The 72,089-nt window shown below is 38.2% G+C and overlaps 1 protein-coding gene and 1 non-coding gene across 4 annotated transcripts; one reads left to right on the top strand and one right to left on the bottom strand.

Annotated features, from left to right (window-relative positions):
- The first annotated feature begins 16,459 nt into the window (after positions 1 to 16,459).
- ZMAT1 (zinc finger matrin-type 1) lies at positions 16,460 to 64,882 on the top strand. 3 transcript variants are annotated; one of them, XM_025372526.1, is made up of 10 exons: positions 16,460 to 16,803; positions 42,925 to 43,034; positions 49,035 to 49,136; positions 49,216 to 49,390; positions 50,944 to 51,012; positions 51,925 to 52,370; positions 54,391 to 54,440; positions 59,882 to 59,988; positions 60,450 to 60,549; positions 62,355 to 64,882. In XM_025372526.1, exons 9-10 carry the CDS (start codon positions 60,458 to 60,460, stop codon positions 63,664 to 63,666), a joined length of 1,404 nt encoding a protein of 467 aa, XP_025228311.1. In that variant the 5' UTR covers positions 16,460 to 16,803; positions 42,925 to 43,034; positions 49,035 to 49,136; positions 49,216 to 49,390; positions 50,944 to 51,012; positions 51,925 to 52,370; positions 54,391 to 54,440; positions 59,882 to 59,988; positions 60,450 to 60,457; the 3' UTR covers positions 63,667 to 64,882. The 3 variants fall into 3 exon arrangements, with proteins under 3 accessions (XP_025228311.1, XP_025228312.1, XP_025228310.1); XM_025372527.1 differs by lacking the exon at positions 54,391 to 54,440 and having other exon boundaries at positions 50,947 to 51,012; XM_025372525.1 differs by lacking the exons at positions 50,944 to 51,012; positions 51,925 to 52,370; positions 54,391 to 54,440; positions 59,882 to 59,988 and adding an exon at positions 30,139 to 30,257 and having other exon boundaries at positions 16,756 to 16,803.
- LOC112616651 lies at positions 33,071 to 33,173 on the bottom strand. Its single transcript, XR_003117692.1, has one exon. It is a non-coding gene; the product is annotated as a U6 spliceosomal RNA (small nuclear RNA).
- Positions 64,883 to 72,089: the final 7,207 nt, after the last annotated feature.

Below are 72,089 nucleotides of genomic sequence, written 5' to 3'. Positions count from 1 at the left end.
GTAGTCCAACGCTAATCTTTTGTCAGCTACCACAGCAACTAAAGGGCTTTGTGCCGCATTAAGGGCTTCTAAGGCTTAAGATGCTTACTGTATATGGTCTGCCAGGACTGTGACAATCTCTGAGTGGCCTTATGAATTCAGTCTGTGTTACAGAATTGAAAATAACTAAATGTGTGCCTGTTATACCAGAGATTGTCATAAGGTCCAATATGATAGAAAAAGATAAGTTGGTGTTTCTTTCTGTGGGGAAGCTAAATGAGAGAGGTTGCTGTGGGCTGCATGTTTGTGTCCCCTCAAAATTCATATGTTTAAACCATAATCCCCTATGGGATTGTACTTGTAGATGGGGCCTTTGAGAAGTAATCAGGCCATTAAGGTGGAGCCCTCACAACAGGATTAGTGCCCTTGTAAGAAACTACATGAGAGATCTTGCTTCCTTTCTTTTCTCTCTGCAATGTGAGATCTTGCTTCCTTTCTTTTCTCTCTGCAATGTGAGGGCATTGAAAAACATAGCCATCTGCAAACCAGGAAGAAGGCCCTCACAAGAACCTGACCATGCTGAAACCCTGATTTTGACAGGCTCGGAAGTATGAGAAATAAATTTCTATTGTTTAAGCCGCCCAGCCTATGGTATTCTGTTATAACAGCCTGAACGGACTAAGCAAAGATGGATTTTCTAGTTGTATATAGGGTAACCTAAGCACTAAATATGCATAAAATAAAGGTCAGATTGCATGGGGCAGAAGGAGAAAAACTGGAGGAGTAGAATGTGTGACCCTGTTGAACAGGAGCAGTGCCACAGAAGAATCAGTAGCCCAGGGGGACTTGGATGGTGAGATTTCTGGTTGGTGGATTTATCACAGTGCGGATATGTGAGGGCCAAATAGTTTCAGTGGAAGGACATGGCTGTATACAATATTGGTTGATGGGGAACTCAGAAAGAATGTGAAGTCTACATAGGGAAAGCTAATAGGGTCAAGGAAATTCTGGGAGGAAATGCAGGGCTGGTGGGTGAGTGGGGAGGATGACAAGTGGTCAATATGGATATTGAACACCTCCAAAGAGGTAGACCTTAGTTGTATAAGTGGTCGCCCATGCTGGGGCACTGGGTAACAGGCCCAGTATTATTGGAGGCTTAACTCTTAAGTGAAGTGTTATTACATATATATTGTCTAGCAGGTCAAAGAAAAAACTACTTTACAGTTCATATGGGACCAAAGAAGAGCCCAAATTGCCAAGATATTCCTAAACCAAAAGAACAAAGCTGGAGGCATCACGCTACCTGACTTCAAACTATACTACAAGGCTACAGTAACCAAAACAGCATGGTACTGGTACCAAAACAGAGATATAGACCAATGAAACAGAACAGAGCCCTCAGAAATAATACCACACATCTACAACCTTCTGATCTTTGACAAACCTGACAAAAACAAGAACTGGGGAAAGGAATCCCTATTTAATAAAAGGTACTGGGAAAACTGGCTAGCCATATGTAGAAAGCTGAAACTGGATCCCTTCCTTACACCTTATACAAAAATTAATTCAAGATGGAGTAAAGATTTCAATGCTAGACCTAAAACCATAAAAATGCTAGAAGAAAACCTAGGCAATACCATTCAGGACATACGCATGGGCAAGGACTTCATGTCTAAAACACCAAAAGCAATGGCAACAAAAGCCAAAATTGACAAATGTGATCTAATTAAACTAAAGAGCTTCTGCACAGCAGAAGAAACTACCAGCAGAGTGAACAGGCAACCTACAGAATGGGAGAAAATTTTTGCAATCTACCCATCTGACAAAGGGCTAATATCCAGAATCTACAAAGAACTTAAACAAATTTACAAGAACAAAGTCAAACAACCCCACCAAAAAGTGGACGAAGGATATGAACAGACACTTCTCAAAAGAAGACATTTGTGCAGCCAACAGACACATGAAAAAATGCTTGCCATCACTGGCCACCAGAGAAATGCAAATCAAAACCACAATGAGATACCATCTCACACCAGTTAGAGTGGTGATCATTAAAAAGTCAGGAAACATCAGGTGCTGGAGAGGATGTGGAGAAATAGGAACACTTTTGCACGGTTGGTGGGACTGTAAACTAGTTCAACCATTGTGGAAGACAGTGTGGCAATTCCTCAAGGATCTAGAACTAGAAATACCATTTGACCCAGCCATCTCATTACTGGGTATATACCCAAAGGATTATAAATCATGCTGCTATAAAGACACATGCACATGTATGTTTATTGCGGCACTATTCACAACAGCAAAGACTTGGAACCAACCCAAATGTCCATCAATGATAGACTGGATTAAGAAAATGTGGCACATATGCACCATGGAATACTATGCAGCCATAAAAAAGGATGAGTTCATGTCCTTTGTAGGGACATGGATGAAGCTGGAAACCATCATTCTGAGCAAACTATCACAAGGACAAAAAATCAAATACTGCATGTTCTCACTCATAGGTGGGAATTGAACAATGAGAACACCTGAACCCAGAAAGGGGAACATTACACACTGGGGGGTGGAGGGTAGGGGGTCGGGGGGATGGGGGAGGGATAGCGTTAGGAGTTATACCTAATGTAAATGACGAGTTAATGGGGGTAGCACACCAACATGGCACATGTATTCATATGTAACAAACCTGCACATTGTGCACATGTACCCTAGAACATAAATAATAATAGAAAAATGAGGAAAAAAAGAAGTAGGGGATTGTGACTGGGGAATAGTGGAGAACAAAGTGGGAATTGTTGGACAAGGCAAAATCATAGCTAGTGCAGTTGTGGGAATCATAGTGGGAAGTGATGTTGGTATAGTTATAAGGATAGTTATCATGGCCTGGTCCATTATAGAGGGTGGAACTTTAGCCCTTCGTGTAGGAAGAGTGGAAGTGTAGATCTCAATTCAGATTTTAGGCACCCCAGAAGAGAAAGTAAGTGGTGTGATACCTGTAAAATAAGTCAGCTAATTTATAGGGTACTAGCTTGCAACAAAACTGCAATGAGTGAAGATAGAAAAAAAGTGTGTCAAGAACAAATCTAAATAACCTACCAGGAGTTCCTTGATGCACAGAATATGTAATAATCAGTGACAGATATGTCCATGGTGTCATTCATCAGGGTTTAGGTATGGTCTAGGCAAGTAAGGACCTGCCAATAAGCTTTACTTCTTTGTAAGGTATCCTTAACACTGCATAAATAAGAAGGCTATGAAATCACAAGGACATATATAAGCAGGATGGGTGGGATCTTTAGTTAAGCAGTTCATGGTTACGATGGTGGTATTGGCATCTGCTAGGTAGGAAACAAATATCTGCATAGACTGAAACTTGGGGTATAAGGCAGGAAGTGAGAAATAAGAAACAGCAGTTGGGGAAATTATAGGGGATCCAGGTGGGTTTACAGGTGGAGTGGAAGAGCCAGGGGTTGTTTTTGGGAGCAAAGAGGAAATCAGAATATTTATTTGGTGGGTTTGAGCATGGAATTTTGGGGGCAGGACATTCTAGGGTATCATTGTCAATGCTGGGACTGTCAGTTGTGCTGAGATCATCATTTGGAAGGAGTTGGTCTCTTTGGCAGAGGTCGTAATCTTGGAAAAGTTGGATTGACAGTCTGAGGTCATCATTCTTGAGATGATGATTGTCGGCCTGTGTTGTTCGTTACTGCTTGTGAATGTTAACTGTAAAGAACCTAGTGTGGTGGGAGGTCGGGGCTCCTGATATGAGTCTGGAATTACCTTTAAGACCTTGAGGTAAAGTGTTACCTTTGAAAAATTATTACAAAAGTGTCCAGAGACTTGTCTTTTGCCCTAGTAGTTATAGAGTCACTTCTTATAGAAAAACTGTGAACTAATTGAATACTCCAAACAAGAAGGATGAAAAGAAGCCCAAGGACTTTGGCATTGAGCAGAAGTAGTAAAATCCACATCTAAACCATGAACTAAATTAAGTCTTAGCCAGGACAAGCATAACCAGAATAACTGCTCTACAACACTTTCAGGCTTTTGGCATATAGTCCCTAGTATGCTCAGGGTGTTTGCTCATTATGATGAGATTCATGGGTATTGTCATCTTGAATCCTGTAGTGGCTCTTCATTCAACATCACTGTGATGGGTTGGAGCCAGAGCTGGTATCCTACTTAATAATATTGGCTCTGAGAACTAATTTCAGATATTTTATTCTTTATTGGAAGATCTACACAGTTGTAAGTGTGGGATCAGTTGCAGAGATGTCTATTCCCTGTTAAGAACCTACAGTTAGTTAACCAAACTTTAAAAGCATTATAATGGAGAATGACTGCAGACTTTGGCAGAATGCCTTTTTGTGGCATATGGAATAAACTTTTGGGGTGGAGGAGGTTCTGGATTTTATTGATCCCCATTCTATTATCTTCCCTAAATCCAGGCATCAATCTGGCATAATTTTGCCAAAATAGAAAAGAGGTAGTAAAATGGGAAGGTGTCATTAAGTGGAAGGTGATATTATATTTAGGTATTGTATACCTAGAGTCATAAGCGAGAAGTGCCCATTTTATGGCTAGAAACATGATAATTAATGTTTAAGGAACAAAATGGCAAGTTCATAAAGAGATCTAATATATAAATACATTTAATGAAAGCCTGAGTTTAACTTATTGTTGTTTGCATGATAATTGACCATAGTTATGTGTTTTGCCTAAGAACTTATTTCCTCATCTATGAAATAAAAATAAAAGTACATACTACATAAAAGTGTTGGAAAGAGTAAAAGAAGGAGTGTACGTATCTTAAGTGGTATTGTTCCTGGCACTTAAATTCTCAATATATGTTAGCTGAATATATCATAATTTGTATTCCTCCCAGCCAACCAGAAGGCGAATGAAGATTAGTGGAGGCAGAGGAAGTTTAATGCATTTTGTTTAGTCCAGTACCCTCCCTCTGGTACAGTAATCTGAATAGACCCATATAGACCCTAGGCTGGGAAATGGGTGGTCCGGGCAATTCCTTGGACTGTTGAAGTGCAACTAGTTGGCCCTGGGTGTAAGCAGTTAACACCTTGGCATCTGTTATGACCACTTAGGTAATCTCTAAGAAGACTGAAGCTTTCTCTACAGCTCTCCTCTTCTTCTGAGCCTTCACCAGAATCACTTTTTTTTTTTTGAGATGGAGTCTCACTCTGTTGCCCAGGCTGGAGTGCAGTGGTGAGATCTCAGCTCACCGCAAGCTCCCCCTCCCGGGTTCATGCCATTCTCCTGCCTCAGCCTCCTGAGTAGCTGGGACTACAGGTGCCCGCCACCAGGCCTGGCTAATTTCTTCTATCTTTTTAGTAGAGACGGGGTTTCACCGTGTTAGTCAGGATGATCTCGATCTCCTGACCTCATGATCCGCCTGCCTCAGTCTCCCAAAGTGCTGAGATTAGAGGCGTGAGCCACCACGCCTGGCCCAGAATCACTCTTAATGCTCCACTTGCTGCAATGTAGTCTTTTTCTAGCATGTGCTTCCAAATTCTTTCAGCCTCTACCCATTACCTAGTTCCAAAGCCACTTTTATATTTTTAGATATTAGTTACAGCAGCACTCCACTTTTTGGTACCAGTTTCTGTCTTAGTCCATTCGGGTTGCTGTAACAAAATACCCTAGACCGGGTAATCTACAAACAAGAGAAATTTATTGCTCACAGTTCTGGAGGCTGAGAAGTCCAAGATCAAGTTGCCAGCAGATTTGATGTCTGGTGAGTGCTTGCTCCCTGCTACAAAGATGACTCCTTTTAGCTGTACCCTCACATGCCAGAAGGGCAAAAGGGGCAAACAAGCTCCTGCAGGCTTCTTTTATAAGAAAACTAATCCCATTCACAAGTCCTCTGCCCTTATGACCTACTCATTTCCCAAAGACCTCACCTCTTAATATTAACACATTGGGGAATTGATTTCAACATATGAATTTGGGAGGGACACAAACATTCAGACCATAGCAACTGTCAAGAATTTTGTGGACACGATTTAAAATCACCATGCTTTCCATTTTTTTATTTTACTTTAAGTTCTGGCATACATGTGCAGAACGTGAAGATTTGTTACATAGGTATACATGTGCCATGGTAGTTTGCTGCACCTATCAACCCCACACTTCCTTTTTATCCTACTAACTTCCTTCATTTTATCCTACCAACTTTTCACAACAAATACCAAAAATTGATATTGTTTTAAACCTGTTTTTTCATTTTTTTCTACATTAGGAAGAAACTTTAAAAACTGTTTTTTGTTGCTGTTATCACTAAATACATGCTCACTGATTTTGGGAAGGATTGAAGAAAGTTTACACTGTCTTTGTACTCTGGGAACCCCAGGAACTCTGCATGATTGCTGTGTGCCAGGTACTATGCTTGCTCCTTGACACAAATCACCCCAATTATTTCCTTCAGCATAACTATGATCCGGAGTATTATCATTTCTATTCACCAGATGAAATCTTGGGTAACACAGTCACTGTAGAGAAAAAAATATATTGTAACTCGTGTTTCTATGACATTATATTTAATGTTATTGCCTTTAGCATTAGAGCCACTATTGAAAAGAACCTAAGGTAAGATCAACAAAAATATGAGAATTGACTTCATAAGTCATTAGTATTATATACTTGAATGTCTAATATGAAGACATATTAATAGAAAAAGAGCTATTGAGAGACATTGTAAGTGTTCTATAAATCATATGGGTTCTAGAAATGGAAAATGTGGGCCGGGCGCAGTGGCTCACGCCTGTAATGCCAACACTTTGGGATGCCGAGGCAGGCGGTTGAGACCATCCTGGCTAACACGGTGAAACCCCGTCTCTCCTAAAAATCCAAAATATTAGCAGGGTATAGTGTCACGTGCCTGTAATCCTAGCTACTTGGGAGGCTGAGGCAGGAGAATCGCTTGAACCTGGGAGGCAGTGGTTGCAGTGAGCCGAGATCATGCCACTGCACTCCAGCCTGGGCGACAGAGTGAGACTCTGTCTCAAAAACAAACAAACAAACAAAAAGAAATGGAAAATGTGGTTTGATTTTATGTATCAAAAAAAGGCTGAGTGTATTGGCTGTGCTCTTGTGATCCTGGTACTCTTGTGAGAATCGTACATTGGGTATCTTGTGATCAATGTCTTCATCAATGATAACCTTGTTGTGTAGGTGTGTGGAATTATGGAAATGAAGTTCTATTTGAAAGAACAATCTTGGTTTGCATTTTAAATTCTGGTGTTGGTGAGAAAGGACAAAAATGCACCTCATTACCCAATTGTGACTTGAGTATAGAAAAGGGGCTTCCAGTTATGAGAAAGGCATCATATATAACCTAGGAGGGGAACTGGTCCTTTAAGGCAATGGACACAGTTTGGTTTGATGGGTACTTGGGTGGACTCTCATTGCATACTATTCTATGGTGGATTCTATTTTGTAGTAAAATGATAACCAATAACTTTAATTCAGGGTGCTTTAAACCACTTCCACATGCTTACCATAAAGCTGGTACCAGTACCCAGGGCTACTGAATCCAAGACTTCTGCTCTTGCTAGTAATTAGCCACAGTGTGCCTCTTGATGCCATCATGCCTCAATGTGATGACCCAGAAGATGTTTAAATAAAGTAATTTATCTAATCTTCACATTATTCTCCTGCACAATTCTGGATATTTGAGAAGCAGGATAGACAAAATTCAGGCTGAAAGGTAAGGTAAAAAGAGAGGTGAAGGGATTTACACAAGGTTGTTGCAGAGTTACTGGGTTAGATCTCTCACCGGAACCCAGAGGTTTCCTGAATTCAGTCCAGTGGCCCCTCCAGCAGCCAAAGCACTGAATTTGTTCCTTGATAAGTAGTATCTCATTTTTCAAGGAAAGTTTTGTGTGTGTGTGTGTGTGTGTGTGTGTGTGTGTGTGTGTGTGTGTGTGTTTGCGGGGGCAGGGATGGAAAAGAGACATCACATTATTTTCAATATTCAGAGGTTATAGGATGAATTACCTAATGGAATGAGTAAAGAATAAAAGAATAATTTTATCATTTTCTTTTCTTTCATATATTTTCCTAATCACTGATTTTATCATATAGTGTGATTTAGGAGAAAATTTCCCATTGAGTTCCAAAAGATGGTACAGAGGGACACAGCATAATAGTGGGATCACTTGATAGAAAAATCAATTCAGGAAACCCATGCTGTTGGCCCTATGCATAGTATTCATCATTGTCATTAGGGGTTACTCCTTTCAGGTACCCATTTTGCTAGCACCATAATAGACTGCTAACAGAGACTGACTGATGACAACTGGCTGGGTTATCCTGTCTACTTAAGTGTTTAGTATCGTTTCTGAGGTAGATGCTCTCTAGTGGGCATTAATGGGCAATACAAAGATTTTCACTTTCTTCATATTCCCGTTAGTACATCCACATGCCTCCTCCCCAGACTTTACGGTATTTGATATTCAAATATTTCTCCTTCCAGGACCCTGACCAACCTGAGAAGTATATATTCCTACCTCCAGCCAATTCTCCTTGAACCAAGATAAATTACCAGATGCTCTGCCCTGGTATTCCCTATGCACATTGGGAAGCTTTGCCCTTAAAATGGACGTCTTTCAGTTACCTTTGAGTGAGGCTTAGTGCAGCAGCGTTCCATTTTCAGCTTGTACCCGCATATTGAGCCAATCCCTCCATGAATCAGGCTCAGTCATTTTCCTTCTCCATCAGCTAGTCATAAAGGATCTCCCATGGCCGTAAATGTGAGCTGAGACCTGAGGCTCTGATGCAACAGTGTTGATAAATTGGAAGTCTGGATCCCCTCTCCAACCGTTTCACTGTGCTTTCTGGACCTGCCTATGCCCAATCGCAGCCGTACCACTACCAATTTACAAAGAAGTGTTGCTGGACCCACTCAAGTTTATGATCTTGTGGGTCTGACAGTATCCAGTTTATGATGGGAAATTCTGGCTATATGTTCACTTGATGTTGAAGAATCAGGTGCTCTGTGTCTTCTAAGCCCTAATAACATGACAGGGAATCTTTTTTGAATGCTAATTATTCACTGCAGATAGCATGGCCCTGAATCAGAACATCAGAGATTATTTGTAAGTTTCCTGTTGAAGTTTGCCATAAATTCCACATGGAATCTATTTCCTCCAACTGCACTTCTAATAGTATAAGATCTGTTGGGTCATATGGCCCAAGAAGCAGGGCAACTTGCACTCCAACTTGGACCTGCTTTAGAGTCTTTTCCTGCTTTCAGCCCCAGGCAAAGTTGGTAGTCTTGCATGCCACTCAGTAAGTGGATCAGTGCAGTATTCCCAAGTTAGAATATATTGCCTCCACAATCTGAAGCAGGCTATCAGGTGTGGTGTTTTCTATTTAGTGGTGGACAACACAAAATACTATAATGTGTGTGGTGTTTCTGTAGGATTGTGCCAATATGCCCAAAACCACTGGACCCCTAGAAACTCTACTGACATGAATCTGCAATGATTTTATTCCTCACCCTATGGAGCACATGTGTTTTACTGATGACTTAAATGTACCTGCCAATTATTTCTCATTCAATCCAATTGATGTGGTGTTATCTATATAGGGGATCAAAGCAATGTTCTGCAGAATGTCCACATAGTCCATATCTCTTCGGACTACGTTATAACAGTGGAACTGTTAACATATCTCTGGGGCAAAGCCCTAAATTAATTCTGTTGTTCAAAGCATGTGAACATGAACTGCACTAGGTCATTCTTCATGGTAATGATGGGAAATAATTCATTGCTAGATTAGTGGCCATACACCATGTACCTAAAACCATGTTCATCTATTCTGACAAAAATATCACATCCAGTACAGTAGTTGCATCGGGGCTAATACTTGTTTGAGTTTATGGTAGTTCACTCTCCTTCTCTATAATCCTTCTGGACTCGTGAATTAAATGGGAAAATGATAGACATCACTACCCTTACATCATTTAATTCATTAAGAGTGGCACAAATTTCTGCCACTCCCCACAGGATTTGTACTTATTTATTTACGTATTTATTTTTGATATGGAGTCTCACTCTGTCACTCAGGCCGGAGTGCAGTGGTGCCAACTCCACTCACTGCAACCTCCTGCTCCCTGGTTCAAGTGATTCTCCTGCTTCAGCCTCCTGAGTAGTTGGGGCTACAGGCGTGCGCCACCACACTTGGCTAATTTTTTTTATTTTTATTTTTTGGTATTTTTAGTAGAGACGGGGTTTTACCATGTTGGCCAGGCTGGTCTTGAACTCCTGAGCTTAGGTGATCTGCCCACCTTAGCCTCCCAAAGTGTTGGGATTACAGGTGTGAGCCACCATACCTGGCCCACAAAGGATTTTGTATGTTTTTTTCTTTTTTTTTTTTTTTTTTTTTATTGTTTTGGCTGGAATAGTAGCAGCTCTGAAGCTGCTACTACTGAATTTCCCCAGAATGATAGCTTTCTCCTCATAGGCTAAGGAACGAATGTGGAGGTTCTATCATGTGTCATGTATATCCATTCTAATTATATATTTGTGGATCAGGGAAATAACAAACAGATTAGTTTGTGGATTCATTAGAATGACAGTGAACCAGACCTGAGCAGACTCAGAGAAAAACAGTGAGGGCCTCCAATAGAGGGCCATGACGATGCTTCAGGTCTTCAGACATCTGGTTGACACAGGGTCAGCTATAACCCTGTGTCCAAGGGCCTAAAAATGTATAAGTAATTTCCCCCGGTGTACAGTTAGCTAAGTAAATGGTCATAGGTCCCTTTGAAGAAGGACTATGAGAACCATTATCATATAAACTTGCTATAAAGTTGCAAAGTTTTCCCTTCTTGGAACCTCATGTCTGTTCTATCCCTGGAGGCTGAAAAGACACAATATTCAGGGGAGTAGGTCTATTGGATTGAGCACTAAAGTGAGAGTTGGCAGTTGTGTATCCCATAGTCAGAGCCATTAGTCTTTGCAGCACCTAAAGTAGCTCACTCTCTCTCTTATCATGTACAGCACTCAATAAATGCCAACTGTTATTATTATAATTAGTTAAGTATACTGTGGTGCTTTTGAGTAGTTTTGGAATACAAGGCCCAGCAAAAATGTTCAGACCCTCACCCAAACACTCTTGGAATGGAGTTATTTTAAAATCATTCTTTCCTGAAGAAAAGACTTGTGGTGAGTGGTTCTGTTGAAGAAGAGTTGAAAGACCTAGATTTGGTTTAGGTACACACACACACACACACACACACACACACACACACACCCCATATATCATCAAGCTAAATTCTCAGCCTCTTCCCTTAGCACAAAATTTCACATTCTGTAATTGTCTTAAATACTTTCAGAATGCCCTCCTGAAATACACCCTTTATCAATAACAAAAAAATGGCTACAATGACATTTATTCTGGTGTTCTTTACATCCAGAAGATGATTATTAGCTAGGTTTAGGATTGGTCTTAAATTTTAAAAATCTAATACACACTATTACATGTCAAATTACTTTTAATTATCTTCATTGTCACTTGAATGCAGAGAACAGTTTTTATTCAAAAGAACAACTCTAGACACTACCTGGAAGGAAAGTTGATGCCTTTTAAAGCAAGACCTGCATGGTGATGTAAAGAGGATGAATAACATAAAATATAAAAATCAGAGATCAGGAAGGCACATGAAACAAAAGAAAATGGAGTGATGAAATTGTTCACTGACTCCATACTCCACTGAGTGATTAAGTGACCAATGCCTAACTACATTCTTCCTTTAACCAATTATAAAGGAGAAACTTAGGTTAAAGGAAAACACTTCCTTATGGTTAAAGTCAAACAGTGAGAACGTTCTGGAACTTTCTAGATGTTTACATAGGACAGGAAACATTAAGAGTGATTCTGGCATAGATCTAGATACTAAATCACATGCTAGGACATTTCCTTCAGACCCTCCCTAGGCTGACAAGATGTATGTGTGTCTGTGATGAGGGTAGGCAGCAGAGAACAAGAATGAGAATATAGGAAAGTGTATACTATGAAACAAATACATTAGGCATACACAGCTCTATTTTTATAAAAGTTCTGTATAACTTCCTTTTCATTTAAATATATATGTATATATATTTGACAACATTTCATATCAATAAAGATAAATTTCTATAACTTCCATTCCTAACCAGGTACATCCTATACTATTGTAATTTTATCTATCACTATTACTCCTGAAACAATGGGGAAATACATGCATTAATTAGCTTATAGTTTCATCTTAAGCCTGACTTACCACAGGCTATCTACTCATAGTATTTTCATATATACTTTCCAGATATATTTTATGTGTGTTTATATATAATTCAAAAGCTATATGTTCATATGTGCAAATATGTTTTTGTTCAAAATAGAGTCACATTATACATACTGCTATTGTCCGAATGTTCCCCAAAATTCATATGTTGAAACTTAAGTGTTAATGTAATAGTATTAAGTGGTAGTGCCTTTGGGAGGTGATTATTTGTATATCTCAATGTATCTTTTTATTTGTCTTTAATTTTAGTATTGTTGAACAACTGTGGATGTTTGCCATTGCTTCTCTCTTTTGAATCATTTGTTAATAAAATTAAACATTACTATTATACCTGGTCAGATTCATTCCTATGTCAGTCACATTACTTATATGCTATTAAATTCTGTTTGGATTATTTCTCCCATTTTCTGATGCCTTTAAATGCAGTGTGTTTGTTGATAATGGCTTTTCAATTTCCCCATATTATTCCAAATGAGGTATATTATATTTCACTATAAATATAGTGAAATGACCACTGGTATACTTTTGTTTTTTGCTGATTTCTCACATATGCAAAAATATTCTCTTTTATTTCTTTTTAGCACCTCTACCCCTACCTTACACCCAACTTCCCTCCCCTAATCCCGCCCTTGTTTCCTTTCTATGATTCGGGGGATTGGCAGTTGAAATTCATTTCAATTAATACAGTCTCCTCCCTGTGGGTCGATGATATAAACAGACCATTTTAATCAATAAGTAAAGAACCATGGAGAAGTTATTTACACTCATGAGACTGAGTTTTGCACTTTTAAATGGAATTAATGAGCCCAATATAACATCACTGTTGTGAGAAGACTGGGTAATTCTAGGAAATGTCTGGCCCATAGCAGGCTTTCCTCAATTGCTACTCTCTGCTATATTCCACCTCCTCTTTCCTGTGAGATAAATTACGTTGGCATTCACTTAACAACATTACTGTCATAGAGAGCAATGATAAGTATGAGAGGAGGAAAAGGAAGTGTGTGCTTATTGTCACAGTGCATGACTGAGGTTTGGTGGCATTTTCATGTTATGGCATGTCACCAAATGCAGTTGAAGGATGGGGAGAAAATTAATTATTTTATTTTATTTTGTGTATTGTCCTACCACTTCTTTTTACTGTTAAAATGGCAGAGACAGAATTTTCCATGGATCCTAAGAACAAAATAATTCCATAATTTAATATATATTTGTTGACTGATATAGTTGTTACTGTCAGACAGAGGTCAGGGAACTGCAGAAAACCCCTGCTAATCACACAGATCCTCCAAAGTCTTTGAGTACAGACTTACAGAAGAATGCTAGGACCATGAAAAAATTTTGTTTTATATCTGCCAGATTCCACATAAAGAACGGTTTTTATTTCCTTTCTATTTAAAAAATATCATACAAATACATAGTATTGGTGATATCTAAACCATATCCTGCTGGCAAGAAGTTTAGGAAATGTAATTCACAGGAATCCAGCTTCTGCAACAAAGGAGAGAACATAGAAGAGGATGAAAAAGCTCTGCAACAAAAGAGAGAATACAGACGAGGATGAAAAAGCTTCCAACTGCCAGATAACCTTATCTGCGTAAGTCTTCTGGATTTTACTTCTTTAACCTTTCTGATTCTTTCAAGTACCTGATATTCTACATTAAATATTTTCTGTTTGAAATACCTAGTGTAGTTTCTTTTTTGCTGACTGAATCTTGAGTGATGCCCACTCCTCCAGAGATTCTGATTGAATATTTCTTACATAAGTGGACTGTGATTCATATTTCAAAAAACAATGTTTTTGAGAGATCCCTCCATATCAGAAGGAATAAAATCACACCCCATTTGTATGCTTGCCTTGTCCTACTAGCTATTTGAGCAGATTATTTCTTGTGTCTAGCCTATCCAGTAATTTCCTTGACAAGTAAAATTTGATCTAACTTACATAAGGACAAGATAGAAGACTAGAGAAGCTACCCATTGACTCAGGTAATCTTGGGTAAATTATTGAACCACAAAAAACAACATAAAGATAAGTGCTTAAGAGCCCAGCACTCCAAGTCTCTCTAATTGGTTACTCAGTTCTAGCCAACTGTAGCCATTCAGGAATGCACAACCAGTACTGCCAAATCTTCATGTTGTTAAAAGACTTTTATTTTGCATGAAATATCCCTTTCAAATGTTGATGAGGACATGAATAAACAATTGTGTATGTAGAAGAAAACATATCATAAGCCAGATGTAGGGACTTAGAGACCTGGACCTAGGGATCCCTACCTTTCAACTTCTGTCCTAGGACTTTACTGGCCTGGAGCATGAGTCACCGAAAACAAGACACTGTCTTTTGTCTCAAATGGTCCCAGGTTATTGAGAAGTACAAAGTATATAATTCATTACAATAAAAAAATGCACCAGATATAGGTGTAGCACAGAAGGTGAAATTAACTCTAAGGAGGGACAGAACAGGTTACCTGGTGAGGTGAGGTGTTGTCTGGGTTTCTAAGGGTGTATAGGATTTCATTAGGCAAGTGCTTAATGTGGGGAAAAAGGTGTTTCAGGAAGAGAGAACATATACAATAACATTACATCATGAAATAACATGGTCTTCTCAGGAATCTAAGAAGACTTAGAGATTGCTAAATCAGAGTAAAAGCAGAGGGGAGAGACCGGGACAGTGGAAAGAGATGAGGTCAAAGAGGTGAATGGGGATACTAATAGTGCAAAATTGTGTCTTTTGACTTTGTTCAATAAGCACTGGACAGCCAGTGATGACTGACAATATGGTAATAGATTGGAGGGATTGAGATCAGAGGAAAGACGACCAGTGGGGTAGATGCCATACTGCTGACCATACATCATGAGACTTGAAATGCAGCAATGGATTAAGACTGGAAAGGAGAAAATACTTAAGGGAGACTTGCACAAATGCACCAGGAGGTGTGCCCATCAATAAGGAAAAGGGTGAAACATTCTACAGCATCGACAGTGAATAACTACAGCTACAAGCAACAACACAGACAAATCTTAGAAACAGAATGTTGCGCGTGAAAGAAACAAGTTCCAGGCCAAGCATGGTGGCTCCTTCCTGTAATCCCAGCTACTCCAGAGGCTGAGGTGGGAGTATTGGTTGAGGGGAAAAAAAGCAGAAACAAGTCCCTGAATGCTACCTAGAAAAACATATAAATGTTTGTGGAAATAATCAAAACTAAACAACACTATTTAGGCACATATCTATGTGACAAGAATACATATTAAAATGCAAAGAAATAAGAAATATAAATCAGGATATTGGTTTCTTTGAGAGGGGAGGTTGGGGGACAAGATGTAATTTAAAATATCAGTAATATTCCAGTTCTTCTATTGGGTGCTGAATTCACAGGAATTTATTGTAATTAAGATGGGCAGATCGATAGATAAGCAGTCCTTTTAGAGGCCACGAAAACAATGTCAGGACGAAAGATTCTGTTCTATTCTCTGTACTAAGGGCTTTAAGAAAGCCAGGGGCTGGGCGTGGTGGTTCATGCCTGTAATCCCCAGCACTTTGGGAGGCCAAGGCAGGTGGATCACGAGGTCAGGAATTCAAAACTAGCTTGGCCAACATAGTGAAACCCCATCTCTACTAAAAATACAAAAATTAGCTGGGCATGGTGGCACATGCCCGTAATCCCAGCTACTCGGGAGACTGAGGCAAAATTGCTTGAACCGGGACCCGGGAGGCGGAGGTAGCAGTGAGGTCGCACCACTGCACTACAGCCTGGGCTACAGAGCAAGACCCTGCCTCAAAAAAAAAAAAAGAAAAAAAAAAAAAAGAAAAGAAAAAGAAAAAAGAAAGAAAAGAAAAAGAAAAAAAAGCCAGGTGAAGATATATTGCAGAGATATTTTGAACGTAGCATCAATACGTTTCCAGACATTTTTTCCTCTTAAATTGGTTTTACATTAGCTCTCCAAAGAAGCCTCACTGTGTGAAGCCCACGTGCTTTTACATCCCGCGCTTTTTGCCCTTTGCCCTTGGCCGTCATTGCTTCCCCTCCAAAGGGAGGTGGGGTGACGCAAGGCAGTCGGGGCGGGGGAAACGGCCGGCGGCTCTAAAGCTCTCCGATTGGTGGACTGAGGAGCGAGAACGAGGCTCCAGCTGAAGCGTTGAAAAGAGGGACAAAGGGGGTGGGGCTAACGGAAGGCGGGGCTAAAGGAGCTTAACGGAATCGAGACGCAAGTGCAATTGTCCGCGCGCCTCGCTGCGATGGCCGCGGTGCCGAGCACAGTCACCCCGCTGGCGGCGGAGTCTTCCCCTCAGGAAGCTACCGTCTCTGCCGCCTCCTCCTCCTCCTACACCGCCTGCGAGGCGGCGGCGGCGGCGGCGGCGGCAGTAATTGTTCCTGCCTCCTCCGCCACCTCCGCCCCTGCCTGCCCGCCTGCCGGTGGCTGTGGCGACGGCGGCGGCGGCGGCTTTGGCTGCTCCACTATGGCGGCGGCGGGGAGGGGGGGCAGTAGTTTTAAAGTAGACACCCGCCCTTGCCTCAGAGAAGGTGAGTTCCCGTCCCGGGGTGCGGGGGCGGCCCCATCTCCTTCGCTGCCTCTCTTCAGCCCGTGCGAGATCGGGCTGGGCGCGGTTCGCCACTGCCCCACCCCCCACCTGCCGTGGCGCAGTAAAGGCCAAGCTCGCCCCGCCCCGCCCTGCCGTATTAGCCCCGAGTGTGCAAGATGGACTGAAGCAGAGAGGGCCTTCCCTACCTCTCCCACCTGTAAAGGATGGGGGACCCCAGGCAAAAGAATTGCAGGTACTCACGAAGCAGGAGTTTGAAGGGAAAAAAAATACCACATAATTTATCTCCCAGCCAGGACACCTTAGTGTGCTGTAGGAAGGTGAGGTGTGATTTGGAAGAGAAGGCAAGGTAGAAGTGCTGTGGGCCAAGAGGGTCAAGGATAAGGGAAGGGGGACCGATGGAGAAACGGGCGGAGATAAAAGAGGAAATGCCAAAGAAATAAGGGGGAGTAAACCCCCTTTTGGTGTTCAACGTCCTGTAGTGTAGAAACTTGAGGCAGAATATTTACAGAGAGATGGCGTTAGAAATTTGGGCAGGTTAGAAGTGTATAGGTTTAAAAGATCTGTCGGATTTTAGGAAGGTAAGGTCTGGTGGAGGGGACTCTACTAGGGAAAGAGGAAGAGTGTGACAGAAGTACAGATTTCAGGAATCACTTTGGAGAGTTTTCTTTGGCTATTTGAGAATGTGACCTGGTAAAGCAAGGTTTGCAGGTCCATCTTTAAGGTGGTTTGACTTTTAATAAGTTCTGTTGTACCTACCAACACATATTACTCCTAACATAAAAAGATATTTCTTGACTGTATCAGTATAAGCGGTATTCACACAAAATTCTGTATACTTGTAAACAGCCTACTAATAGCAAACTGTAAAATTTGCCATTGAAATGTGTTTTAAAGCAGTTTGGGAAATGTTCTTAGCTGATGGAGACCATTCCACTGCAGAGCACCCCAGTAAAGCATTTTGCCATCGTAAATTTCGTAATTTCCAGAATTTGCTGTGTTACCTTATGTTGCTGACTTGCCTCCAAAGTGAAAGATTGTGGACACCAAAATAGAGGAAAATAAATTCCTTTTTCTTAGGAAGATACCCCATTAAAATTATCCCATAAAAATCTCTTCTTCACATTCTTCAATGATATGTCCCTGTGTGCTATTCCATAACCTTTTACACCTTTCGCTTTGGAGGAATGGCAAAGTAGGAAAAAAAAAATCCCTTACAATATTTGTATAGGCACATTACATAAATGCCACTTATTAAATATGGAAGTTAGAAGTACACTGTAATGTTTTATTTATCAACTCTCTTACTAAAGTCAACCTTTGAAAGACTCCATTTAGTGTCTTCATTCATCCTCAGTGGATGGAAACACGAAATCTGGATTTTAAATTTTTATATCAACCTTTATGTCCATAACCAGCTAGTAGGCAAGAGCAGTTTTATAGGCCTCAAGATCACAATTCAATTTGGCTCTCATCGTCTGCTCACAGTAAGGTTTAAGACCAGTATCTCATGGAAAAAAAAAATGGCTTTTTGCCTGGTGGTGTAACTGGTTTGTTTGCAGTATCTTTGAATATATGCAAATAGTAAAGGCTTCCAGAGAGCTAATTTCATAAAGTATGAGCAATACCTTACCTATATTATTGCGAGGCAGTAAAATGAGGAGCACCCTGGCATAGGAGTGTGATGCAGTTGATGTAGGTTCAGCTGCTAATTAATTCACTGGACTTTGTGACCCTGAATAGGCCCCATGCCCCCTCAATTTGGGTTTTGACATTTTTGAAATAAGGGAATAAAACTACCCACACTCCGAGGGTTGGTTTCAGATCTGAAAGTATCAACCATGATTTTGCATTTCTGAATTGATATTCTTTCAATGACATTTCCATGGCTGTGCACTAGAACAATAACTCATAAATCGTAAGAAACCTGTTCTGATAGTTACCACCTGACATTCAGTGAATAATGAGATCTATGTTGAGTTAGTGTTGAGAAAATTTACTGGCATATGAAAAACCAAATATAATTGTTAACCTAAAAATTATCTCTTACCATTTCATTTTAGCTAAATGTCCTTCATTCACTATTCAGTCCAAACTACAATTCTCTCACCTTTTCACTTAACAAATGGCAAACATTTCATATATTGCACTGTTCCAAACACTATTAGGCCTCAAAATATTTTTGTTTATATGTATATAAAGGCCATAAATGGTTGTCAATTATGATGGTGGATAAAGGAGAAGAAAGGAAAATGTTACTTGATGGTGTACCAGTATCTTTTGCTTAAATCCTAGTTAAGAGATTGCTCTAAAAGATGTCAAAGAATTGTCAAGATTCAATTATTGCAAGTCCACTCCTTATAGGATGATTAAAAGTGGTTTGGAAAAGCATTTGCTGATCCATTTTGAACTGTAGCTGTTATTCTTGAGGATTTCATCTGTCATTCTTGAGGATTTCATCTGTCTTGGGGTGAATAATGAACAAATGTCAGTGGACATTAGAAACTAGCAAACAGGGAATATTAGAAGCTTTCAAAGATTACAAATGGGACATTGAGCAGTAAAACTAGAAATAGAACAAAGAAAGAAAAGAAATGCCATATGAAAAGACACATATACACTCAGAATTCACAGTAAATGGAATTATGAGATTTTGTGGGACACTTCATCTTTCATTTTTCAAAAATGTTTAATGGCTCAAAAATGAATTTTCACACAACAATAACATTCTGGTATATTCATAGTAAAAAAAAATTCTTGCTTATTTACCTCTTCCTTTTAAGAAAAAATATATCAAATGCATCCTGTTTTAGATTGGAAGACCTTCTGGCCTTTTATGTAGCTATTAATCCGTTTGTGTAGCAGTTACCTAACAAGACTATCATTTGTCTCCATACTATTCAGTAAAGTTTCAAGTCGAATGATAGTAAGTCCACCATAAGAAAATCCAGTGGGTAGGCTGGGCGCGGAGGCTCACACCTGTAATCCCAGCACTTTGGGAGGCCGAGGCGGGCAGATCACGAGGTCAGGAGATGGAGGCCATCCTGGCTAACATGGTGGAACCCCGTCTCTACTAAAAATACAAAAAATTAGCCGGGCATGGTGGCACATGCGTATAGTCACAGCTGCTCGGGAGACTGAGGCAGAAGAATCACTTGAAGCCGGGAGGCGGAGGTTGCAGTGAGCCGCGATCGCGCCGCTGAACTCCAGCCTGGGCAACAGAGCGAGGCTCCATCTCAAAAAAAAAAAAAAAAAAAAAGAAAGAAAGAAAAAGAAAATCTAGTGGGTAACCTTTCATGTATTCAGGAATCATTTATTGAACACGTCTATGTGTGTGTGCCAGTCACTATGCTTAGTGTTAAGGATATACGGACAAACACAGCTATACTAAACAACTCAGTAATAGTGCTTGATAGTAAAATTATAAGATATTTAAATAAGCGAAGGAATGCAGTATTAAATGTTACTAGTCAGAATCCTGAGCCACAAGACCATTCCATTGTTTATTATAAATCTGTACTCTGTAGCTCATAATATGTACTACAGGCACAGTAAAGCAAATTATACTGTAAATCTAATGTTGATGTGAGGGAAGAATAGTAAACTGTTACAGAATTAGTTTTTAATTCTCTGCATTTGGCAGGTTGAGATGTCTGGGGAGAGGTAAATTATTATTTGTTTGTTTCTGGCCCTCTTGTTAGATTTCAGCGTGTGAAAATACTAACTAAACTTGTTTTAAAAACTAAGCTAAGCATACCCCCTACTATATTTATTACATATCGGTTAGGATAAAAACTTTGATTCTTTCCCATCTGAAAGCAGCCTTGCAGATTCATTCACATTTACTAACCTGTTGGAATGAATGCCATGTATTTGGTGGCTTTCTGATGCAAAGTAGCTGTCATGTGATCAAGTGTATTAATGGATTTACACAGTACCTTAATTCAGTTTCTGACTTCACAAGCATGAACCCTGAGCTGGCTAGCCACAAAGTGCTTATGATTATGAAGGCAGAGGACTTGGTTTAAATAAAGACAATGTAAATGTTAAACATATAACTAGTACTCCCAATTATTTTGTTACTTCTGTTGTAATTTGTAATTGTTAAGATGCCATGGGAAACCCTTCATTATTTGTTTGATTGTGATAACTGTGTAAAGTAGCTAAAACTTGGCAAACTCATAAGTCAGGTGTTAATCTTACAAACTGAAAAACTAAGGACACTAGATAGCATTATAGCTGTGAGTGGCCATCATGCTGATAGGTACAGATCTGCATTTCTACCACAGCTATTATTCTTGAAAACTCCTTAAACAGTGTGACCTTTAGGGGAAAAAGAGTTAAAACATTTTGTGTAGGTTAACTCAGTTCCCCCAGTCTCCTATAACTTAGTGCTGTGCTCTGCTCATTCTTTTTTAAGATTCTGATGGTATTAAAAGATTGCAAAGGGCAAGTCAGTTTTTTTAAAAAATTATATTTAATCAAGAATGCTTGAGGGAGTTTATCTCTAAAAGTGTAATCATGGAGAATATAGCACATGTGCTCTTTGCACAATTAAAATGATTATTTATCAGATTTTTTAATGCCTGACTTTAAATCTGTGACTGAGAATGAGATTTGTTTATGATATTGCAGCCAGTCCAGAAGTTTGCTCCATTTTTGTTACTTTATTAAAATAGGATATACAACGAATCCTTTACAATGCTAGATGTTTTTGTATCAAGATCAATTGGCCTGTGAACTTCCCACTTCAGCAAAGCATTAAAACATCTAATAGCAAGTTTTTCCCATAAACATCTGACAGGTTATCCTGAAGAGGAAATTTGGGGTTTTATGCAACTCAACCTAATTGTCATTTAACAAATGCAAGTGAGATTCATTTTATTAAATATAGCCAGTTATATCTAAAATAGAGTCACCTAATTTGAATAGCTTAAACTTGGGGGTTAACAAAGAACATTTAATTGGAATGAACAGAGAGTTCTGTTGCCCGGAACTGAAGAAATATGGTAATTTTCTGGTTCCTTTCCTCAGAGATTCTACATGGTTTATAATTCCATAAGCATGGGTGGACCAAATTCATTATTCTGACTCAAGCCATAAATGTTTTAATTTTGTCATAAAAATGCATTTCATCTTAAATTGCCTGTTGTTATGTAGTAGCATTAATTAGGAGAAAGTTTCAAATATGATCATTTGGATTTCACACTCAGCTGCACTTTTGAATGCAGAAGTTAATGTTACTTTACTTTCACATAATAGTGCTGTTATTTGGAGTAGGCCCAACCCAACAAAAGTAGCCAAAAAGTAAGTTTCTGTCAAGTCAGCCTCTTTGCTTTTTATATCATTGAAGGCAGATAGGCTGGTACAAAGTGAATTGAGTATTTTATATCAACATAAGGGATTTTAGTAATGCCCAAGTCCGTAGAACGTGAGCTGTTAGTACTCCTAATTGCATTTTACTGACTTAAGAACATCCCTCTGCTATTGCTATTGTCTCTTCCCAGACTACTAGAATTTTTTTTAATAGACCAAATCCACCTGAGTCTCAAATCATATGTTTTACATTTTACCTCCCTCAGTTCTTTAATTCCTGTTACCTCTCTGGGCCTTAGCTTCCTTGTTTATGAAATGAGGACATTAGACTAGATTGGTTCTAAACTGGAGGCAGTTTTGCCTCACAGGGGATATTTGACATTGTCTGGAGATATTTTTGGTTGTCACAACTATGGAATGCTACTGGCATCTGATTGGCAGAGGCCAAAGATGCTGCCAAATATCCTACGATGTATAGGACAGGCTCCTCACAACAATGAATTATCCGGCCCAAAGTGACAATAGTGCCGAGTTTGAAAAACCATGAACTAGATGACCTCTAAAATAACTCGGGTCTAAATAAAATGATTATGTATAATATTAAGTAAAATGTTCAAAGCTTCTGGATTAGTGAACAAGCATACTTTATCAAGTGCCTACATGTGTTGAACATTTTAAAAATTTCATTTAACATTCACCAAATCCTAGAATTAAAAATTACACATTGTATTTCTGTACTTTTTGGGTGAAATAAAAAACGGTGCATAGTGGTTACATAATTTGCTCAAGGCTATATAGTTGTGGGTAAAGATGGGATTTGAATCTATTTGACCAGCTCAGAATCTTACTTATTTTTTCCTACATCCCAGTGCTGTAGGTCATAGTTTTTCTCCCCATTATAAATTATTATGAAATATTTATTTTCTTAGGTCATGAAAACATTTCTTGTAAGAGGGAAATGAAGAGGAAAAACACTCTTATTTATAGAAAATTGGAGTTTACTCATTCTCCCACCAATTGCTGAAGGCACACTTAAATGTAATCAAATACATTACATGGAATATATGAGCTCTCTGATCAGATCCCATTTATAATTTGTCACAAAACTACCATTTCATTTCAAATAACCATCATAAATGTTATTCAGAAGTGGATTGCTTATGTCATGGTAGCAAAACAACCGTCACTTGCTCATGCAGTTTCCTCTGAGCAGCAGGTTGACTCTACAGGGTAGCTGTCCTTCATGCAGCGATTCAGATGCTTTTATCTTTTATTTTTTTCAATATTTTATTTCATGTTTTATTCTGGTAAAATATGCACACCATAAACTTTGCCATTTTAAGTGTGAAATTCAGTGGCATTAAGTACATTTACATTGTCAAGCAAGCTTCACCACTGTCCATCTCCAGAACTTTTTCATCATCCCAAATTGAAACTCTGTACATATAGGTCATAGTTTTGTTATATGACCGTATTTCTCCACTCTGAAGAACTTCCTGATGTATTTAGTTTCTGGAAAGTAATATATATTTAAAAGTTATGCTTAATTTGTTAACGGTTGGCAACTTGAATAGTTTCTTATTACCACAAAGCACAGCATTGCAAAGCAATTTTACCCTCTTATACCCTGAGTATAAATAGGACCATCTAGTAAACATTGGTTTTATCTTATCTTTTCCACATCCTATTATTTTTAAACCCTTACTTCATTATCAGATATAGGTTATCTTCCCATTTTGAACCTAGTTTCTGATAGTATTTCCTTATTCCCCATTGCTTTTGTTTCATGTTAAAATAGAAATAAATCATATCAGCATCAGAAATTCTTGTATATTTTAAAGATGGTATATTCCAGTCCATATTTGAGAGCATGCCTTTGTGTCATTAAGATCTCAATGCCAAGTTTCAATAAGTAGGCTTTGATTCTGATTATAAAATCTTGCTCCTCTGCTGGGCACAGTGGCTCACGCCTGTAATCCCAGCACTTTGGGAGGTCGAGGTGAGCGGATCACCTGAGGTCAGGAGTTTGAGACCAGCGTGGCCAACATGGTGAAACCCCATCTCTACTAAGATTACAAAAATTAGCCGGGCACAGTGGCGCATGCCTTGATCCCGGCTACTCAGGAGGCTGAGGCAGGAGAATCACTTGAACTTGGGAGGCAGAGGTTGCAGTGAGCCAAGATTGCACCACTGCACTCCAGCCTAGGTGGCAAAGTGAGACTTTGTCTCAAAACACAAACAAAAAAAACTTGCTTCTCTATCCATATCTCTTTTCCAAGTTTATAGTAGCATAAAAAAATTCAAATGTACCAGGAAATGAAGAACAGTTGAAAAATTCTAGGCTAGAAATATTGAAAAAATACGCCTAAAATTAACCAGAAAGTATTTACTGTACCATGTTCAACGAAGTGTATTTTTTCCAGATGTGACTTGAAGTCATACTTCACAACATTCAGTATATTGTCATTTGATATTCTAATGTGTAATCTGTTTATATTTTTAACCCTAGCTCTCCTAATTTCTTACTTAATTAGACTGAAAGATAAAAGACCATCTGCCATGAAGTTTGTACATTTATCATTGGGGAAAACTCACTATTATACCTAAATCATAACCAAAATACTAATTTTGCAAAAAAATTTCTTTTAAACTCTAGTTGCAATTATTAAAATATTACACTTGGTAGTAGAAATGCCTCATGGATTTTTACAAAGAGATATTTTGGAGAGAACCAGCTTTAGGGTTAGGACATAGACAAGAAAATAAAGATAATGGAGGAATAGGAGAAGAAATATTGGGACCCTTTGATTTTTTAGGCCCTTAAAGGTTTGTATTAACTGTATACCTGCTTAAAACTTTAAATCATCTTCTGTGCTTCGTATTTGGAAGCAGCTAAGGTATTTGGGTCCTCTGTAAGTACCCCGCCAAAATTTTCCTTCCGTATATATTCCTATCTAAAATACATTTTTTCATTGATCACCATCAACCCATATAAAGGCAGGTAGAAACAGAAATCTGAAAGGCCGTGATATGTTCTTAGTCACACAGCTAGTTAATAGCAGGGTGAAAACTAATGCAGTCTCTCTCATCCTAATGCTTTTTACAACTCTTGCTACTTTTGGAATTAATCAGTATAAACCCACACAACAACCAACCAATAAAAATAGATTTATTTCATATTCTAATCAGTAAAGGAAGAGAAAAGACATGGTGAGAGTATAAAAAAGAAACAAAAAGAGAGGAAGATGCACCCAAGTTTTTTCAGCTATCCCTTGGTTCCCATGTCTACTATAGTCAGCTCCTAAGTCCCAGTTCTTCGCCAGAACACCTTTATTCCTGACAGGTAGTGAGTTCTCAGTAAACATTAGTTCCTGTCCCAGTCATCTTCCTCACAGTCAACATTATCTGCTCACCTATCCTCTAATTTAACATCTGTTCCCTGAGGCTGACCTTTCCTCTAAGCTGTCACCCTGAAACAGGCTGAAAAACATCTGTATTGTCACCAGTTTCCTCTTGACTTCCAGAATTGGCTATTGGTCATTTTTTTTCTGGGAGTCCAACAATCATGTCTCAAATAGTGGGGGTTGGGGGTCGGGTGGATCAAAAGAAATATTTAGCATCTCTTGTGAATCAGACATAAGTTTCTTACATATGTCAAGCCTGGAGATGAAGTCTCTTTTTAAGATTAGCCTTGCCTGTAATCCCAGCACGTCGGGAGGCCAAGGCAAGCGGATCACCTGAGGTCAGGAGTTTAAGACCAGCCTGGCCAACATAATGAAACCGTGTCTCTACTAAAAATACAAAAATTAGTCGGGCATGGTGGTGCATGCCTGTAGTCCCAGCTACTAGGGAGGCTGAGGCAGAAGAACCACTTGAACCCGGGAGGCAGAGGTTGCAGTGAGCCAAGATCACACCACTGCACTCCAGCCTGGACAACAGAGACTAGCCTTTTTAAGAGCGAGTTCTCAGGGAAATCTTGGGCAGACTTAGATTTGAATCCTGGCTTTGACACTTATCAACTGTGTGACTTTGGGCAAACTGCTTAACCTCTCCAAGCCTTAGGCATGACTTTCAGAAAGTAGACATCATCAAGTTCATGTCAAATTTAGGGGAAATGCAACCTGAGGAGAATTTGGCAGTATACAGTAGCCTCTGATAAACAACAACCATTTTATAAATTTGTTCTCAGTGGAAACCCCCCTTCCATGAGCCTCCTGGTGGCAGATTCTAGAAGATCCAAAAATATCTTGAAAGGCTGGAAATGATTGGTTGACTCTAACAAGGTAAAACTTAAATTCAAAAATATAAGTATATATTGGATCTGTTTTGGGATCCGGAAGAATTTCTATCTATATAACTATGTCCTAGAGGGACATAGTTTAACCAGTTCCAGATCAAAAAGAACCATGTATTTAAAGTTAGCTGAGCGTGAGTCAGCAGTATATGACCACCAAAAAATGGTGACACTATTGTAGACTACATTAATAGAAGATAAATATTCAAAATAAGGAGTTAAATATACTTAATACTACTGAACTCTACACTTAAAATGGTTGAGATAGTAAATTTTACATGGATTTTACCACAATTTTAAAAAAAAGTACCCCACCAAAATTTTGCTTACGTAGGCATTCCCATCTAAAATATATTTTGTCATTGATCGCTATCAACCCGTATAAAGTCAGGTAGAAACAGAAATCTGAAAGGCTGTGATATGTTCTTAGTCACACAGCTAGTTAACAGCAGGGTGAAAAAGGTGGTCCCATTGTACTTATTTGTTGTTATTACAGTATTAAAGTGATTGTGTTTAGGTTATACCTTGTGAGTGGCAGGGATTTAAGCAAACTAATAAAAGGATTAGAAATTATGACATACTAGGATTAATTCAAAAATAAGGTGGAGCGAGAAGGAAGAATAAATATGTCCTAAATAAATAAAGGTGTCTTAAAATATTCAAGGATTGTCATTTTAGAAGAAGGTTTACACTTACCCTTGTTGTATCACCTGGGAAGCTTTAAGAAACAAAACAAATAGTAAAATATGACTGGGAACCACTCTCAGAGATTCTGATTCATTAGTCTGGAGTGGATCCTGGGCACTGTTATGTTTTAATTGGTGATTCTGGTGTGTAACTAGGCTTGAAAACAACCATGGTAGAAGGTTGAACAAAATGACTAGTTTGGCTAAGAGATTACGTCTGAATATAGGCTAAAAGCAGAGATTATTTAGCCTCAACTTCGGAGAATTAAGTAGATTTGAAGTAGTGCAAAAAAGATGCACGTTTATATATCTTTTTTTTTCCAAAAATCTCTTCAAGTTAGACTAAAGCGTAATTTAGCTTGATAAGTACCATTCTAGATGACAAGTCTTTTATATCAATCAACTTATCACCAAATAGATATTGGACAGCTATTATGTGTAAGATTCTAAGCCTGTCCTGTAGGGCAACTGATCATAAGAATCATTTATGGATGAATTGAACCACCCACAGATACTTTTATTTTAATTCAGTATGTATGATTTTGAAAAGCTATGTGTGTGAATGTGATAGAAAACCCTGATTAATAATTATTTTTACATTAGGATTTGTTCCTGAATATTTAAGTAGATATAAACTGTTTGACTGAATGAGGAAAGCATGCGACTTAGAAAAAAATTGGATAAATCCTTTTAAGTACATTTTAATTTTTCTTTTGTTTTTCCTTTATTTTCTCCTTGTGGAACTCACAGTCTACCTTTAAAGTACATTGTAAATGCCAATCATCACTCCAGTATCTTTTATAATTTCATATTTTCATGTATTTTAATTTTCAATTACTGAAATCAGAGCATCAACACATTTTATTACACCCACAAAGGGAATTTGTTACTGACAATTGTGGACGAATTTATTGGATGTAAAGTCAAAGCTCCATCTCTTGCATCAGGAACAACATTACTAAGCTTAAATGTAATAGATCTAGGCCGGGCACAGGGGCTCACACCTGTAGTCCCAGTACATTGGGAGGCAGAGGCAGAGGCGAGCAGATCACTTCAGCCCAGGAATTTGAGACCAGCCTAGGCAACATATTGAAACCCCGTCTCTACAAAAAAGACAAAAATTAGCTGAGCATGGTGGTGTGTGCCTGTAGTCCAGCTACTTGGGAGGCTGAGGTGGGAGAAACGCTTAACCCAGGAGGTGGAGGCTGCAATGAGCCATGATTGCGCCACTACACTCCAGCCCAAGTAAAGAGTAAGACCTTGTCTCAAAAAAAAAAAAAAAAAAAAAAAAAAAAAAAAAGTAATAGGTCTAAAGGATTATTGTATTCATAGAAAGTTCTAAACTCAAGCTTCAGTACTCTCTAGTTTTGATATACCTTTTCTATTTTTTCCTTCCATTCTGTGCCCACTGCCCTTCTGGTTCAAGCCTGAAGCCTGAAACTGACCCCTGATATACCTATTTTAAGTCACTCCTTTGCTCCTGTTGAATGCAGAATTAAGTCCATATGCCCTTGTGATGCCCATCATGACTTGGCCTTATTCTAAGCTTTCCATTATTGTCCTTCATACCCTTGCCTCCCCTGAAATAACTTTTATTCCACTCTTTTTATTTGAATTTTACACATCTTTTAAAGTTTAGCTCAAAATCTGTTCCACTCCAGAAACCTTCCCCCCCCCCCCAAATTCCTCAGCAGTAGCACACTCTACCTTCTTTTGTCTTATAACACTTAGACCATGTTGGTCTTGGGATCATAGTTCTTTCAATACACATCTCATCTTCCTTACTAAATTGTCAATTTCATGAAATTAGGAATTACATCACGTAGTTTGTCATTTCCAACATGTGGAACAGTTATGTATGCATAATGAAAAGAGTCAAGATAATGCAAAGTTAAGTTCCAGCTAAACCAAATGACATGTGATAGGTTATTTTGATTTCACTGAATCCTAATTTTCTATTCTTCAGAATTTTTGAACATTCAGGCAAATGTGCCACGTACCTTGCGTGTTTGTCTTAAGGTCTAAAGGGATAATCTATCATTTTTGACATACAGAGGCTCTCATTAAATATTCGTTCGTTCTTATCTCTCAAAAATATCTACCGTAATACTTTGAAACTAAGCTCAATACATAACAATAAAGCTATATGATATCTAAGACACTGAGGGCCTGAACTAGGTAGTGTTATGAATTAAAAGGAAAAGGTAGATGTTGAAAAATGTTATAAGCTAGAATTGATATGAGTCAATAATTTTCTGGGGAGAAAAATGACTGAGATTTTAATCCTGGGAATATTATGCCATTCGATTAAAAAAAGAGGGGCGGGCGTGGTGGCTCACACCTGTAATCCCAGCACTTTGGGAGGCCGAGGAGGGTGGATCAGGAGGTCAGGAGATTGAGACCATCCTGGCTAACACGGTGAAACCCCGTCTCTACTAAAAATAGAAAAAATTAGCCGGGCATGGTGGTGGGCGCCTGTAGTCCCAGCTACTTGGGAGGCTGAGGCAGGAGAATGGCGTGAACCCAGGAGGTGGAGCTTGCAGTGAGCCAAGATCGCGCCACTGCACTCCAGCCTGGGTGACAGAACGAGACTCTGTCTCAAAAAAAAAAAAAAAAAAAAAAAGAGAGAGAGAGAGACCAAGAACTTGTTTGAGGAAATGAGTCAAAGGAAGTAAGTGTAGGCAATGCCATCCTAAAGGAAAAGTTATAGGAGCACTAGTATTTTCATAGGCTTCATGGAAATGATCTGGAGGGCCAGTCATGAAAGAGTGTGTTTAAACAAAAAACTGCATTGATATTTATGAACTTGAATGTCAGTTTCAAACTTTGACTGTTAATAGTGGAGAAGTCTGGAATTAAGAGTTGATCTAGGAGGTAAGTGTTAGGAATTCTTGAACCTTTAATAGTTTCCTTTTGTTTCCTCAAAAGAAATGGTTCTTCTGTAATAAGTTATATTGTAATCAAAGAATAATATTTACTTACTCTTTTTAATTTTTACTTTTCTTTTTTTTTTTTTTTTGAGATGGAGTCTTGCTCTGTCACCAGGCTGGAGTACTGTGGTGCAATCTAAGCTCACTGCAGCCTCCACCTCCTGGGTTCAAGCGATTCCTGCCTCAGCCTCCCAAATAGCTGGGACTACAGGCATGTGCCACCACGCCCAGCTAATTTTTTTATTTTTTATTTTTTATTTTTTGTATTTTAGTAGAGATGGGGTTTCACCATGTTGGCCAAGATGGCCTCGATCTCTTGAGCTTGTGATCCACCCACCTTGGCTTCCCAAAGTGCTGGGATTACAGGCATGAGCCACCACGCCCAGCCTTTACTTTTCATGGATACATATAGGTGTATATGTTTGTAGAATACATGAGATGTTTTGATATAGGCATGCAGTGTGAAATAAGCACATGAAGAATGGGGTATCCATCCCCTCATTTATCTATCGAGTTTCAAACAACCCAATTACTGTTTACGTTATTTAAAACTATATGGTTATTACTGACAGTAGACACTTTGTTGTGCTATCAAATACTAGGCTTATTCATTCTGTTTATTTTGTGCCCATTAACCATCTCTACCTCCCCGCCGCCAACCCCCCCACTACTCTTCCCAGCCTCCGGTAACCATCCTTCTAATCCCTATGTCCATGAATTCAGTTGTTTTGATTTTTAGATCCCACAAATAAGTGAGAATATGCAATGTTTGTCTTTCTGTGCCTGGTTTATTTCACTTAACATAACCTCCAGTTCCATTCATGATGTTGCAAATGACTGAATCTCATTCATTTTATGGCTGAATAGTACTCCATTGTGTATATGTACCACATTTTCTTTATCCATTCATCTTTTGGTGGACACTTCAGTTGCTTGCACATCTTCGTTATTGTAAACAGTGCTGCAACAAATATAGCAGTGCAGATATCTCTTTGATATACTGATTTCCTTTCTTTGGGGTAAATATCCAGCGGTGGGATTGCTGAATCATATGGTAGCTCAATTTTTAGTTTTTTGAGGAACCTCCAAACTGGTCTCCTTAGTGGTTGTACTAATTTACATTCCCACCAACAATGTATGAGGATTCCCTTCTCTCTGCATCCTCGCCAGCACTTGCTATTGCCTGTCTTAGATATAAGCCATTTTAACAGGGGTGAGATGTTATTTCATTGTAGCTTTGATTTACATTTTGCTGATGATCAGTTATGTTGAACACCTTTTCATATGCATGTTTGCCATTTGTATGTCTTGTTTTGAGTACTGTCCATGCACATCATTTGCCCATGTTTTGATTGGATTATTAGATACTTTTTCCATTGGAGTTCTTTGAGTTCTTTATATATTCTGGCTATTAACCTTTTGTCAGATGGGTGGTTTGAAAATATTTTCTCCCGTTCTCTGAATTGTCTCTTCACTTTGTTGATTATATCCTTTGCTGTGCAGAAACTTTTTAACTTGATATGATCCCATTTGTCCGTTTTTATGTTGTTGCCTGTGCTTGTGGGGTATTGCTCAAGAAATTTTTGCCAAGACCAGCATCCTGGAGATTTTCCTCAATGTTTTCTTGCAGTAATTTTATGGTTTGAGGTCTTACATTTAAGTCTTTAATGCATTTTGATTTGAGTTTTGTATATAGAGGAGACAGGGGTCTAGCTGCATTTTTCTGCATATGGATATCCAGTTTTCCCAGCACCATTTACTGATGAAACTGTCTTTTCCCCAGATTATGTTCTTGGCACCTTTCTCAAAAATGAGGTCACTGTAGGTCTGTGGATTTGTTTCTGGGTTCTGTATTCTGTTCCATTGGTCTATGTGTCTGCTTTTATGTCAGTACCATGCTGTTTTGGTTACTTTAGCTCTGTAGTATAATTTGAAGTCAGGTAACAGAAGAACAATTTCTCTAGTTTTGTTCTTTTTACTTAGGATAACTTTGGCTATTCTGGGTCTTTTGTGGTTCCCTATAAATTTTGAGAATTTTTTTCTATTTCTGTGAAGAATGTCATTGGTGTTTTGATAGGGATTGCTTTGAATCTGTAGATTGCTTTGGGTCCTATGGAGATTTTAACAATATTGATTCTTCCAATCCATGAACATGGAATATTTTTCTATTTTTTGGTGCCCTCTTCAATATCGTTCACCAGTGTTTTACTGTTTTCATTATAGAGGTCTTGCATTTCTTTGCTTAAGTTAATGACTAGGTATTTAATTTTATGTGTGACTATTGTAAATTGGATTACTTTTTAAAATTTTTTGAATTTTACTTTAAATTCCAGAATATAAGTGCAGAACATGTTGGTTTGTTACATAGGTATATATGTGCCATGGTTTGCTGGACCTATCAACCCATCATCTAGGTTTTAAGCCCTGCATGTATTAGCTATTTGCCCTAATGCTCTCCCTCCTTTTGCCCCCACCCTCCAACTGGTCCCGGTATGTGTTTTTCCCCTCCCTATGTCCATGTGTTCTCATTATTCAACTCCCACTTATGAGTGAGAACATGCGGTGTTTGGTTTTCTGATCATGTGTTAGTTTGCTGAGGATGATGGCTTCCAGCTTCATCCATGTCCCTGCAAAGAACATGATCTCATTCCTTTTTATGGCTGCATAGTATTCCATGGTGTATATGTACCACATTTTCTTTTTCCAGTCTATCATTGATGGGCATTTGGGTTGGTTCCATGTCTTTGATATTGTAAATAGTGCTGTGATAAACATTCATGTGCATGTGTCTTTATAGTAGAATGATTTATAATCCTTTGGGTATATACCCAGTAATGGGATTTCTGGGTCAAATGGTATTTCTCATTCTAGATCCTTGAGGAATCACTACACTGTCTTCCACAATGGTTGGAATAACTTGCATTCCCACCAACAATTTAATAGTGTTCCTATTTCTCCACAGTCTCGCCACCATCTATTGTTTCTTGACTTTTTAATAATCACCATTATGACTGGCATGAGATGAAAACTACGGAATGCTTCATGAATTTGCATGTCATCCATGTGCAGGGGCCATGCTAATCTTCTCTGTATCATTCCAGTTTTAGTATATGTGCTGCCAAAGCAAGCATTTGAATTATTTTTTAATTTCTTTTTCGGATTGTTCACTGTTGGCATATAGAAATGCTAGTCCTTTTTGTGTGTTGATTTTGTTTCCTGAAACTTTACTGATTTTGTTAATCAGTTCTAATAGTTTTCTTGTGGAGTCTATAGGTTTTCCCAAATATAAGATCATATCATCATTGGCAAACAAGGATAATTTGACTTCTTCCTTTCCCATTTGGATGCCCTTTATATATATTTTTTTGTCTGATTGCTCTAGCTAGGACTTCTAGTACTGTGTTGAATAACAGTTTTGACACTGGGTATCCTTGTCAAGTTCCAGATCTTAGAGGAAAAGCTTTCAGTTTTTCCCCATTCATTGTGATACTAACTGTGGGTCTGTTGTATATGACTTTTATTATGTTGAAGTGTGTTCCTTCTATCCCCAGTTTTGTGAGGGTTTTTATCACGAAAGAATGTTGAATTATATCAAATGCTTTGTCAGCATCAATTGAAATGATCATATAGTTTTTAATCCTTTATTCTATTAATATGATCTATTAATATCTCATTGATTGATTTGTATATGTTGAATCATCCTTGCATCCCAGGAAAAACATCCTACTAGCTCATGATGAATGATCATTCTAATATAGTGTTGAATTCTGTTTGCTAGTATTTTGTTGAGGATTTTTGCATCAATATTCATCAGAGATCTTGGCCTGTAGTTTTCTTTTTTGGATGTGTCTTTGTCTGATTTTCATATCAGGGTAATACTGGCATCATAGAATGAGTTTGGAAGTATTGCTTCCTCCTGTATTTTTCAGAATAGTTTTAGTATGATTGGTCTTAGTTCTTTAAATGTTTGCTGGAATTCAGCAATTAGGTCCCGGGCTTTTCTTTACTGAGATTTATTATTATTATTATTATTATTATTATGGCTTCCATCTCATTACTTGTTATTTGCCTAAACGGTTTTGGATTTCTTCCTGGTTCAATGTCAGTAAACTGTTTCTATCTAGGAATTTGACCATTTCTTCTAGATTTTCCAAATTACTGGCATATAGTTGCTCATAGTAGTCACTAATGATCCTTTGAATTTCTGCAGTATCGGTTGTAATGTCTCCTTTTTCATTTCTGATTTGATATATTTGGATCTTCTTGCTTTTTTTCTTAGTAGTCTGGCTAATGGTTTGTCAATTTTGTTTAACTTTTCAAAAACTTTTTGTTTCATTGATCTTTCGTATTGTACTTTTTATTTCAATTTCATTTATTTCTGCTTGATATTTATTATGTCTTTTGTTCTACTAATTTGGGGTTTGGTTTGCTGTTTTTTCTCTAGTTCTTTAAGATGCATCATTTGATTATTTGAAGTTTTTCTAAACTCTCTTTTAATGTAAAGACTTACAGCTATAAACTTCCCTCTGAGTACTGCTTTTGCTGTATTCCATAGGTTTTGGCATGTTGTGTTTCTATTGTTACTTGTTTCAAGAAATTTTTCAATATCCTTCTTAATTTCTTCATTGAACCACTGGTTATTCAGGAGCATATTGTTTAATTTCCATGTGTTTGCATAGTTTTCAAAATTCCTATTATTATTGATTTCTAGTTTTATTCCATTGTGGTTCAAGAAGATGCTTGATATTATTTCAGTTTTTTTGAATGTTTCAAGAGTTGTTTTGTGACCTAACATATGGTCTATTCTTGAGAAATACCTATGTCCTGAGGAAAAGAATGTGTATTCTGCAGTTGTTGCATGACATGTTCTGTAAATATCTGTTAGATCCATTCATCTGTGGTGCAGATTACATCTGCTCTTTCTTTGTTGACTTTCTGTCTGATAGATCTTTCTAATGCTGAAAGTGGGGTGTTGAAGTCTCCAGCTATCATTGTATTGGGGCCTATCTCTCTCTTTCACTTGAGTAATAATTCCTTTATATATCTGGGTGCTGCAGTGTTGGGTGCATATCTATTTAAAATCGTTATGTCCTCCCTCTGGCTGAACTGACCCCTTTATCATCATATAGTGTCCTTCTTCGTCTCTTCTTACAGTTTTGGTCTTGAAATCTATTTTGTCTGATCTAAGTATAGTGACTCCTGTTCTGTTTTAGTTTCATTGGCATGGAATGTCTATTTCTATCCTTTCATTTTCAGTCTGTGTGTCTGTATAGATGAAGTATGTTTCCTCTACGCAACAGATCGGTGGGTCTTGTTTTTTCATCCATTCAGTTAGTTAGTGTCTTTTGATTGGGAAGTTTAGTCCGTTTACCTTCAGTATTATTATTGATAAGTAAGGACTTAGTTCTTCCCTTTTAATTTTTGTTTCCTGGTTGTTTGTGGTCTTCTCTTCCTTCTTTCTTTCATTTCTGTCTTCCCCTAGTGAAGATGATTTTCTCTGATAATATGATTTAATTTCTTGCTTTTTATTTTTAGTGTATCTATTGTATGTTTTTTGGTTTGAGGTTCCCATGAGGCTTGCAGATCCCTTCTTGTAACTTATAACCCATTATTTTAACCTGATAACAACTTAATACACTATTTACATAAACAAACAAGCAAAAAGAAAACTAATACAAACTCACCCTAACTTCATTCCTCCACTTTTTAACTTTTTGTTGTTTTTACTTACATCTTACTGTACTATGTCTTGAAAAGTTGTAGTTATTCTTTTTGATTGGTTCATTTTTCAGTCTTTCTACTTAGGGTAAGAGTAGTTTATACACCTCTGTTACAGTGTTATAATATTCTGTGGTTTTCTGTGTACTTACTAGTGAGTTTTGTACCTTCAGGTGATTATTTATTGCTCATTAATGTCCCTTTCTTTCTGGTTGAAGTACTCCCTTTAGCATTTCTTTTAGCACAGGTCTGGTATTGATGAAATCCCTCAGTTTTTGTTTGTCTTGGAAAGTACTTCTCCTTCATGTTTAAGGGATATTTTCACTGAATATACTATTCTAGGGTAAAAGGGGTTTCTTTTTTCTTTAGCATTTAAATATATGATGCCACTCTCTTCTATCCTGTAAGGTTTCCATTGAAAAGTCTGCTGCCTGACATATTGGAGCTCCATTCTATGTTATTTGTTTCTGTTCTCTTGCTGGTTTTAGGATCCTTTCTTTATTCTTGACCTTTGGGTACTTGATTATTAAATGCGTGGGGGTAGTCTTCTTTGAATTAAATCTGCTTGGTGTTCTACAATGTTCTTGTACTTAGATGTTGATATCTTTATCTAGGTTTCAGAAGTTGTCATTATTATCCCTTTGAATAAACTTTCTACCTTATTTCTTTCTCTACCTCCTCTTTCAGGCCAACAACTCATAGATTTGCCTTTTTCAATATATTTTCTAGATCCTGTAGGTGTGTGTCATTGTATTTTATTCTTTTTTCTTTTGTCTCCTCTGTGTATTTTCAAGTAGACTATCTTCAAGCTCACTAATTCTTTCTTCTGCTTTATCCATTCTGCTGTTAAAGGACTCTAATTCATTCTTCAGTATGCCAGTTACATTTTTCAGCTCCAGTATTTCTGCCTGATTCTTTTCAATTATTTCAATCTCTTTGTTAAATTTATCTGATACAATTCTGAATTCGTTCTCTCTGTTATCTTGAATTTCTTTGAGTTTCCTCAACACAGCTACTTTGAATTCTCTCTATGAAAGTCCACATGTCTCTGTTTCTCAAGGATTGGTCCCTGGTGCCTTTTTAAGTGTATTTGGTGAGGTCATGTTTTTCAGAATGACGTTGATGCTAGTAGATGTTCTTCGGTGTCTGGGCATCAAAGAGTTAGGCATTTAATGTAGTCTTCACTGTCTGGGCTTATTTGTAGCTGTCCTTCTTGGAAAGACCAGATATTTGAAAGGATGTGAGTGTTGTGATCTAAGCTGTGTCTTCTTTCTGGGGCACCCCAGACCCTGTAACACTGTGGGGTTTCGCAGACTTGTAGAGGTGCTGCCCTGATGGTCTTGAACCTGATCTGGGAGAATTCTCTATATGACCAGGCAGAGACTCTTTTTCTCTTCCTTTACTTTCTTCCAAACTTACAGAGTCTCTGTCTGTTCTGAGCCACTTAAATCGGGATGGATTGACACAAGCGTCCCTGTGGCCACCACCACTGTGACTATGCTGGGTCACAACTGAAGCACAGAGCTGGGTCTTGCCTAAGGCCCATTGTAACCGCCCCCTCACTAATGCCTATGTTTTCTCAAGGCCCTGGGGCTCTACAATCCACAGGTAGCAAAGCCAGCCAGGCCTGTGTCCTTCCTTTCAGGGCAGTGAGGCCCCCTAATCTCTGGGTGAGTCTAGAAGTGTTGTCTGGGAGTCAGAGACTAGAGTTAAAAAACCTTAGAAGTCTACCTGGTATTCTATTGTATTGCAGCTCAGCTGATACTCAAACCACTACACTCCATCTTTCTTATCCTTCCTTCACTTTCCAAAGGCAGAGTAGCCTCACCCCACAGCCACAGCCACCCCTGGCCACAAGGCAAGGTGTACTGCCAGATTACCACTGGTGTTCCCTTAAGGCACAGGGGCTCTTAAGTGCACTTGGGTTGAATTCTGCCTGGCTTGGGACTCTGGTTTCAGCTCTGTGAGCTCCCCTCTGGCCCAGGGCGGTCCCAGAAATGCTGTGCAACAGTCAACTCTAGAATCAGGGACCCCAGGAGCCTGCTTGACGCTCTATCCCACTGTGGTGGTATTGGTACCTAAGGGGCAAGACAAAGTCCTCTTTACTTTTCCCTCTGCTTTTCTAAAGCAGAAGGAGTTTTGCCCCATAGCACCACAGCTGGTAATTTCCTGAGCCTCACCTGAAGCCAGCAAGTCTCAGAGGCTCAACAAGACCCTCAAGGTAGTTCCTGGGTATCACTGCTGGTTTATTCAGGTCCCAAGGGCTCTTCAGTTAGCAGATGATGAATGCTGTAAGGATTAAGTCCTTTCCTTCAAGTCAGGGAATACCCTTCTGGCTCAGGGTGTGTCTTGAAATGTCATCTGGGAGATATGGCCTGGAACAGGGTCCTCACAGCTCTGACTGGTGCCCTATCCTTGTGTGACTGAGCTGGTAACCAAGATGCAAGGCAAAGTCCTCTCTTCTCTTCCCTCTCCTCTCCTCAAGCAGAAGGAAGAGGTCTCTTTTGGAGCCTCAAACCATGCAGCCTGGAATTAAGGGAGGGGTGATTTCAGTCCTTCCTTGGCTGCCCCAGCTGGTGTCTCAGTATGTTATATGCCCCCCACTCACCCCAGTCCACTGTCTCTGGGCCTAGTTCAGTCCTAGGACTTGCCTACGAGTTGCAGTACTTATAGCCTAGACTGCCTTTCAAGTTTACTTAGAGACTGAGAGCACTTTGGCCCTCAGAGGTAAGGTTTGCGGGCACTCAACTTTGAACCACTGGGATCAGCAACTTCTCTCTGGCTAGGGCTGGTTTAAGTGCTCCTTCCCTGGTTGGGTACCAGCTGAGTTTGGTCTGGTTTTCCTTTCTGCTCTAACATGACAGCACCAAGTTCACTGCCTAACAATTGCTGTGTTCTCCCTTCCAGCATCCAGAAATGCTCTCTGCACCAGGCTGCAGCTGCAGGATGGGGGAGGGGTGGCATCAGCTATTCAGGACCTTTTTTTTTTTTCTATCTCTTATGTGCATCTATCAGTGATCTGAAGTTAAAATTGGGTACTTTGAGCTTTCACCTGATTTTTGGTTCTTGTGAAGGTGTTTTTTTCTGTGTAGATAGTTGTTAACTTGGTGTCCTTGTGGGGTGGGGGGACAATCGGTAGAGCTTTCTGTTGTGCCATCTTGCTCTGCCTCCTATATTTACTTATTCTTATTAAAGATTTTAATGGATGGGAAGTTCAAGATTATACCACTAAGCTCAATTTGCACATAGTAGTTAATCCTGAAAAAGGGAAGTCCTGAAATGCATTTTAATTAACTTCTTTACAGTGCTGATGTTAGAGTCGGAGTTAGATAAATCCTATATTCTAAAACAATCTCAAAAATAATTCAGAGGTGATACTATATGTAATAGAGATAAATTTGCAACTATTAATTATGTTATGTTTTACATGTTTCTAATTACATTTATTCTTATCTTGAGTATGCATTTCTAAAAGTAAGCCTTTTTAGTCCATGTAATGGTATTGAAAATTAAGCTTTGGTGAAGATATCTAACATAACTTTAAAAATAAGTATCTTCAATGGTTTCTATTTAATATAAGTACTCCTGCTCTAGTTTAGTTTTTCCTTTTCATTCTTTTCTTTTTTTTTCTTCTCTTACTGTATATTTTCAAATAGCTTATCTTTGAGTTCATAGATTATTTCTTTTACCTGGTCAATTCTGAGGTTGAGGCTATTACATTTTTCATTTCATTCATTGCATTTTTAAGCTCCAGAATTTATTTGATATTTTTAAAATATAATTTCAGTCCCTCTGTTAAATGTCTAATTTTGGTCATTTATTGTTTGCTTGATTTCATTAAATTGTTTCTCTATTTTTTTTTTTTTTGAAGTTTCTTGAGATTCCTGAAAACAGTTATTTTGAATCTTTGTCAGACAGTTTGTATAGAGGTCAGCTACTAAGAAATAGTGTTCTTGTGGTCGTGTTATGTCTCTTGGTTTTTCATGTTTTTCATTGTCTTACATTAATGTCTGCACATTTAAAGAAATGTAAGGACTTATTCCAATTTTTTCAGACTTAATTTTTCTGGGAAAGCCCTTTACCAGTTAGCCCATCCAGAGATTCCCAGGCAGGCCATCTGGTATGATCCCTGATACGCTTGTTGCTGGAGTCCTTGGGCAGCCTGGCCTGCTAACTGGGTCAGCAGATGAGTGGGCCTGGTATCTGGGTCTTCAGGGTTGGCCCTGAAGCCTGAATCCACTGGGGTGGATCTGTTGATTGGGTCTTGGGGAATGGGCCTGGAGCCTGTGTCCACAAGGGCAGGCCTGGAGCCTGTATCCACAGGAGCCAGCCTGAAGCCTGGTCCACAGGGGCTTACCTGGTGCTGAGGTAAGCCTTGAACCTGAGTCTATAGGGGATGGCTGAACACTGGATGGGTCTGACACCTAGGTCCGCTAGCATGGGCCTGGAGCCTGAGTCCATGGAGGCTAGCCTAGTACTGGGGTATCTTGGATTATTGAAATGATCACTGAGGTGCCTGGTTCCTGGGATCACTGAGATAGACCTGGAGCCTGAGTCTTCAGGGGTGGTCTTGGAGCCTCAGTCCAAGGGGTCCTGCCTGGTACTGGGGTCTACAGGAGTGGGCATGGACCCTGGGTCTTCTAGAATAAGCCTGGAGCCTGGGTCCTCTGGAGCCTGGGGCCTGGGGCCTGGTGCTGGGACCAGTGTGGAACCTGAAGCAGACTCAGCTCCAGTGGCTGGCCTGGAGCCTGAGTCTGCAGAAGCAAGCCTGAAGGCTGCGTGTGCAAGGGCTAGCTTAGAGGCTAGGTCCCTGGGGGCTAATGTGGATCTTGGAGCCACCAGGCCAGCCTGGGACCTGGGCACACGGGGATGGTCCTGGCACCTGTGTTCATGGGGGCAAGTCCAGCACTGTGGTCTACTGGAACTGGCCTGGGCTCTGGGTCTGCTGGAACACTGAGATACAGGAGCTCCAGCAAGGGCTACAGGAGCCAGCCTGGAGGGTAGGACTGTGGGATCCTGCCTGGTTCTGGGGTGGGCCTGAAGGCTCAGTCTGTGGGTACCAGCCTGTTGGGGCCTATATTAGCTCCCTCCAGGGGCTGGCCTGGAGGCTGAGTCTGCAGGTGCCAGCCTTATGACTAGGGCTGTGGGAGTTGGCCAGGTGCTGGGGCTGGCCCTGGCCTGAAGCCAGGAGCCTTGGGAGCTAGTCCAATGCTGGAGATGGTCGAGGGCATGGTGCTGCTGAGGTTGGCCTGATGTTGGGGTAACCTGGAGACCAAGTCCACTGTGCAGTCCTGGAGCTTGGGGTTGAATGATTCAGCTTGGCACTGGAGCAAGCCTGGAGGCTGAGTCCACTGGTACTGTCCTGGAGTCTAGGGCTGTGGGGGTCTTCCTAGCACTGGATATTACTGGGGTGGGTCCAGTTTTGGAATTGGAATCAAAGTTCAGTGCTCACTTCCCTCTCCTTCTCTCACACAGAGGGTATCTGTTTCCACTGTATGCTGGGGTTGGTAGAGGGCTGATGCTGATAGTGTAAAACTTTCTTTCCTACCTTCTTGCACCTTATTTCTGTGCTACACCCAGGTGCTGCTATAATCTCCTGCATATTTGTTTTGTGTTTTAGTTTTTTGGCTCTTGTGAAGGTATTTTCATTTGTGGATAGTTATTTTAATTGATATTTCTGTAGAGAGATGAGTGCTGAAGAGTCTTATTCCACCATCTTGATGATGTCTGTCCTAATGGTCTTTTAATTAGAAAGTCCTGCATGCTTGCTTTTCTGCAAAAATTAAGACAGTTGTACAGAGAGTTAAACATTAAGTTGTCTCTCCTTGTTCCTTTTCTAGGCCCACTTACCAGAGTTAACCATTTTTAAATTTGGTTTATTTTATTCCAGATTCTTCTGTGTATACATTTAATTTTTGTTAGTATTGGGAATTTGATGTATTGTATTTGTTCTACAACTTTTTATTCATTTAATAAGCAATTGGCGTCTCTGAAAGCATGTGGTACCAACTTATTCACTTTGATAGCCAAATAACAATGAGAATTTTGATGTTTGTGACTCATACTGTATAGAAAAATGGATAAACTTTGGCAGAATACAGAGTAGTTCTTAAGAAGTTTAGATGACAGTATAGACCTCAAGTGTAAATGCAGAAAGTTTTGGCATGTGTTATTTATTACAGTGAGAAACACTATAGTATACATTTCTAGATATGTATACGAACATTACATTATAGCTTTGAGGGGCTTGTGTGAGACTTGTTTGGCCACATTAGTATGCTAGTGTTTGTACAATGATGAAGGATGTTTGCCCACTATGGGCAAAGATACTTTGTGGTTCCTTGTGATTTCTAGATAACATTGAAGGCATAGCTTCATGTTTCTTGGACCTGTAAAATGACAGTGGTAAAAATCTCTTGATTCTTAATGAGAATCCTGTGACAAGTGACAGTCCTAAAACAAAGTGTTTCTTAGGATTGTCTGCTGTTAAACGCAAAATATCAACGCTGTTTTTTGTTTGTTTGGTTGGTTTTCAGGTTTTTTGTTTGTTTGTTTGAAACAGTGTCTTGCTGTTGCCCAGGCTGGAAGGCACAGCCATAGCTCACTGCAGCCTCGACCTCCTGGGCTCAAGTGATCATCTCAGCCTCTGGAGTAGCTAGGACCGCAGGCGCTTACCACCATGCCCAGCTAATTTTTATTTCTATTTTTTTAGAGATTGTGTCTTGCTCTGTTGCCCAGGCTGGTCTCAAACTCCTCACCTCAAGCGGTCCTCCTACCTCAACCTCCCAACGTGCTGGGATTACAGGCATGAGCCACTGCACCTGGCCAAGGCTGGGTTTTTAAACCCAGCCTTTAATTACTGGTGTCCCAAGTCATTCCATGAAGCTCATGAAGTTACTGGTACCCCCATAATGATTCTTTTAGAATGCCATTGCCTAGACTTATCATACTAAATAAATAACTCTTGCCATATCTGTCATTAGAGGGATACTTAGTCTGTGTGTGTTAAATTGCATACTCAAACAAAGAGCTGTTACTCTAGCCTCACAAGCACTCAAATTTGAAGTGGCATATGAAATCATACATAGTTAAGGAATGAAAAATGATACCTCTAAATATTTATTAACGTGATATATTTGTCTTCCCTTTTTTATTCACAGATGCCATGTGGAATGAACAGGAGGAAAAGGCTGAACTTTTTACAGATAAGTTTTGTCAAGTATGTGGAGTGATGCTACAGTTTGAATCACAAAGAATTTCACATTATGAGGTAGGTTAAAAATAATGGGAATAGGGTCTAAAGCAGATTTTTAAATGTAGCAAGTAAACTTCCCATAAGTCATCTTACTTGATTGCTATGAGAATCCTGTGAAAAAGGTAGTGTTATTTTCCTTTGATGGATGAGGAGACTGGCTCAGACAGGGATGGTAATATACTACTTTAAGTTTGGGGAATTCAGACTTAAACTCAGTCTTTTTACTCCAAAGCTTGTTTTCTTTTCTTCACACCACTCTGCCTCACTTTGTATCCATCAAACCATCCACCCTTGTATTAAATATAAGGGAGGCATTATGAAGCTTGCATAGGAAACTATTAATGTGAATCAAGGGATATTATGTAGAACTCCCAGAGTCTTCCTTTATAGCAAATGAAGACTATAAAAACAAAACAAACCAGTCTTGCACTTGATTGAGCCACATGTTTTTAGACACAGGAATGTAGAATCCTAGAGCTAAAAGAGACAGTGTTTAATGTCCTTACTCTCTTAGTTTATAGATTAGAACACTGAGACCCAGAGGGTTAACACTTCTCCATGGCTAGCCACTGGTATGACTAAGCCTAAACATGGTTTCTTCTGATTTCATATCCAGTGTTCTTTCCCTTCATTTGGTGTTGCTTCATGTTTCTACATCATCTGATGAGCTGTTGGATTTCTTTCATATCTGGTATCTAGGTTACCAAAAATACTAGACGCATTCAATTAAAACTAATGTAATGCCAGTTCTACTTTTTTAAACACCTCATCTTGTTCTTCCTATTGCTAATCTTATTGGTAATTATGTTTTAGTCCTAATGTTGGTTGAAATTAATTTCCTATAATTACAGATAGGGAAATTGTGTTGACTGTGCATTGAGAGGAGGTAGGGTTAAGTCTTAACTCCACCATTGACTAGTTACATAAGCTTTGGCAAGTCACTTTACCTTTCTGAGCATGTTTCTTGGACCTGTAAAATGAGAGTGGTAAAAATCTCTTACTATACTTGTGAGAATTAAGTGAAATCAAATGTATGAGAGTGCCTAGCACATCTTTAGACTCCATAGATCAAAGATTTAGAATTAGTAACAGAGACAGACAGTCAGGGGGCTCTGTGATAACTACAGTTTATCCATTTGAACCATTTTAATTTACATTGGAAAAACAGCTTTTTATGGAATCATAAAGTACTATTCAGTTTAGAAAATAGGCAAAAATACAGGAAAATAAATATAAATTATAATTCTATCACTTGTAGTTAACCATTATTGAATTTCTCTTTTGCTTCTGTGATTCCAATATGATTTTTGAACACACACACACACATATACACATGCAGTTTTGCAAAAAAAGATGCACAGACTCTCTCAGTATAGTACTGTAAAATATAACAGTATTGCAGAAGTTTTGAATTTTAATTTTAATATTAATATTTCTTTTGTGTCTGTGCTTATGTGTTTAATAAACCGTTCTATACACTTTTGTCATATACTTCCCTCTATTTTCTTCTAAAACTTTGAGATTTACCTCTTATGTTATAATCCATCTGGTATTGATTTTTGTGTATAGAGGGTGACAACAGGTTTTTCATATGGATAGCCAGTTGTTCCAGCACTATTTATTGTATAGTCGATCCTTACTTTACTGATTTGTAGTGGCACCTCTATTGTATGCTAATTTCCACATACATATTGGTTTCTTTTGAGGCTTTTATCCTGTTTTATTGTATTGGCCTGGTTTCCTATATCTACAACAATTTCACCTTTAAAATAAGTCACGGCTTTCAAATAAGTCACAATATCTGTAGAAGAAATTTATATGACATTAAAAAATTTTGAATCATAAACTAAGTTAAAAATATATGCCTCACATTAGTTGATATTTATAACCTGTATAACTAACAAAGGATTAGTGTCTAGAATATAGAAAGGACTACAAATCAATTAGAACAAGAAGCAAATAGAAAAATGGGAAAGTGATGTCAACAGTCCATGGAATAGATACTCAACTTCACTAGTGATCATCCAGGACATGCAAGTTAAAATGATAATAAACTATCATATAAGAACCATAATACTGAGAAAAATTAAAATCTAATAACACTTAACACTTCAAGATAATATGGGGAAACAGACACTCTCATCGCTGCATTTGGAGATGTAAACTGCTTCAAAATTTTATAATACCTGGTAAAGTTGAAAATCCACACTCCTTATAGGCCAAGAATTCCACTTCTAGGTATTTATTCTAAAGGAGCTTTTGAACATGTATATTGGGAGATCTATTTATATATGTTAATTATAGCAATGCTTGTATTAGCAAAATAAACTGAAAGATAATTGTCCTAAACAGGGAACTGGATAGGTAGCATATGGAGTAGAATATTATAGCATGAATGAACTAGAGTTGTATGTATCAATATCAATAGATCTTATAAATAAAATGCTGAGTTTTAAAAAGCAATTTGAAAAGGATATGTATCAAATGATTCCATTTTTATAAAAAAATTTTACAAGATAGTAATAAATAAAACTATGGATACGTGTGTGTAGTAAAAGAATAAAAGCATGAAAGGAAATCAGGTACACCAACTTTAAGAGAGAGAGAGGGGAAGAAAGGATTGTGAGCATGAGGGTATAGGATTGTATCTGTAAAATTTTACCTCTTTTAAAAAGGAAATTTGAGAGAAATGCAACAAAGTGTTAAAACTGAGTAGTGGGTATGGGTTTTGATTATATTGTTTCCTGTTATTTCCCATACAATGGGTATATTTCACATTTTAAAATTATGTAGACCATCTGTGACAAACCCACAGCTAATATAATACTGAATGGGGAAAAGCTGAAAGGCATTCCCTCTGAGGAATGGAACAAGACAAGAATGCCCACTCTCACCACTCCTCTTCAACATAGTATTGGAAGTCCTAGCCAGAGCAATCAGACAGAGAAATAAAGGGCATCCAAATCAGTAAAGAGGAAGTCAAACTGTCACTGTTTGCTGATGATATGATCGTTCACGTTGAAAACCCTAAAGACTCCTCCAGAAAGCCCCTAGAACTAATAAAAGAATTCAGCAAAGTTTCCAGATACAAGATTAATGTACACAAATCAGTAGCTCTTCTATACACCAACAGCAACTAAGCAGAGAATCAAATCAAGAGAGCTCAACCCCTTTTACAATAGCTGCAAAGAAAAAATAATTTAGGAATATACCTAACCAAGGAGTCGAAAGATCTCTATAAGGAAAACTACAAAACACTGCTGAAAGAAATTATAGATGACACAAACAAATGGAAACACATCCCATGCTCATGGATGGCTAGAATCAATATTGTGTAAATGCAGTCTACAGTAAATTCTGTGCCAAAAGCAATCTACAAATTCAGTGCAATCCCCATCAAAATACCACCATCATTCTTCGCAGAATTATAAAAAACAATTCTAAAATTCATATGGAATCAAAAAAGAGCCCACATAGCCAAAGCAAGACTAAGCAAAAAGAACAAATCTAGAGGCATCACACTACCTGATTTCTAACTATGCTATAAGGCCATAGTCACCAAAACAGCATGGTACTGGTATAAAAATAGGCACATAGACCAGTGGAACATAATAGAGAACTCAGAAATAAACCCTAATACTTAAAGCCAGCTGATCTTCAACAAAGCAAACAAAAACATCAAGTGGGGAAAGGACACCCTATTCAAAGGGTGCTGGGATAATTGGCTAGCCACATGTAGGAGAATGAAACCGGATTCTCATCTCTTACCTTATACAAAAATCAACTCAAGATGGATTAAAGACTTAAACCTAAGACCTGAAATTGTAAAAATTCTGGACGATAACATTGAAAAAACCCTTCTACGTAATGGCTTAGGCAAGGATTTCATGACCAAGAACCCAAAAGCAAATGCAATAAAAACAAAGATAAATAGCTGGGACCTAATTAAACTAAAGAGCTTTTGCACACCAAAAGGAACAGTCAGCAGAGTAAACAGACAACCTACAGAGTTGGAGAAGATCTTCACAATCTGTACATCTGACAAAGGACTAATATTCAGAATCTACAACAAACTCAAATCAGTAAGAAGCAAACAAACAATCCCATCAAAAAGTGGGCTAAGGACATGAATAGACAATTCTCAAAAGAAGATATACAAATAGCCAACAAACACAAGAAAAAATGCTCAACATCACTGATGATCAGGGAAATGCAAATCAAAACCACAATGCGATACCACCTTACTCCTGCAAGAATGGCCATAATCAAAAAATCAAAAAACAGTAGTGTTGGTGTGGATGTGGTGAACAGGGAACACTTGTAACGCTGCTGGGGGGAATGTAAAGTAGTACGGCCACTGTGGAAAACATTGTGGAGATTCCTTAAAGAACTAAAAGTAGAACTATCATTTCATCCAGCAATCCCACTACTGGCTGTCTACCCAGAGGAAAATAAGTCAGTATTTGAAAAAGATACTTGCATACGCATGTTTATAGCAGCACAATTCACAATTGCAAAAGCGTGGAACCAACCCAAATGCCCATCAATCAATGAGTGGATAAAGAAACTGTGGTATATATACACTGGAATACTACTCAGCCATAAAAATGAATAAATGAACAGCATTTGCAGTTATCTGGATGAGATTGGAGACTATTATTCTAAGTGAAGTCACTCAGGAATGGAAAATCAAATATCGTATGTTCTCTCTGATATGTGGGAGCCAAGCTACGAGGATGCAAGGCATAAGAATGATACAATGGACTTTGGGGACTTGGGGGGAAGAGGGGTAAAAGACTACAAATATGGTGCAGTGTATACTGCTTGGGTGCTGGGTACACTAAAATCTCACAAATCACCACTAAAGAACTCACTCATGTAACCAAATGCCACCTGTACCCTAATAACTTATGGAAAAATACAATTTTAAAAATAAATAAAATTATGTAGAGAGAGTGATTATCTCACATTATGTGCTCAAGAAATGTTAGTTTCCCTTCCCCCTACACCAACATCTTAGTTATTCTTACATATTTGGTTATATATTTGTTAGAGATTATTTCTAATGTCTCTTAAACCCAGGAGGATTTCTTTTCTCACATAAAAGAATTTGTAAGGTAGGTAGTAGAGGGCTGATATGACAGCTTTATAACATTATCAGGGACCTAGGCTTTTTTTTTTTTTTTTTTTGAGACAAAGTCTCACTCTGTTGCCTAGACTGGAGTGCAGTGGTGCAATCTCGACTCGCTGCAACCTCTGCCTCCTGGGTTCAAGTGATTCTCCTGCCTCAGCTTCCTGAGTAGCTGGGATTACAGATGCATACCACCATGCCCGGCTAATTTTTGTATTTTTAGTAGAGACGGAGTTTCACCATGTTGGTCAGGCTGGTCTTGAACTCCTGACCTTGTGATCCACCCACCTCGGCCTCCCAAAGTGCTGGGATTACAGGCATGAGCCACCACGCTCAGCAGGCATTTTCTGTCTTTCTGCTCTGATGAACTGGTTTTCCTCCTCAATGTCCACCATGGTCCAAAGATGACTATTGGAACTCCATCCTTTGTATCTTAATTCCAAAAGCAGCAAGGAAGAAGGGTAGAATAAGGGATTATGGCCCAGTCATTTAAGGATGCTTCCCAGAAGTTCCACATAACACTTCAAATTATATCTTATTGACCAGAATCTAGTTACGTGGATACATCTTGCTGAAAGGAAGGCTGAAAAACATAGTCTTTTAGCTGGGTACATTGCTCAAGATCTGTAACTAAGTAAAAAGAAGGTATTTGATATTGGGCAGCAACTAGGAATCCATTTCAAAAACAAGAATCTAAAAGTTGTTACCTTCTAAATTTAGCATTATTTTCATTTTAACTGACAGAGATTTGAAATCATGTGAGTCTGCTCCAAGTTTGACTAAATATATTAACACACATGAGTGCCATCCTCAAATTCAGAAAGGTGTAAATTTTGAATGACTCTTTTATTGAATAAACAAAGTCATATTATATCTTTTTTCAGGGTGAAAAACATGCTCAAAATGTTAGTTTTTATTTTCAAATGCATGGGGAACAAAATGAAGTGCCTGGTAAGAAAATGAAGATGCATGTTGAGAATTTTCAGGTGAGTGATGTGTGTCGGTATTGTGTAATTCTAAACTTTGAGTTATTGAATCTTTCTAACAAGATTGTGCCTATTTCAGGTGCATGGGTATGAAGGAGTCGACAAAAATAAATTTTGTGATCTCTGCAACATGATGTTTAGCTCTCCATTTATTGCTCAGTCTCACTATGTGGGAAAGGTCCATGCTAAAAAACTGAAGCAATTAATGGAGGAACATGATCAGACATCTTCATCAGGATTTCAACCAGAGATGGGTAAGGTTCCATTCACCTCCTGATCTTCAATGAAGGATCTACCTATCATGTTTTGTCTAACTCTGCCATATCCTTTTTATTGGGGGAGACTTTCACCCCAGTTGAAATAACTTGATTATTATTCTTCTTCCCAGTTAATCTCTGTTTCTGTCTTTGTTATTTAGTATGGAGATTTTAATTGCTAGTTGATTTTTAAGAAATGTTATGACCTCTCCTTTTCAGTTCACCAAATTGAAACAAAAGCAAGTGATTTGCTATACTGCTATAAAGAAACAACAGTAAGCAGCTGGAGCTCTGTCCATTTCTAATCAAATAATAAAATCTTCACTTTTTACTTCTTCCCCTTGGTATCTTTTTTGCGTTAGTATTTTCCAAAACATCTCATATGAGTGTTCAAATCAATGTCTTCACCATAATATAATTATGTGTTTCCTACTAACAGTAGGCAAAAAAAGTTACTGACTCTTTCTGTTATGACAGCCTATTTCTTTCTTCCTATGAATATAAAGTACTACTAGCATCATCAGTTAGTTACTGAGTACTTATTTTATGTTAAATCCTAAAGAAACAGGGAATTATAAAACATTGTGTCTTTCCTTCTTCCAGTGATGTTGGGTCACCAGCACATATGAGAAAACTGACTCAAAGTTGCCCAAGATGTCAGAGTATACCCTGGAAAACCCAACCTGTATTTTTATAAATGCATGTGCTAGAACAAAAAATGATGATTAACCCTCTGTAATAAATAATTTACCACATTCTTTGTAGCTTCAGCACTTTAGGACTAAGGCATGCCTGGCATGGAAAATTCACCATGATACATCAATTTTGAACTCATAGTCACCCAGCAAAGTCAATGCCACGAGATATGTTATTAAAACTTTTATTTTCTTAATAAATGAAGCCAGAATTGTTTTTTTTAATTTAGTCTCTAATTTTTATACATTTTTTCGGCCTGTCATTCAAAAGATAAGATAGCATCAGTGTGCCCTAAAAGAAAAAACATCTTATAAAACTTTTATCTTCAGTCCCAAGATTTATCAACTTGGGCTCAGAGAGGAGGATAAATAAAAGAGCTATGAAATACTGGAATTGTAGGAACATGTATAGTTTTATAGCCTTAAACAACTGCATAGATTTTATTCTGATGCAAACATCACAAATGTAGAATGAATAGATGCCTTACTTTGTTACTCAAGAAAGACTAACTTAGAAGTTAGTATATGTTTTATCCTCACTATTTTCAAAGAATCGTAAGATGGCTATCATACTTTCACTGATTTTTTATATGAATATAATTAGGCAATGCCTAATACAGAATACTTCTTCCTTCTCATATCAAACTTGGTGACAAATTCATATTCACATTTCCATTCTCACAGAAGGAAGTTTTTTTTTTTACTTTAGAAGCTTTATCCAGCAGCTGTCTGTTGAAAAAAAAAGAGTCCAGGGAGTGGGTTTTTAGAGAATTCTAAATTTCCCTAGTACTTTACAATAAATGCAGTTCTAATATCTGAAAATGTGTTTATCCCTTCTTATTACAACTATTTCAGCAGGAGTGCCTCTTACTACTTCTGCAGAGTCAACCTTCCTGAAGCCCCTTCCTGTCAAGCCTCCTCCAGGTGGGATTAAAGACAAGACTATGCCTTCCTCTCCCAGCAGTGATTTGGGTTTGAGTAATCCAAACAAATTTTGCAACCTCTATCCTACTTCCTTTAATAGTCCATTAATGACCTAACAACATTATGTTGGGGAAAAAAAAAACACAAAAAAAATGAAGCCAGGGAGACATTTGTAGACAAAATAAGAGAGAAATCTCTTCCAGCAAAATCAAATGCAAATGGTAAACATAAAATTATCCCAAAACTTTTTTATAGGAAGTTTGTATTTTATAAAGCATACTAGCTTATTTGCATACCATTTTACTCTTATTGAGTGAGCGGTTGATAGTATTCATGGAATCATAGCATTTTATAAGGACTTTCAAGTCCATCTAACTTGATCTGTTCATTTCCTAGGAAATGAGAACCTGAATGGTTTAGATGACCCCTGTCGATTTTAGTATCAAATATAGGAATTCTCATGGTTTCATGTTATTTTAGGTAAATAAGGATCCTTAGGTACATACATAAGGAAGCATTTTAAATTAATATCATGTGGTTATATCATTTTTTACTAAGTATGTTTTAAGTGTCTCTTTGGTGCTAGGCTAGTCAGTCTTGGGAATACATTTCCCTAAAGGAGCGAGCGTGTAAACTAGTTAGGTTAATAATACTTCACTGAAAGAGCCGACAGAAGCCTTTTTGTGTACATTTTTTTGTTAACTAGATGAGTGAAGCATAATGGTCCAGAAAAATCTTCATATATTTAGATGGTTTTCAGTGGATAGAAGTGGGAAGAAGAAAGGGTGAACCAAAGGGCTTGGAGCTAAGAAAGAGTGGCAAGAATTCAGGCACAGTAAAGAGACTGATCCTGACTGGAGTGATCCACTTGCTCTTCTAACCATATTTTTTTTTTCATTTTTCCCCCCACAGGCACCTTCTCACTACTAGTGTATTTTATTCCCCTTTCATATTCTCTCTTCCACCCACTTCTTTTCCTCCACTTACTATTATTTTTCAGTTCTTTCTTTACCCAGCCTTTCTCCTTCATGTGAAAATGTTCATTCTTCTCTCCTCCTTGAAACTCTATTCTTTGTCATATGTAACTCTTTATGCTCTGGTTCTTCTCTATTGCTGTTTCTTTTTTCTCTATGGACTCTTGTTTTATTCATTACCTAGATGTAGGTATTCCCATGGTTTCATTCTTGACCTTACTCTGCAAACACAATTTCTATTTCCCTGGTTTCATTTCTCATCTGTATACTTATGACCTTTCTGTCAAGCATTAGATTCACATATCCAAAAGGCAGCTACTGCTTCACCTGGATGCCTCATAGCCATTTCACATCCACCTAGTCATTCAAAGTAGAAACCGGCAAGTAACTATGAACCCCCAAACACCACCTTCTTCACTTTGTGTATCTAATGAAGCACCAAGCTGTGACTCTTTTACCTCCTGAATACTACTCTCCCCTTCTCTCCAGCTCTACGCTTCCCACATTAGTTCAGATCCTCAAGATCTTTCCTAGAGGTTTACTACTCAAGAGTGTGGGTTGTGGATCAACACCATTGGCATCACCTGGGAACTTGTTAGAACAAAGACTCTCAGGCCCCACTGCAGACCTACGGAATCAGAATCTGCATTGTAACAAGATCTGTAGGTGATTTGTACTGAATAAGTTTTGAGAAGCGATTGCCACAACCTCCTAACTACTCTTTCTGTCTCCAGTTTTGTTTCCCCAAACCCACCCCCAATTTAACCACTAGAGTGTTTCATTTAAAGTGTAAGTATTTCCATGTCATCCCTCTTCTTTAAAACCCTTCATTGTTCCTTCATCTTCTAAATATAAAATCTAAGCTTCATAGCTCTCCACCATCTTGTTTCTGCCTGCCTTCTCCAGGCTTATCCCCTGCTACTTCCTGGCATGATCTATGTGGGTCAGTACCTGCAAACCACATATGGTTTCCAGAAACTATTACCCTGTTTTTTGTGTCTATGTCCTCTTTCATGCTGCCACTTTGTCTGGAATATCCCCATAACACTTCTCCTGGCTAACTCCCACTCATTCACTTACTTCAAGGTTAATCTTATGTGCTTCCTTAACCTGCATTTCTAATTATCTCTTCCTGTGTCTGTCTCCAATTAGAATGTATGGTGTTTGAGGCAAGGGACTTCATCTAATTCATCTGTATTTCCAGTGCTATAGATAGAAACTGGCACAGAAATAGGCCCACTTCAATAGAGATTAGCTTAATATATGTATCAGAGAACTATTAATTTTCTTTATTTATTGAGTGTTTATCCTGTTTTCTACTCTTTCAGGTTTCTACTTAGTGTGATTCAGCATATCCCAGCAAGTTACATAGAGATATGTGTTTTTATCTAGTATTATGAAGAATGTTGATTTAGGCAAGTGTAGAAATGCAAGTGATAGGGTTTCTGAAAATAGGAGTATATGTTCAGAGAAATGACAACTTTCACTTGTTAAGGTATTTTTCCCGTTGCTAGGTTGAGTGTATCTGAAATAAGTGGCTTCTAATTTTGTAGCATTAGGTAAATTTGAACTGAGTTTTAACTATGAGAAGTGTGTGCACTCCTGTCACTTCTAAATGGGGAGGGCCGTTTTGGCACTCTGAAGTTTTAATGTTATTAGAATGAGGAAAGAAGGATTTTGGTGAAATTCTCATCTGATGGTGGAGGAGAGGGGATGATCATCAGCATAATTTTATCCAGTCATTGGAATCACTTTACATTAGCCTCTGAAGCAAGAGCTCAGCATATTTTCAACCCTGCCTTGGCTCTTTCATTTTGAGAGTAGTAAACATTTGAACATTTAAAAATACCTGGAGAGGCCGGGCGCGGTGGCTCAAGCCTGTAATCCCAGCACTTTGGGAGGCCGAGACGGGCGGATCACGAGGTCAGGAGATCGAGACCATCCTGGCTAACACGGTGAAACCCCGTCTCTACTAAAAAATACAAAAAACTAGCCGGGCGAGGTGGCGGCGCCTGTAGTCCCAGCTACTCGGGAGGCTGAGGCAGGAGAATGGCGTGAACCCGGGAGGCGGAGCTTGCAGTGAGCTGAGATCCGGCCACTGCACTCCAGCCTGGGTGACAGAGCGAGACTCCGTCTCAAAAAAAAAAAAAAAAAAAAAAAAAAATACCTGGAGAATTTTAATTAGCTAATGAGAATTTCAAAGAACAGTAACAGCAGATGCCCTCATTACAAGTGAGCAAGTGGAAATAATTTAACATATGCCACCTTAACTGTTTCACTCATCACCCATTTTCTACTGTCTGCCTTCCTCTCCATCTGCTATTGTTTATATATGTTTCTCCCATATCTAATCTTTCTCTTTTTCTTCATCATTCTCACTGCTTTCTTCATATCCCTCATCCAGCTCAGATCTTATTAGCACAGGAATGGCTACCATAACGATATGGAACTAAAGTATGTATGTATTTTTTATTTATTGTATTCGTTTTGTTTATCTTACTAATTTTTGGCCCCATTATTGCACTTAGATGCCTCACCTTCACCTGTAACTCAACATACCTGAAACGGAATTAATAATCTCTACAATCAACTTGAATTTCCCAAATTTTCTGTCTTTGCTAGTAGTTCCAATGTTTATTATTCACCTACACTTGACTCTTTGAGGGTATCTTTGACTACCTGATTATCTATATTCTATCCATTAGCAAATCTTAGAACTGTTTCTCCTTTCTGTAGCCCTTCATTACATTTCTACTACCATCACCTCACACCTTAATGCTGTAACAACCTTCTGGAAAGCTTTACTTGTACCTCATTGTTATTCTCTCACTCCCTAGTAGCAGGATTTCATCCCTGGATCAGTTCCACCCTCTACATTTTCTACTTCTGCATAAAGCCTACTGAGTGATGCTATGGAAAATTATAAAGTATAGAGATTGGGTATGTTTTCAGAGTCTTGGTACCTAGAGATTGGGTATGTTTTCAGAGTCTTGGTAGCTAACCTCTTTGGGCCTTTAGTCCTACTTAATCTGTTTCTTTTTCCTTCACTTTCCCCTTAGCGACAATTTTAAACCTGTATCATTCTTCAAGACTCTCTTCCCCTGCTCTACACTCCTTCTCCTCACACTTCTCAGACAAGCTCCTTTGTGATTTCATCGAGAAAAATTTGGCCCTCAGATGTGGATTACTACCAAGTATCTTGGTTTAACCAAACCCTCCTGTAACCCTGAGTTTTCTTTTAACTACTACATTCTCCCCTTCCCTTCTTAACCAAGTTTTGTTTTTTTTTTTTTTTTTTAATGTAGTCCACTCTTACTGTCTTCACTTATTATTTACTCAACTCACTGCCATTTGTTGGCACTTCTTCCCTCAGCCTTCACACCACCAGTCTACCACCTCACTGTGACTACTGCTCACAGTGCCAAAGTGACTTCTAAATTTGTAAGTCCAATGAGCATCTTTATTTAGCTCCTTTGACATCACTCTCTCCTGTTCATTCTTATAATTTGCTGTCCTTTGCTTTGGTGGACTTTTCATAGGCTCATCTTTTTCCACCATCTTTCTTTAAAGAATGGCATTCTCCAGGGTTTTATCAGTATGTTGCTATTCCTGTGCCCACCTATACATTATCTTCAGGAGATTTCATCCACTCTGATTATTTTGACTATCCACCCGCATGTTCTGACATCTCCAAAATCTCTCTGACCTATCTTCTGCCTTTCATACTCCTGTATATAACTACCTGTTGGACACCTTTACATGAAAGTTTTGTAGATATCTTAGACCCTGTGTTCAAACTTACACTATTCACCATTGCCTACTCTCCCACCCATTAAAACAACGCATACATCTGAAGTTCCAATTTCAGTTAATGGGATCACCACCCACCCACTTACCAAATTAGGTTTCTGGGAATTATTTTAGACTTCTCTAGATTCTCTCCTCTCCACTATCCCTCACATTCATTCCGTCACTAACTTTTGCCAGTTTTAAAGTTAAATGTTATGCCAATCTCCCTGCTTCTCTCTACCCCTACTGAGACCTATCTAGTCCATGTTTTCATTATGTCTTGCCTGATCTCCTTACTTCTAGGCTTACTCTTCTTAAATTAATCCTTTGTATTGCAGCCACAGAAGAGACTCATCTAAAACACACAATTGACCAACCACGTCACTTAATACACTTTGAGGTTTCCCAAAGCACAGAATAAAAAATTCGGGCTCCTTAGCATAACATATAAGTCTTTCTTTGACCCATTTTGCCTCTTCCCATCTCTTTCCCTTATGTTTTACTCTACAACAATTTCAAAGTTTAAGAAGTTCGTGTAAGCACTTCTATGCTATTTTCATGAATTTTTGTCCCTAAAACACTCTTCTCAACTCTTTTCAGGTTAACTGTTCATCATCCCTCCAAGTTTAGCTAAGACATTATCTCTTCCAGTAGCCTTTTTCAGACCCCCATAGTATGCTAAGTGCTCCTGCTTCTTTGTGCTTGCATACCTCTTAAACATACCTCTCTTACTTTTACCAAGAGAGACTGAAATATTTTGTTCATGTATCTTTCTCACACTGGATTTGTGAACAACTTGTCTGTTTTATTTATCTTGTATCCCTGGCATCTAACCTGATGCTTGGTGCCACAAAGGTATTCAGTGTTTGTTAAACCGATTATTTGGATTCAACATATTGTGCTCATTTCTATCTCTGCCATACAGGAAATTATTTTCATCCCCAGAAATGCCCTTACCTGCTTTCTTACAAATTCAAATCCTTTCTGTCCTCAAAGATCCATCACAACTTCCCTTACTGTTCTGGTTCTTTGTATTCTCTCCTTTCTCTGATTTCTCATAGGCTTTACTGTTCATTGACAATTGCATCAGTTATAGCCCCTCAAGGGAATTAGCTTCCCTGAGACAAAGGATTATATTTTATTCTGCAGTATCCTTCTTAGTGCTTTATATGGTAATGAGGACATAATTTTTTCTCAATTCATATTTGCAAATTGTTTATTGAGAGGCAGTGTTGTATAGAGGGATAAACATAGATTTGGAGATATAGTCACTTGCCAAGTTGCACCACAGATTCCTCTGGTATAAAATGAAAATAATGTAACTCTACAGGATTGAATAATAATTAACTGAAGTAGTATATATAGTACCCATCACAGAATAGGTTTGTAACAAATGTTAGGTTTGTAAAAATATTTTGTCCTGTCATAATTTTAAAATAGGTAAATTGGACGTTTTCTATTTTTCTTTATAACATAAATTCCATATTCACATGCAGTTTTTTTTCCAACTTTTATGTTAAGTTCATGGGTACATGTGCAGATGTGCAGGTTTGTTATATAAGTAAATGTTTGCCATGGTGGTTTTGCTGCACAGATCATCCCATCACCTAGATATGAAGCCCAGCATCCATTAGCTATTCTTTCTGATAGCTGCAGTTTTGATTATGTGCAGCTCTCAATTGGCTTTTCCCCATTTAAGATGTTAGACCAGTGGTTCTCAACCTTGACTAATTAGAATCATGTGAGGAGCTTTTAGACCTCCCATTGCTCAGGCCATCCCTCCAATCAATTAAATTACCGTCTCTGGGAATTTAACATTCATGTTTTGTTTTCTCTTTTTTAACTCCCTAAGTGATTTTTATATGGAGTCAAGATTGAAAATAGTATTAGACATGCACTTTCCCAATTTATACTTTGAAAACAAAGACCTTAGTTCAGAGACTTATGAGATAGGGGTATGATTAGGGGAAGAGTAGGCCCCACAAGTTTTAGGTTAGTGAAGATTCTGAAAGGTACAAGCTGTAAAGGAGCCTGAGTTTCTGGGTGAACTCAGAAACAACGAATCCTAGAAGGGCTGAGAGCAGAACAGCCAAGAACAGAACACAACTGTGGAGTAGTCTCTGGAATAAAAGAGTGAAGAGTATAAGAAACAGAATGGAGGCAGGTCCCAGGAGGATTCAATCAGGAATTCTGACCTTGGGGCCATGAATAGGTTTCATATCTTCACAGAAAGGGTTTACGCAACTTTTATATATCATTTTCTGAGATATCTGAATCCTATAAAAAGATAAAGAACATCAATATGTGAAAAAGCCAAGGGCTAAGGTAATGGTAATCAGACTACAGTTCTAGAAATGCCCCTCTGGATCTTTAATACATGACTGGCAGCTCTTCTAAACCTCTGTATTACCTCTATTAGAATATTATTTCTGATGTAATTTGTAGAGAAACAAAGCAGGAACTGAGGAGAACACTATATACAGTATACTTTATAAGCATTAAATAAATATGTAAAAACTCTGAAATATAATCTGAGTTTATAGTCATAATGAAGATTATTGGCCCAATAATCTAGGGTAGAGTTGTCCAATCTTTTGGCTTCCATGGGCCACACTGGAAGAATTATCTTGGGCCACACATAAAATACACTAACGCTAACAATAACTGATGAGTTTAAAAAATCACATAAAAATCTCATAATGTTTTAAGAATGTTTGTGAATTTGTGTTGAGTCACATTCAAAGCCACCCTGAGCCACATGTGGCCTGTGGGCTACAGGTTGGACAAGCTTGATCTAGGGCAAGTGCTCAACAGTGGCTGCACAGTTAAATCATAAGTAAAGCTTTCAAAAAGTAAGGATGCCTGATTCCACTCCTAGAGATTCTGATTTAATTGGTCTGATATGGAGCTGTAACATCAATATTTTTAAATTTTTCCATATGATTCTAATGTGTAACCAGCATTGAGAAACACTAATCCAGAGGAAACCAGGACTCCTGCTTATCTTGCACAACTTGGGTGCCCTCAAAATATATGGTATTGGCAAAGTTAATCTGAGCCTAAGTTCCAGCACCTGTAAAAGATGGTAAGAATTTCCTGAAAGAGGTTGTTGTGAATATGTCCTCTCCTGGGTTTAGTCCTTAGCTTTGCAAGAAGTCTAATATCTTCAAGTTGATCAGCCTCAAATCAGGGACTCAGTAACCACAAACTTGAAAGTGGCTGATAAAAAACTAACTGGAAAGATACTACTTTAATATGTTTCTCACAAAGCCTGTGATAATCATTTGCCATATTTGTGATCATAGAAATTTCTTGTCCCTGCCCCAGAAGCATTGAATCATGTTCTCCAGGGGAGAGCCTGGGAATCTATATTTTTAACTGACACCCTAGGTGATTTCCCAGAAGTCTGGGAAACATTGTACTTTAAGTTATTGTATTGTCATTCTGTTATTGATTTATGGTAAGAGGAGATACATATTTCCATTTCCTAGTTTTTCTTGATGTCTGTCTTCCAGGGTATCCTTTTGTTGGTATCAAAGAATATGAAAAACCAATTATAATCAGAAAGTGACTTAGTACACATGAAATTAGAGCATAGAAAAGGATAGTTTTGAGGGATCATTTCATTCAGATTTTGACATAACCTGCTGAGTTTTCCTAGGCCCGCAATAGTCAGTAGTGTGCAACCTCACGTTCTTCAAAGTCAGCATCTTTCTTTCCCCTTGCAAGCAGTCTTCTGTTTCTATGAATAGTCTTTGCTCAGACAAGGCCAATATACTTGATAATAATTAATTTAGCTTCTTTTAAATGATTAGGTGACCTTTTGGTTTAAAAGAAGATTACCATTGTTGTCCCTAAAGTCTTTGCAGGTACCAATTTATTTCCTCCTCCCTAGGGTCAGAATGATTTTATATTTGGCTTATGAAATGTATTAATTTGCTTTTTCTGATCAAAGATAAAGTGGAAGATGATGAGATTTTTAAAAAATGAATGTATCCCTTGCTTCTAATTCTACCTATGAAGCAGAATAGTGTGCTAGTTACTATATAGTTGCTAGTGTATAGTTTTTGACTCTTTTGAAGTGGTAACTAGTAGTTTTGTTTTAGAATTTTGCTTTCAGCTTTTATCCTGAGAGTGGGGCTCACTGAACCTCTCTCCTTTCTAAAATCTGTGGAAATTACTTTTGGTAACTAAGGCACTGCAGTGATCTCAGGTAAGAGAGTAAAAAATTTGCCTTTATTTGTTTTTAATGTTTTGGGACGTTTCAGGTTTTGGTTGGGCGGAAACAGAGTTGGGGCAAACAAAAAGAGGTTGGTTAAGAGATTCAGAGGCAAAGGTTGGTTGGCCATGCTAAATTTCAGGTGTCTGTTGTACCTCCAGGTAGCAACAGTCAGTAGACAGATAGCAGATTCTTAGGGAAGAAGTTAAGCTAGAGAAGCAGTGTGGTGTAGTGAAAAGAATTTTGGGCATTCAATTAAGAGGCGTGGGCTCTGAGAGGCTAACACTACTACTAACTTGCTCTGTGACTTTGACAAAGTCATTTGACCTCTCTGGGCCCCATCTTTATTGGAAAATGTCAACTAGATGGTCTCTAATAAATTCTTGTCCAGTTCTAACATTATGTGATTTTAAATGTATACTGACCTTCTTAACTTGAACTCTTTGTTTTTTCAGCATTTAGTATGAGAACCTATGTTTGCCATATTTGTAGTATTGCTTTTACATCTTTAGATATGTTCCGGTCCCATATGCAAGGAAGTGAACATCAAATTAAGTAAGTATTTTTGCTAAAATTTTCCTATGATGCTAAAGACCAGAGCTTCTAGTCAAGCACTCTTCAGTGTATTTTACAAACTTCTTAGGCATTCATGTCCCTATGAGTTAAACCTGGATGTGGTTGGTAATATTCGCAACATGTTGCATACTAGTGTCCCTCAGGGAGTTCTAGTTTTAGTTCTAGTAATGATAGTGTACTGGCAAAGCTGGCTAACTGGCAACCCTCCTGACTAGAGAGCAGTGTTCTTTGGAGAGATGCTAAAGGATCACTCTCACACTAATCACACAAATTCAGAGAATTTCTGGAAGGTTAGCTTGGTTCCAGGGATTCAGTGATCCAGTCACCATTTTTCCAGTGCTGTATAGTGGTTAAGAACAAAGGTCTTGCTATCAGATGGACCTGGATTAGAATACCAGATCTATTTTTCTACCAAGTGTGTAACTTTGGTCAGTTCTTATATAAGATTGTTATGAGGAAATATAATATGTGTAAGGTGCCTGCCCTGGCACATAGTAGGAGTTCAATAAATATTTAGTCCATTTTATTCTGTTATTTCAAGGAGAGGAGAATTGAATGGACAGTTGGAGATTGGGTAGTTCAGGTAGCAGAGGGTATTTGACTATTTATCTTTGTATTGATGCTTTTAAAGTCAAGACATAGAGCCAGGTCTGGTGACTCATGCCTATAATCCCAGCACTGTGGGAGGAAGAGCCAAGGAGTTTGAGGTCAAGTCTGGGCAACATAGTGAGACCTTACCTGTACCCAAGAAAAAAGAAAAATTAGCCAGGTTTCGTGGCATGTACCCATCATCACAGCTACTTGGGTAGCTAAGGTAGGAGGACTGCTTGAGTCCAGGATGTTGAGGCTGCAGTGAACCATGATCACACCACTGCACTCTAACCTGGGCAACAGAGTGAGACCCTGTCTCAAGAAAATAAATAAAATAAAAGGAATAAAATAAAATCAAGACATATTCTTTCTGTTACATTGTTTTATTGTAGTAGAAAATATTTCTATTATTTGTATCTGAATATTTAGAAGCTAAATTGTCTGACTTACCCAATTAACCTAAATTTACATTCCTTTTTTTCACAGATGGGTTCCTGCTATCTTGCCCAGGATGGAGTCCAGTGGCTATTCACAGGTTCCATCATAGTGCAGTACAGCCTCAAACTCCTGGGCTCAAGAGATCCTCCTGCTTCAGCCTCAGTAGCTGGGAATACAGGCACACACACACCACCTGGCTAGATTTATAATTTAGATTTTTAAAAATCTCAAGATTACAGAATAAACACCTATCACATTTATAAGATATATATAAGGAATTAATGAAAACTTTAAAAATGATGTAACATTCAAATCAGAGCCTCTCTCAGGACATTAAATATTATTATTCCCTACCCATACATTGCAAATGCCTTAATATTTTTAGTGCTACAACAACATCAGATATATCTGCTACTTTATACCTTTCTTCCCTTTCATCCTGGGCCTGAGGAAATTTCCTTTTTTTTTTTTTTTTTGCATAAAAATTGTGAGGTACCTGGGAGATATATCATTGTCCATGCTCCTTTTTGGGGGCATAAAAAGTCATGATTTATGGCTTTATAATGAGGTAGGTTCTCACTGTCCATGCTGCTTTTTTGGCATAAAAATTCACAATTTATAGCTTTTATAATGAAGTAGGTTTTTAAAATTTGGGTATTTGTTGTTTTTCTTTTTTCAGACTAATACTTTTAAGAGCAAAGAAAATACTTAGACTAAAACAATCTAATAAGAATTTTCTACTGTCTTCTTTACAGAGAATCCATTGTTATCAATCTAGTGAAGAATTCAAGGAAGACACAAGACTCTTACCAAAATGAGTGTGCAGATTACATCAATATGCAGAAAGCCAGAGGACTAGAGCCCAAGACTTGTTTCAGAAAGATGGAAGAGAGTTCTTTGGAAACCCACAGATACAGAGAAGTGGTCGATTCCAGACCCAGACATAGAATATTTGAACAAAGACTCCCATTTGAGACTTTCCGAACATACCCAGCACCATACAATATTTCACAAGCAGTGGAAAAGCAGTTACCTCATTCAAAGAAGACATATGACTCTTTCCAAGATGAACTTGAAGATTACATCAAAGTACAGAAAGCCAGAGGACTAGATCCAAAGACTTGTTTCAGAAAGGTGAGAGAGAACTCTGTGGATACTCGTGGGTACAGAGAAATGGTTGATTCTGGACCCAGATCCAGAATGTGCGAGCAAAGATTTTCACATGAGGCTTCCCAGACCTACCAACGACCATACCATATTTCACCAGTGGAAAGCCAATTACCTCAGTGGTTACCAACCCATTCAAAAAGGACATATGATTCTTTCCAAGATGAACTTGAAGATTACATAAAAGTGCAGAAAGCCAGAGGACTAGAGCCAAAAACTTGTTTCAGAAAGATAGGAGATAGCTCTGTAGAAATACATAAGAACAGAGAAATGGTTGATGTCAGACCCAGACACAGAATGTTGGAGCAAAAGCTCCCATGTGAGACTTTCCAGACCTATTCAGGACCATACAGTATTTCACAAGTAGTGGAAAACCAGTTACCTCATTGCTTACCAGCTCATGACAGCAAACAGAGACTAGATTCTGTTAGCTACTGGCAACTCACCAGAGACTGTTTCCCAGAAAAACCAGTACCCTTGAGCCTTAATCAGCAAGAAAATAACTCTGGCTCATACAGTGTAGAATCTGAAGTTTACAAGCACCTCTCCTCAGAAAACAATACTACTGACCATCAAGCAGGTCATAAACGGAAACATCAGAAGAGAAAACGACACCTGGAAGAAGGCAAAGAAAGACCAGAGAAAGAGCTGTCCAAACATAAAAGGAAAAAGAGTTATGAAGATACAGATTTAGACAAAGACAAGAGCATCAGACAAAGGAAAAGAGAGGGGGATAGAGTCAGGGTCAGTTCAGGAAAGCTTAAGCATCGAAAAAAGAAAAAAAGCCATGATGTACCCTCTGAGAAAGAAGAACGTAAGCACAGGAAAGAGAAAAAGAAATCTGTTGAAGAAAGGACAGAAGAGGAAATGCTTTGGGATGAGTCTATTCTTGGATTTTGAATATTTAGTTTTGTTTACCCAAGGTTGAATTGAAAAAAAAAAAAAAACCAATATGGATTTAGAAAAAGACAGGAACATCCGATGAAGGAAAGGAGAGGTAGATACAGTCAGTGTCACTTCAGGACACTTAGTTTTTGTATAAAATTTTAAATTGAATTAAAAGGAGGAAAAAAAAGCCTAAACTTAACCTCTGAGAAAGAACATAAGAACTCAAGGAGAACATAAGAGAAAAGGTAACCTGTTAAAGAAAAGACAAGAATCCGTGTTTTGGAATGAGTCTACTCTTGGGTATTGAACTTTTAGTTTTGTTTGCCCAAGGATTAATTGAGGAAATCAGCTAAGAAACTGGACTTGGACAAAAGCAAGAAGATCAGATGAAGAAAAGGAGAGGTGGACACGTCAGTGTCACTTCAGGAAAGCTATTTAAGAAAACTTGAAATTTAATTGAAGAAACAACAACAACGACAAAAAGCCTAAACCTAGCCTCTGAACAACACTAACATGAGAACACAAGAACTTAAGAGAAAAAGAAACCTACTCAAGACAGAAGAGACAGTGATTTGGGATGAATCTACTGTAGGATTTTCAACTTTTTAGTTTTGTTCCTTCAAAGTTGAAGAAAAAAAAAGTTTGGTTTTATAAAATTCATGTTATTGGAATTTTTCTAGGTGGATGGCTACTTTAAATCTCTAAAAAAGCCAAGTGAAGTAAAAGTATTCAATATGCCTTTTCCTCAAGTTACTTTCCTTCATTTTCTTAAAAAAGAAAAAACATTATTAAATGTTTCTCACATATCTCACATATAATGTAATTTCCCTAAATGAAGTTGTCTCTACTTCTGCTCATCAAATTGCTGTGATAGTGAATTATTTACTCATGAGAGATAATTTATTTTAAAGGACAGAATTACCAAGCATTACAAAATCAATTCTTTGCTTGGTTTTGTGTTAGTGTTGGTGGTATTTTATTGTTGTTTTTCTGTGTTTATGTGTCTCAGCTTTCTCCAAGGAATATGTATGAAATAACTTAAACTGATTTTTTCTTTGTTAAATCTAATTTGCAGTGTATTTTTGCATTTTCTAGTTCTGAAAGTGGAAAAATGAAACAGTCTATAATAAACTTAGATGATATATAGTTTTAAAAAGCTCTCAAAAAGTACTGATATAAAAAGTCAGTCTATATTCTGGAAATGTTTATATTAAAGTGTTTTAATTTCTACATATTGTTTTATGTAAATGATCATTTCCCATCCAAAATTATTATTTTGGGAGTTGGAGGGGCAATAATTAAACACTTGGCACTTAATACCTCTGGGGAGATCACACTGTGAAATTGTAATAATTTTATATTTTCTACATCTTATCTCATAGAAGCTGATATTGAGTCTCAAACTCAGTTTAAGGTTAGGAAAATGTGACCAATTAGATACTTGAAACTGAAGGAGGAAGAATTTGTAAGTGGTAGAGGACCAGAGGGTGTTACCTTTGAATTTTTTGATTTTGACAGATTTTTTACACTGGTGCTCCCTTTATTTGTGAGCAGTACCACTAAGTATTTGAGGATCACAATGGGATAGTAGAAAGTGCAATGGCCTGTGAATGCAAATTCCAGGATTCTGGTCTCAGTTGCACTGTGATTCCAGAATCCAACTTGGAATCACCAGGAATATGAAAAAATAGGCTTTGTATTCTCTTTATATGTTAATCCTAACAAAAAATTTATGCTCCACACAGTGACTCATGCCTGTAATCCCAGCACTTTGGGTGGCTGGGGCAGAAGAATCACTTGAGTCCAGGAGTTCAAGAACTGCCTGGGCAGCATAGTGAGATCCTGTCTCTATTTTTTAAAGATAACAAAATAAATCTAAATGGTGACATATCTACATTTAGGCAAGGCATTTAATAGGTGACATGTCTGCATTTGGGCAAGGCATTTAATAACTGTTTTTGTTCTTCACAATTTAAGTAAAATAGTAAGTGTGAGCTGAAGCATAATATGATTAATTGGGTGTATACTTAGTTGAAAAAATAGTCCTAAGTGGAATTAGATGGTTCCCAAATCAAATTTTCTTCCATGAGACTTGTAAGATTATTTTATGCTACAATATCATCCCCCATTTTAAACACATTTGTTGTATTGGTGAAAGGAGAGGGGAAATAAGAACTAGAGTAGAATACATAGACTGCGAATCACCAAGCACAAATTGGCCAGTTACCATTTTTGAGCACACCAAGAACTGCAGCACCTTTTCACAAAGTGCAAGATAAGATAAATTGGATTGCCAACATCTGTTAAATTGACGAATTCTTTCATAGAAGTTTGTGTTTAAAGTTGGAGAGGACTCAAAACTATATAAGAATATTCACTAAGATAAAAAATTGATCTTTTTAAAAATAGATACAATGATTCATAAAAATTATCCACCCATTTGTTATCTATAGTAGATAAGTCATGCAAACTTTAAAAATCAAAACCATTTAAATTGTTGATGGGTTGAGTAGACAGAAAAGGATGTGGTATTGATTACAGTCTAGGGACATGCACCAGTGACTTGCTCTAGAAAAGTGGTTTTCAAAAGTTTTAAAACAATTTTTTGCCAAAAATAAATGTGACAACCTCACTATAAAACAAATTTTACATTAACCTAAATACATAATTTTCTGGTTGAAGGTGGGGAAAGGGTCTGGAGCCCAACTTTGGCACATTTGTTACGCTCCCAACTTCTTTCTGCCTTTGAGCACTTAGAGGTGAGAGTATATGTAAGTCAAGATGTTTATGTGTAGGATCCCAAATGATCTCCACTTCTGGAATTAAGTGTTGAATTCACTAAGATGAAATTTAATGATATAAATAGTAAATCCTACATTTGGGTATTTTAATACAAAAACATATTTGAGGAGACATAATTTAAGATACATGTGAAAACAATGTTGAGGATTTTATTACATGTTTGATTTGAAAGACTAATATGCTCACCCAGACATAAAAATCACATATGGTCTAAGTCAAATATATAAGAGAATATGTGGAACAAGTTAAAAGTATCTAACTACAGAGATAAATCCTGAACTGGGTAGAAGATACAGGGAGGCAAGTACTGGGCAAATTTGGAAAACAGTTTTCAAAAATTGGAGCTGTAGAAAAAAACAGAATTGACTGTCTTGTGTGCATGCATTGAACAAATAAGAGCTGACTGTCAGCATTGTGCCAGGAAGGAACCTGAAAAAAGAATGAACACAGATTGTTTTTCAAAAAGCTCACAGTCCAACAGAGGAAATGGACCAATAAACAGGCAATTACAAAATAAGTTATAAAGGCTTCAATCAAAGTGATGAATGATGCTGTGGGTAGCGAAGGTAATGAGCCTAATGTGATGGGAAGAGGGCATTCAGAAAAGGCTTCCCAAAGGACATCTAAGCAAACCATTTTCTCTCAGTTCAAAGATTTATTTATTTGATTTATCTACATGATTATCTAACAGGCGCTGCAAACTTAATATAGCCAAATAGAATGCCACCTTCTGTCATTCCCAATTGTTCATCTAGTTTCCCTTATTTCTGTAAAACCATCTAATTGCCTAAGCCAAAAACCATTTTTGAGAATCTCTTCTCTCCTACATTAGACCATAAGCAATTCCCCTTGATTATATCACCAAAATATTTCTTCACCAAACTGGGAAAATAGATTTGAGAGCAATTGAAACACTGGAAGAAGTGATCACAGGTTCTGAATGACAGATAAGAAAACTGCACAGAATCATCAAGAGATCAGAGAGAGCTGTGGTGAACTAGTCCCTTAAGGATTTCACAACTATCCAGCATTTGTTTTCTTCCAGAAGAAAAAAATCCACATACAGAAAGAGAACTGCTTATTTCAGAAATCAAATTGAACAGAGAAGAGAGATTGTGGGTAAAGGAAAAGGAAAGTTCAGATAGTAGCAGATGGAGGAAGAATCCAGAGAAATCAAATCTCAGAAAGTATGATGACAGCAAAATAAACATCAAAAGGTGAGTGTAACACCTTAAGAGACAAGACCCATAGGATGTGAACACACAGAAACATGCACACACAAAGCAGATAAAAACTCTGACATAGTATTTCTAAATGAGCTGAAAGAAAGTAAACATTTAAACCTTTGAAACAGTATAAATCAGAAAAAGAACCCAGAGATAAAGAACAGAAGGCTATGAAACAAAAACCGACAGGACTAAGGAAATAATAATAAAAACAAAAAAAGTGAAGATTAACTTGGAGGGAATACATGACAGTAGAAACTGGTAATGAGAGAAATGAAGAGGAAAATGAAGATAAACACACATACACAAAGAAACACTAAAGATCGATAAAAGTAATAGATAAAAAAGCCAACAGAGATACAATTAAATTTGTTGAAATGGAGGCTGTGTTATGCTGCCCAGAACCACTCCTCACCCCTTGCCATACCTTCTCGGGTCAGGGGCACTCTCTTATCCAAATTCTGGAGAACTGCCCTTATCTGAAGGTAACTGCCTCTTCTAAGGTTATGCAGCCCGCATCCACTGATGGAATGATGTAGATAGACAAAAGCCAGACCTCCTGGTTCAATTTTGGGCAACTTTGAAAGGTCATCTCAGTTCCCAAACTCCCCATAGGATCAGCTGAGGCCTTCGTTGTGATTATATCAGTTCAATTCTTTCTCTGCTGTTCTTTCCTCCCTCACCAATTCACAAGGGTTCTTTTGAGCATGCCCCTATAAATTGTCTGCAATCGAATTTTTATCTCATAGTCATTTTCCCCTAGAACCTTACCTAAAACGGGATAACAGAAGTGATCCTAAGGAACAGACCCCAAAATGGGATTTTCAGAGCAGGCAATAAGGATTCTGTCATTGGTAATAAATAAAATACTGATAGTAGGTCGTCCCTGGCATGCTATGGCAGTACAGTTGTTAAAACTTTCAAGTAATACTAGTAGAAATGAATGTACGTGCAAGTGTAATATCTCAAGTAATTGAGATGATTAGGGGAAATGGCAATTATATACAATTTGCTGACTTTTTAGATACCATTGATGCATTGTAGAAAAAAGCTGAGAAAATGAATGACAATTTAGGGCAAAACATGAAAGTCAGAAGGCATCCTTGGTGACATATAAAGAGACTTATCTCTTCATCTTCATCCCACATTCACCTGAACCCTCTGAGCTCTAGGATTGTCAAATAAGATACAGAATGCCCAGTTAAACGTGCATTTCAGATAAAGAGCTAATTGTAATAAATATGTTACATGTAATACTTTAGTCAAACTTATACTTTAAAAATTCATTATTTGAAATTAAATTTAACTGAGTATCTTTGTATTTATTTTTTCTTTTTGCTAAACTGGCAACCCAACCCATTTCTCCCAATTAAGGACTAGCATCCACTTCTTACATGAGGCTAGTATTTTGCCATCTGCCTTACAAGACAAGTTTCCTCGCTTAGCTTCTGTCCTCATCTCTCCTGCTGGCCACTAAACCACTATGATCAAATCACAACTTAACCTGACCTGAGAAGTACTAGTATCATAAGGGAAAAGGGAAGGACTATGTCCATTCTAACGGAAGGAAAAAGGTAGGAAGAGGCTTGGTGCGATTGGCCTCAAAGCTTAGATAATTTGTGGCCAAACTCTTAAGAGCAGTAAGACTTTCCAGGAGGAGCTCCATTTGTGTGTGCGTGTGTGTGTGTGTGTGTGTGTGTGTGTGTGTGTGTGTTGAGGGAGAGCGGAAACGGAGCAAAAATGGACTTTCTGTAGAGGGAACAGCCAATCTGAGTGTATAACAGAATATGCAAAGGGAGGATAAGGTAGACCTGGAAGACCGACAAAGAGGATTATAGTCTTGATCTGTTTGGAAACAGGGGTTGCTATGGTTTGAATATTTTTGTCCCTTCCAAAACTCATGTTGAAACTTAATCCCCAATGCAATAGAGTTGGGAGGTGGGGCCTAATAGGAGGTGTTTCGGTTATGAGGGCTCTGCTCTCAGGAATGGATTATGTTCACAATAAAAAGGGCTTATGGGAATGGGTTTGCTCTATTTTGCTCTTCTACCATGAGAAGAGTATTGTTCATCTCCTTTGGAGGATGCAGCATTCAAGCACCCTCTTGGAAGCAGAGATTGAGCCCTTACCAAACACCAAATCTTCCAGTGCCTTAATCTTGGACTTCCTAGACTCCATAACTGTAAGAAATAAATTTCTGCTCTTTATAAATTACCCAATCTAAGGTATTCTGCTATAGCAGCACAAACCAGGATAAGACTGGAATCACTGAGAATTTATGAGCAGAAAAAAATGAGAGAAAGTTGAACTGAATTGTCTCTGGTAGTCTTAATGACTGTAATGTGTTCATTTAAAAAGTTAGTGTGAAGATGGAAGGGTGGGCAGAAAAGGAGACCAGACACAAGATCTCTATTGGAATCCAAATGTGACACTACGAACTAAGAGGGTGTCAGAGAGAACTGGAAGTAACAGACAGATGGGAGAGACTATGAAGTTCTCTTGACCAGACTCTGAAATGCTAGGCTTGGTCATGGATGCCTGGAAAAATTCAAACTGAGAGGCAGGATCTTGGAAAAGCAAAGCCCTGTTTCATTTCCACAATGTCCAAAATTAAGAAAGGCAAACTAAGGTCATGCTGTCATTAAAGGAAAGAGATAGTCTTCAGATGAAAAGAAACCTAATAATTTCATTACAAACCCAAGTTTCCTGTTACTTTTAATTGAGACCAAAGAGGATTTTAAAAACTGTATTTATTTACTTATTTATTTTTTTATTATACTTTAAGTTCTAGGGCACATGTGGATAACGTGCAGGTTTGTTACATATGTATACCTGTGCCATGTTGGCGTGCTGCACCCATCAACTCGTCAGTACCCATCAACTCGTCATTTACATCAGGTATAACTCCCAATGCAATCCCTCCCCCCTCCCCCCTCCCCGTGATAGGCCCCGGTGTGTGATGTTCCCCTTCCCGAGTCCAAGTGGTCTCATTGTTCAGTTCCCACCTATGAGTAAGAACATGAGGTGTGTGGTTTTCTGTTCTTGCGATAGTTTGCTGAGAATGATGGTTTCCAGCTGCATACATGTCCCTACAAAGGACACAAACTCATCCTTTTTTATGGCTGCATAGTATTCCATGGTGTATATGTGCCACATTTTCTTAATCCAGTCTGTCACTGATGGACATTTGGGTTGATTCCAAGTCTTTGCTATTGCGAATAGTGCTGCAATAAACATACGTGTGCATGTGTCTTTAGAGCAGCATGATTTATAATCCTTTGGGTATATACCCAGTAATGGGATGGCTGGGTCATATGGTACTTCTAGTTCTAGATCCTTGAGGAATCACCATACTGCTTTCCATAATGGTTGAACTAGTTTACAATCCCACCAACAGTGTAAAAGTGTTCCTATTTCTCCACATCCTCTCCAGCATCTGTTGTTTCCTGACTTTTTAATGATTGCCATTCTAACTGGTGTGAGATGGTATCTCATTGTGGTTTTGATTTGCATTTCTCTGTTGATCACGCTACCTGACTTCAAACTATACTACAAGGCTACAGTAACCAAAACAGCATGGTACTGGTACCAAAACAGAGATATAGACCAATGGAACAGAACAGAGTCCTCAGAAATCATAACCACACATCTACAGCCATCTGATCTTTGACAAACCTCAGAAAAACAAGAAATGGGGAAAGGATTCCCTATTTAATAAATGGTGCTGGGAAAATTGGCTAGCCATAAGTAGAAAGCTGAAACTGGATCCTTTCCTTACTCCTTATACGAAAATTAATTCAAGATGGATTAGAGACTTAAATTTTAGACCTAATACCATAAAAACCCTAGAAGAAAACCTAGGTAATACCATTCAGGACATAGGCATGGGCAAGGACTTCATGTCTAAAACACCAAAAGCAACGGCAACAAAAGCCAAAATTGACAAATGGGATCTAATGAAACTAAAGAGCTTCTGCACAGCAAAAGAAACTACCATCAGAGTGAACAGGCAACCTACAGAATGGGAGAAAATTTTTGCAATCTACTCATCTGACAAAGGGCTAATATCCAGAACCTACAAAGAACTCAAACAAATTTACTAGAAAAAAACAAACAATCCCATCAAAAAGTGGGCAAAGGATATGAACAGACAGTTCTCAAAAGAAGACATTCATACAGCCAACAGACACATGAAAAAATGCTCATCATCACTGGCCATCAGAGAACTGTAAGTATTTAATAATTGACCTATAGAACCTGGGGACAATAAAGTTTCACTCTGAGCTTCAATTTAAGTTAGGCACTTGAAAAACATGTTTGGGAGTAGGAATGACTAATCATACTCTGGAAAGGTCAAAAATGATTCCCCACAGATCTGCTATTCTATAAACAAAATCATTAGCACAG

This window comes from Theropithecus gelada, chromosome X (assembly GCF_003255815.1).
Source record: "Theropithecus gelada isolate Dixy chromosome X, Tgel_1.0, whole genome shotgun sequence".
Classification (NCBI taxonomy): domain Eukaryota; kingdom Metazoa; phylum Chordata; class Mammalia; order Primates; family Cercopithecidae; genus Theropithecus; species Theropithecus gelada.
Note: the sequence above shows the minus strand (reverse complement) of the source record. Positions and strands in the feature narration are given on the sequence as shown.

Bases quoted from the DNA above. Each gene is read 5' to 3' on its own strand.
- ZMAT1 (XM_025372525.1), top strand. From the start codon at position 42,930: ATGTGGAATGAACAGGAGGAAAAGGCTGAACTTTTTACAGATAAGTTT. The intron at 49,391-60,449 runs GTAAGGTTCCAT...TTGTTTTTTCAG, and splicing joins AGGATTTCAACCAGAGATGG to CATTTAGTATGAGAACCTAT. The intron at 60,550-62,354 runs GTAAGTATTTTT...TCTTCTTTACAG, and splicing joins GGAAGTGAACATCAAATTAA to AGAATCCATTGTTATCAATC.